The following is a 72,089-nucleotide window of genomic DNA, read 5'->3' on the forward strand; positions in this document are numbered from 1 at the left end:
ACAACGGAACAACCTGCCAGACACGCCAAAATCACCTGCGTGTTATGCCAGAACCACTTGGAGGACTCTCTGGCATGACCTGCCGGGCATGCCGGAACCACCTCTCAGACGTGCCAGAACCATGTGGCGGACAGTCCGGAATCACCTGTTGGGCATGCGCAACCACCTCTGAGACGTACCAGAACCACATGCCGTGCAGGCTGGAACCACCTACCGGACAGACCGGAATCACCTTTCGGGCATGCCGGAACCACCTGTCAGATGTGCCAGAAACACGTGCCGGAGACGCCGGAAGCACCTGCCAAGCACGTTGGAACCACCTGCTCAACTCGCCTGAACCACCTGCCGGACATGCCAAAATCACCTGCCGACTATGCCAGAACCACTTGGCGAACACTCCGGAATCACTTGCCGGGCATGCAGGAACCACCTCTCAGACATGCCAGAACCCCGTGCCAATGACCCCGGAAGCACCAGCCGAGCACGCCGGAACCACCTGCTCGACTCGCCAGAACCACCTGCCGATCACGCAAAAATCAGCTGCCGGCTACGCCACAACCAGTTGGGGAACACTTCGGAATCACCTGCCGGGCTTGCTGGAACCACCTGCCGCTCATGCCAAAATCACCTGCCAACTACGCCAGAACCGCTTGGCGGACACTGCGGAAACACCTGTCGGGCCCGCTGGAACCACATCTCAGACGTGCCAGAAACGTGTTCATGAGATGCTGGAACCACACCCCGAACAGACGGTTACCACCTGCCAGAACCGCCTGAACCACCTGCTGAGCACGCCGGAACCACCTGCTCGACTCACCGGTACCACCTCCCTGACACGCCAAAATCACCTGCTGGGTATGCCAGAAACACTTGGCGGACACTCCGGAATCATCTGCCGGACATGCCGGAACCAGCTCTCAGACACACCAGAATCAACTGCCGGAGACGCCGGAAGCACCTGCCGAGCATGCCGGAGCCACCTGCTCGACTCTCCAGAAACACCAGCCGGACACGCCAAAATCACCTGCCGGGTATGCCAGAACCACCTGGCGGAGACTCCGGAATCACCTGCCATTTATGTCAGAACCACCTCTCAGACGTGCCGGAAGCACGTGCCAGAAACGCCGGAAACACCTACCGGACAGACCGGAACCACCTGCCAAGAACGCCGGAGCCACCTGTTCGACTCGCTGGAACCACCTGCCGGACAGGCCAATATCAACTTCTGGCTATGCCAGAACCACCTGGGGGACAGTCCGGGATCACCTGCCAGCCATGGCGGAACCACCTCTCAGACGTACCAGAACCACCTGCCGGAGAAGCTGGAAACACGTCCTGGACAGACGGGAACCACGTGACGGCCATGCCTGAACCACCTGCCGAGCACGGCGGAACCACCTGCTGGACACGCGAAAATCACCTGCGGGCTACACCAGAACCACTTGGACGACTCTCCGAAATGACCTGCCGGGCATGCCGGAACCACCTCTCAGACGTGCCAGAACCATGTGGCGGACAGTCCGGAATCACCTGTTGGGCATGCGCAACCACCTCTGAGACGTACCAGAACCACATGCCGTGCAGGCTGGAACCACCTACCGGACAGACCGGAATCACCTTTCGGGCATGCCGGAACCACCAGTCAGATGTGCCAGAAACACGTGACGGAGACGCCGGAAGCACCTGCCGAGCACGTCGCAACCACCTGCTCAACTCGCCTGAACCACCTGCCGGACACGCCAAAATCACCTGCCCGCTACACCAGCACCACTTCGGGGACAAGCCGGAATCACGTGAGGGGCATGCCGGCACAGCCTCTCAGACTGAACCTCGTGCCGGACACCACAGAACCACCTGCCGGACAGACCGGAACCACCTGCCGGACAAGCCGGAACCACCGGCTCGACCCGCCGGAACGACCGCTGGACATGCAATATCACCAGCCGGCTACGCCGGAAACACTTGGCGAACACTCCGGAATAACCTGCCGGGCATGCCGGAACCACCTCTCAGATATGCCAGAGCCACGTGCCAATGACCCCGGAAGCACCTGCCGAGCACGCCGGAACCACCTGCTCGACTCGCCAGAACCACCTGCCGGACACGCAAAAATCACCTGCCGACTATGCCAGAACCACTTGGCGAACACTCCGGAATCACTTGCCGGGCATGCAGGAACCACCTCTCAGACATGCCAGAACCCCGTGCCAATGAGCCTGGAAGCACCAGCCGAGCATGCCGGAACCACCTGCTCGACTCGCCAGAACCACCTGCCGATCACGCAAAAATCACCTACCGGCTACGCCACAACCAGTTGGGGAACACTTCGGAATCACCTGCCGGGCTTGCTGGAACCAACTGCCGGTCATGCCAAAATCACCTGCCAACTACGCCAGAACCGCTTGGCGGACACTGCGGAAACACCTGTCGGGCCGGCCAGAACCACATCTCAGAGGTGCCAGAAACGTGTTCATGATATGCTGGAACCACACCCCGAACAGACGGATACCACCTGCCAGAACCGCCTGAACCCCCTGCTGAGCACGCCGGAACAAGCTGCTCGACTCACCGGTACCACCTCCCTGACACGCCAAAATCACCTGCTGGGTATGCCAGAACCACTTGGCGGACACTCCGGAATCATCTGCCGGACATGCCGGAACCAGCTCTCAGACACACCAGATCCAAGTGCCGGAGACGCCGGAAGCACCTGCCGAGCATGCCGGAGCCACCTGCTCGACTCGCCAGAAACACCTGCCGCACACGCCAAAATCACCTGCCGGGTATGCCAGAACCACCTGGCGGACACTCCGGAATCACCTGCCATGCATGTCGGAACCACCTCTCAGACGTGCCGGAAGCAGGTGCCAGACACGCCGGAAACACCTACCGGACAGACCGGAACCACCTGCCAAGAACGCCGGAGCCACCTGTTCGACTCGCTGGAACCACCTGCCGGACAGGCCAATATCAACTGCTGGCTATGCCAGAACCACCTGGGGGACAGTCCGGGATCACCTGCCAGCCATGGCGGAACCACCTCTCAGACGTACCAGAACCACCTGCCGGAGAAGCTGGAAACACGTCCTGGACAGACTGGAACCACGTGACGGCCATGCCTGAACCACCTGCCGAGCACGGCAGAACCACCTGCCGGACACCTCAAAATCACCTGCGGGCTACGCCAGAACCACTTGGACGACTCTCCGAAATGACCTGCTGGGCATGTTGGAACCACCTCTCAGACGTGCCAGAAGCACGTGGCGGACAGTCCGGAATCACCTGTTGGGCATACGCAACCACCTCTGACACGGACCAGAACCACGTGCCGTGCACGCCGGAACCACCTACTGGACAGACCGGAATGCACTTTTGGGCATGCCGGAACCACCAGTCAGATGTGCCAGAAACACGTGCCGGAGACGCCGGAAGCACCTGCCGAGCACGTCGCGACCACCTTCTCAACTCGCCTGAACCACCTGCCGGACACGCCAAAATCACCTGCCCGCTACACCAGCACCACTTGGGGGACAAGCCGGAATCACGTGAGGGGCATGCCGGCACAGCCTCTCAGACTGAACCTCGTGCCGGACACCACAGAACCACCTGCCGGACAGACCGGAACCACCTGCTGGACACGCCGGAACCACCGGCTCGACCCGCCGGAACGACCGCTGGACATGCAAAATCACCTGCCGGCTATGCCGGAAACACTTGGCGAACACTCTGTAATCACCTGCCGGGCATGCCGGAACCACCTCTCAGATATGCCAGAACCACGTGCCAATGACCCCGGAAGCACCTGCCGAGCACGCCGGAACCACCTGCTCGACTCGCCAGAACCACCTGCCGGACACGACAAAATCAGCTGCCCGCTACACCAGCACCACTTCGGGGACAAGCCGGAATCACGTGAGGGGCATGCCGGCACAGCCTCTCAGACTGAACCTCGTGCCGGACACCACAGAACCACCTGCCGGACACGCCGGAACCACCGGCTCGACCCACGGGGACGACCGCTGGACATGCAAAATCACCTGCCGGCTATGCCGGAAACACTTGGCGAACACTCCGGAATCACCTGCCGGGCATGCCGGAACCACCTCTCAGATATGCCAGAACCATGTGCCAATGACCCCGGAAGCACCTGCCAGCATGCCGGAACCACCTGCTCGACTCGCCAGAACCACCTGCCGGACACGCAAAAATCACCTGCCGGCTACGCCACAACCAGTTGGGGAACACTTCGGAATCACCTGCCGGGCTTGCTGGAACCACCTGCCGGTCATGCCAAAATCACCTGCCAACTACGCCAGTACCACTTGGCGGACACTGCGGAAACACATGTCGGGCCGGCTGGAACCACATCTCAGACGTGCCAGAAATGTGTTCATGAGATGCTGGAACCACACCCCGAACAGACGGATACCACCTGCCAGAACCGCCTGAACCACCTGCTGAGCACGCCGGAACCAACTTCTCGACTCACCGGTACCACCTCCCTGACACGCCAAAATCACCTGCTGGGTATGCCAGAACCACTTGGCGGACACTCCGGAATCATCTGCCGGACATGCCGGAACCAGCTCTCAGACACACCAGAACCAAGTGCCGGAGACGCCGGAAGCACCTGCCGAGCATGCCGGAGACACCTGCTCGACTCGCCAGAAACACCTGCCGGACACGCCAAAATCACCTGCCGGGTACGCCAGAACCACCTGGCGGACACTCCGAAATCACCTGTCGCGCATGCCGGAACCACCTCTCACTCATGCCGGAAGCACGTGCCGGACACGCCGGAATCAGCTACCGGACAGACCGGAACCACCTGCCGAGCACGCCGGAGCCACCTGTTCGACTCGCTGGAACCACCTGCCGGACAGGCCAATATCAACTGCTGGCTATGCCAGTACCACCTGGGGGACGGTCCGGAATCACCTGCCAGCCATGGCGGAACCACCTCTCAGACGTACCAGAACCACCTGCCGGAGAAGCTGGAAACACGTCCTGGACAGTCTGGAACCACCTGCCGGCCAAGCCTGAACCAACTGCCAAGCACAACGGAACAACCTGCCAGACACGCCAAAATCACCTGCGTGTTATGCCAGAACCACTTGGAGGACTCTCTGGGATGACCTGCCGGGCATGCCGGAACCACCTCTCAGACGTGCCAGAACCATGTGGCGGACAGTCCGGAATCACCTGTTGGGCATGCGCAACCACCTCTGAGACGTACCAGAACCACATGCCGTGCAGGCTGGAACCACCTACCGGACAGACCGGAATCACCTTTCGGGCATGCCGGAACCACCTGTCAGATGTGCCAGAAACACGTGCCGGAGACGCCGGAAGCACCTGCCAAGCACGTTGGAACCACCTGCTCAACTCGCCTGAACCACCTGCCGGACATGCCAAAATCACCTGCCGACTATGCCAGAACCACTTGGCGAACACTCCGGAATCACTTGCCGGGCATGCAGGAACCACCTCTCAGACATGCCAGAACCCCGTGCCAATGACCCCGGAAGCACCAGCCGAGCACGCCGGAACCACCTGCTCGACTCGCCAGAACCACCTGCCGATCACGCAAAAATCACCTGCCGGCTACGCCACAACCAGTTGGTGAACACTTTGGAATCACCTGCCAGGCTTGCTGGAACCAACTGCCAGTCATGCCAAAATCACCTGCCAACTACGCCAGAACCGCTTGGGGGACACTGCGGAAACACCTGTCGGGCCGGCTGGAACCACATCTCAGACGTGCCAGAAACGTGTTCATGAGATGCTGGAACCACACCCCGAACAGACGGATACCACCTGCCAGGACCGCCTGAACCACCTGCTGAGCACGCCGGGACCACCTGCTCGACTCACCGGTACCACCTCCCTGACACGCCAAGATCACCCGCTGGGTATGCCAGAACCACTTGGCGGACACTCCGGAATCATCTGCCGGACATGCCGGAACCAGCTCTCAGACACACCAGAACCAAGTGCCGGAGACGCCGGAAGCACCTGCCGAGCATGCCGGAGCCACCTGCTCGACTCGCCAGAAACACCTGCCGGACACGCCAAAATCACCTGCCGGGTACGCCAGAACCACCTGGCGGACACTACGGAATCACGTGCCGCGCATGTCGGAACCACCTCTCAGACGTGCCGGAAGCACATGCCAGAAACGCCGGAAACACCTACCGGACAGACCGGAACCACCTGCCAAGAACGCCGGAGCCACCTGTTCGACTCGCTGGAACCACCTGCCGGACAGGCCAATATCAACTGCTGGCTATGCCAGAACCACCTGGGGGACAGTCCGGGATCACCTGCCAGCCATGGCGGAACCACCTCTCAGACGTACCAGAACCACCTGCCGGAGAAGCTGGAAACACGTCCTGGACAGACTGGAACCACGTGACGGCCATGCCTGAACCACCTGCCGAGCACGGCGGAACCACCTGCCGGACACGCCAAAATCACCTGAGGGCTACGCCAGAACCACTTGGATGACTCTCCGAAATGACCTGCCGGGCATGTTGGAACCACCTCTCAGACGTGCCAGAAGCACGTGGTGGACAGTCCGGAATCACCTGTTGGGCATACGCAACCACCTCTGAGACGTACCTGAACCACGTGCCGTGCACGCCGGAACCACCTACCGGACAGACCGGAATCGACTTTTGGGCATGCCGGAACCACCAGTCAGATGTGCCAGAAACACGTGCCGGAGACGCCGGAAGCACCTGCCGAGCACGTCGCAACCACCTGCTCAACTCGCCTGAACCACCTGCCGGACACGCCAAAATCACCTGCCCGCTACACCAGCACCACTTCGGGGACAAGCCGGAATCACGTGAGGGGCATGCCGGCACAGCCTCTCAGACTGAACCTCGTGCCGGACACCACAGAACCACCTGCCGGACAGACCGGAACCACCTGCCGGACACGCCGGAACCACCGGCTCGACCCGCCGGAACGACCGCTGGACATGCAAAATCACCTGCCGGCTATGCCGGAAACACTTGGGGAACACTCCGGAATCACCTGCCGGGCATGCCGGAACCACCTCTCAGATATGCCAGAACCCCGTGCCGATGACCCCGGAAGCACCTGCCGAGCACGCCGGAACCACCTGCTCGACTCGCCAGAACCACCTGCCGGACACGCAAAAATCACCTGCCGGCTACGCCACAACCAGTTGGGGAACACTTCGGAATCACCTGCCGGGCTTGCTGGAACCACCTGCCGGTCATGCCAAAATCACCTGCCAACTACGCCAGAACCGCTTGGCGGAAACTGCGGAAACACCTGTCGGGCCGGCTGGAACCACATCTCAGATGTGCCAGAAACGTGTTCATGAGATGCTGGAACCACACACCGAACAGACGGATACCACCTGCCAGAACCGCCTGAACAACCTGCCGAGCACGCCGGAGCCACCTGCTCGACTCGCCGGAACCACCTACCTGACATGCCCAAATCACCAGCCGGGTATGCCAGAACCACTTGGCTGACACTCCGGAATCATCTGCCGGACATGCCGGAACCAGCTCTCAGACACACCAGAACCACGTGCCGGAGACGCCGGAAGCACCTGCCAAGCATGCCGGAGCCACCTGCTCGACTCGCCAGAAACACCTGCCGGACACGCCAAAATCACCTGCCGGGTACGCCAGAACCACCTGGCGGACACTCTGAAACCACCTGTCGCGCATGCCGGAACCAACTCTCAGACGTGCCGGAAGCACGTGCCGGACACGCCGGAATCACCTACCGGACAGACCGGAACCACCTGCCGAGCACGCCGGAGCCACCTGTTCGACTCGCTGGAACCACCTGCCGGACAGGCCAATATCAACTGCTGGCTATGCCAGAACCACCTGGGGGACGGTCCGGAATCACCTGCCAGCCATGGCGGAACCACCTCTCAGACGTACCAGAACCACCTGCCGGAGAAGCTGGAAACACGTCCTGGACAGTCTGGAACCAGCTGCCGGCCAAGCCTGAACCACCTGCCAAGCACAACGGAACAACCTGCCAGACACGCCAAAATCACCTGCGTGTTATGCCAGAACCACTTGGAGGACTCTCTGGGATGACCTGCCGGGCATGCCGGAACCACCTCTCAGACGTGCCAGAACCATGTGGCGGACAGTCCGGAATCACCTGTTGGGCATGCGCAACCACCTCTGAGACGTACCAGAACCACATGCCGTGCAGGCTGGAACCACCTACCGGACAGACCGGAATCACCTTTCGGGCATGCCGGAACCACCTGTCAGATGTGCCAGAAACACGTGCCGGAGACGCCGGAAGCACCTGCCAAGCACGTTGGAACCACCTGCTCAACTCGCCTGAACCACCTGCCGGACATGCCAAAATCACCTGCCGACTATGCCAGAACCGCTTGGCGAACACTCCGGAATCACTTGACGGGCATGCAGGAACCACCTCTCAGACATGCCAGAACCCCGTGCCAATGACCCCGGAAGCACCAGCCGAGCACGCCGGAACCACCTGCTCGACTCGCCAGAACCACCTGCCGATCACGCAAAATTCACCTGCCGGCTACGCCACAACCAGTTGGTGAACACTTTGGAATCACCTGCCAGGCTTGCTGGAACCACCTGCCGGTCATGCCAAAATCACCTGCCAACTACGCCAGAACCGCTTGGCGGACACTGCGGAAACACCTGTCGGGCCGGCTGGAACCACATCTCAGACTTGCCAGAAACGTGTTCATGAGATGCTGGAACCACACCCCGAACAGACGGATACCACCTGCCAGAACCGCCTGAACCACCTGCTGAGCACGCCGGAACCACCTGCTCGACTCACCGGTACCACCTCCCTGACACGCCAAAATCACCTGCTGGGTATGCCAGAACCACTTGGCGGACACTCCGGAATCATCTGCCGGACATGCCGGAACCAGCTCTCAGACACACCAGAACCAAGTGCCGGAGACGCCGGAAGCACCTGCCGAGCATGCCGGAGCCACCTGCTCGACTCGCCAGAAACACGTGCCGGACACGCCAAAATCACCTGCCGGGTATGCCAGAACCACCTGGCGGACACTCCGGAATCACCTGCCACGCATGTCGGAACCACCTCTCAGACGTGCCGGAAGCACGTGCCAGACACGCCGGAAACACCTACCGGACAGACCGGAACCACCTGCCAAGAACGCCGGAGCCACCTGTTCGACTCTCTGGAACCACCTGCCGGACAGGCCAATATCAACTGCTGGCTATGCCAGAACCACCTGAGGGACAGTCCGGGATCACCTGCCAGCCATGGCGGAACCACCTCTCAGACGTACCAGAAACACCTGCCGGAGAAACTGGAAACACGTCCTGGACAGACTGGAACCACGTGACGGCCATGCCTGAACCACCTGCCGAGCACGGCAGAACCACCTGCCGGACACGCCAAAATCACCTGCGGGCTACGCCAGAACCACTTGGACAACTCTCCGAAATGACCTGCCGGGCATGTTGGAACCACCTCTAAGACGTGCCAGAAGCACGTGGCGGACAGTCCGGAATCACCTGTTGGGCATACGCAACCACCTCTGAGACGTACCACAACCACGTGCCGTGCACGCCGAAACCACCTACCAGACAGACCGGAATCGACTTTTCGGCATGCCGGAACCACCAGTCAGATGTGCCAGAAACACGTGCCGCAGACGCCGGAAGCACCTGCCGAGCACGTCGCAACCACCTGCTCAACTCGCCTGAACCACCTGCCGGACACGCCAAAATCACCTGCCCGCTACACCAGCACCACTTCGGGGACAAGCCGGAATCACGTGAGGGGCATGCCGGCACAGCCTCTCAGACTGAACCTCGTGCCGGACACCACAGAACCACCTGCCGGACAGACCGGAACCACCTGCCGGACACGCCGGAAGCACCGGCTCGACCAGCCGGAACGACCGCTGTACATGCAAAATCACCTGCTGGCTATGCCGGAAACACTTGGCGAACACTCCGGAATCACCTGCCGGGCATGCCGGAACCACCTCTCAGATATGCCAGAACCACGTGCCAATGACCCCGGAAGCACCTGCCGAGCACGCCGGAACCACCTGCTCGACTCGCCAGAACCCCCTGCCGGACACGCAAAAATCACCTGCCGGCTACGCCACAACCAGTTGGGGAACACTTCGGAATCACCTGCCGGGCTTGCTGGAACCACCTGCCGGTCATGCCAAAATCACCTGCCAACTACGCCAGTACCACTTGGCGGACACTGTGGAAACACCTGTCGGGCCGGCCGGAACCACATCTCAGACGTGCCAGAACCATGTGCATGAGATGCTGGAACCACACCCCGAACAGACGGAAAACACCTGCCAGACCCGTCTGAACAACCTGCCGAGCACGCCGGAGCGACCTGCTCGACTCGCCGGAACCACCTACATGACATGCCCAAATCACCAGCCGGTTATGCCAGAACCACTTGGCGGACACTCCGGAATCATCTGCCGGACATGCCGGAACCAGCTCTCAGACACACCAGAACCACGTGCCGGAGACGCCGGAAGCACCTGCCAAGCATGCCGGAGCCACCTGCTCGACTCGCCAGAAACACCTGCCGGACACGCCAAAATCACCTGCCGGGTACGCCAGAACCACCTGGCGGACACTCTGAAACCACCTGTCGCGCATGCCGGAACCACCTCTCAGACGTGCCGGAAGCACGTGCCGGACACGCCGGAATCACCTACCGGACAGACCGGAACCACCTGCCGAGCACGCCGGAGCCACCTGTTCGAATCGCTGGAACCACCTGCCGGACAGGCCAATATCAACTGCTGGCTATGCCAGAACCACCTGGGGGACGGTCCGGAATCACCTGCCAGCCATGGCGGAACCACCTCTCAGACGTACCAGAACCACCTGCCGGAGAAGCTGGAAACACGTCCTGGACAGTCTGGAACCACCTGCCGGCCAAGCCTGAACCACCTGCCAAGCACAACGGAACAACCTGCCAGACACGCCAAAATCACCTGCGTGTTATGCCAGAACCACTTGAAGGACTCTCTGGGATGACCTGCCAGGCATGCCGGAACCACCTCTCAGACGTGCCAGAACCATGTGGCGGACAGTCCGGAATGACCTGTTGGGCATGCGCAACCACCTCTGAGACGTACCAGAACCACATGCCGTGCAGGCTGGAACCACCTACCGGACAGACCGGAATCACCTTTCGGGCATGCCGGAACCACCTGTCAGATGTGCCAGAAACACGTGCCGGAGACGCCGGAAGCACCTGCCAAGCACGTTGGAACCACCTGCTCAACTCGCCTGAACCACCTGCCGGACATGCCAAAATCACCTGCCGACTATGCCAGAACCGCTTGGCGAACACTCCGGAATCACTTGACGGGCATGCAGGAACCACCTCTCAGACATGCCAGAACCCCGTGCCAATGACCCCGGAAGCACCAGCCGAGCACGCCGGAACCACCTGCTCGACTCGCCAGAACCACCTGCCGATCACGCAAAAATCACCTGCCGGCGACGCCACAACCAGTTGGTGAACACTTTGGAATCACCTGCCAGGCTTGCTGGAACCACCTGCCGGTCATGCCAAAATCACCTGCCAACTACGCCAGAACCGCTTGGCGGACACTGCGGAAACACCTGTCGGGCCGGCCGGAAGCACATCTCAGACGTGCCGGAAGCGTGTTCATGAGATGCTGGAACCACACCCCGAACAGACGGATACCACCTGCCAGAACCGCCTGAACCACCTGCTGAGCACGCCGGAACCACCTGCTCGACTCACCGGTACCACCTCCCTGACACGCCAAAATCACCTGCCGGGTATGCCAGAACCACCTGGCGGACACTACGGAATCACCTGCCGCGCATGCCGAAACCACCTCTCAGACGTGCCGGAAGCACGTGCCAGACACGCCGGAAACACCTACCGGACAGACCGGAACCACCTGCCAAGAACGCCGGAGCCACCTGTTCGACTCGCTGGAACAACCTGCCGGACAGGCCAATATCAACTGCTGGCTATGCCAGAACCACCTGGGGGACAGTCCGGGATCACCTGCCAGCCATGGCGGAACCACCTCTCAGACGTACCAGAACCACCTGCCGGAGAAGCTGGAAACACGTCCTGGACAGACTGGAACCACGTGACGGCCATGCCTGAACCACCTGCCGAGCACGGCGGAACCACCTGCCGGACACGCCAAAATCACCTGCGGGCTACGCCAGAACCCCTTGGACGACTCTCCGAAATGACCTGCCGGACATGTTGGAACCACCTCTCAGACGTGCCAGAAGCACGTGGCGGACAGTCCGGAATCACCTGTTGGGCATACGCAACCACCTCTGAGACGTACCAGAACCACGTGCCGTGCACGCCGGAACCACCTACCGGACAGACCGGAATCAACTTTTGGGCATGCCGGAACCACCAGTCAGATGTGCCAGAAACACGTGCCGGAGACGCCGGAAGCACCTGCCGAGCACGTCGCAACCACCTGCTCAACTCGCCTGAACCACCTGCCGGACACGCCAAAATCACCTGCCCGCTACACCAGCACCACTTCGGGGACAAGCCGGAATCACGTGAGGGGCATGCCGGCACAGCCTCTCAGACTGAACCTCGTGCCGGACACCACAGAACCACCTGCCGGACAGACTGGAACCACCTGCTGGACACGCCGGAACCACCGGCTCGACCCGCTGGAACGACCGCTGGACATGCAAAATCACCTGCTGGCTATGCCGGAAACACTTGGCGAACACTCCGGAATCACCTGCCGTGCATGCCGGAACCACCTCTCAGATATGCCAGAACCACGTGCCAATGACCCCGGAAGCACCTGCCGAGCACGCCGGTACCACCTGCTCGACTCGCCAGAACCCCCTGCCGGACACGCAAAAATCACCTGCCGGCTACGCCACAACCAGTTGGGGAACACTTCGGAATCACCTGCCGGGCTTGCTGGAACCACCTGTCGGTCATGTCAAAATCACCTGCCAACTACGCCAGTACCACTTGGCGGACACTGTGGAAACACCTGTCGGGCCGGCCGGAACCACATCTCAGACGTGCCAGAACCATGTGCATGAGATGCTGGAACCACACCCCGAACAGACGGAAAACACCTTCCAGACCCGTCTGAACATCCTGCCGAGCACGCCGGAGCCACCTACTCGACTCGCCGGAACCACCTATATGACATGCCCAAATCACCAGCCGGTTATGCCAGAACCACTTGGCGGACACTCCGGAATCATCTGCCGGACATGCCGGAACCAGCTCTCAGACACACCAGAACCAAGTGCCGGAGACGCCGGAAGCACCTGCCGAGCATGCCGGAGCCACCTGCTCGACTCGCCAGAAACACCTGCCGGACACGCCAAAATCACCTGCCGGGTACGCCAGAACCACCTGGCGGACACTCCGAAATCACCTGTCGCGCATGCCGGAACCACCTCTCAGACGTGCCGGAAGCACGTGCCGGACATGCCGGAATCACCTACCGGACAGACCGGAACCACCTGCCGAGCACGCCCAGCCCCCTGTTCGACTCGCTGGAACCACCTGCCGGACAGGCCAATATCAACTGCTGGCTATGCCAGAACCACCTGGGGGACGGTCCGGAATCACCTGCCAGCCATGGCGGAACCACCTCTCAGACGTACCAGAACCACCTGCCGGAGAAGCTGGAAACACGTCCTGGACAGTCTGGAACCACCTGCCGGCCAAGCCTGAACCACCTGCCAAGCACAACGGAACAACCTGCCGGACACGCCAAAATCACCTGCGGGCTACGCCAGAACCACTTGGACGACTCTCCGAAATGACCTGCCGGGCATGTTGGAACCACCTCTCAGACGTGCCAGAAGCACATGGCGGATAGTCCGGAATCACCTGTTGGGCATATGCAACCACCTCTGACACGTACCAGAACCACGTGCCGTGCACGCCGGAACCACCTACCGGACAGACCGGAATCAACTTTTGGGCATGCCGGAACCACCAGTCAGATGTGCCAGAAACACGTGCCGGAGACGCCGGAAGCACCTGCCGAGCACGTCGCAACCACCTGCTCAACTCGCCTGAACCACCTGCCGGACACGCCAAAATCACCTGCCCGCTACACCAGCACCACTTCGGGGACAAGCCGGAATCACGTGAGGGGCATGCCGGCACAGCCTCTCAGACTGAACCTCGTGCCGGACACCACAGAACCACCTGCCGGACAGACCGGAACCACCTGCCGGACACGCCGGAACCACCGGCTCGACCCGCCTGAACGACCACTGGACATGCAAAATCACCTGCCGGCTATGCCGGAAACACTTGGCGAACACTCCGGAATCACCTGCCGGGCATGCCGGAACCACCTCTCAGATATGCCAGAACCACGTGCCAATGACCCCGGAAGCACCAGCCGAGCACGCCGGAACCACCTGCTCGACTCGCCAGAACCACCTGCCGGACACGCAAAAATCACCTGCCGGCTACGCCACAACCAGTTGGGGAACACTTCGGAATCACCTGCTGGGCTTGCTGGAACCACCTGCCGGTCATGCCAAAATCGCCTGCCAACTACGCCAGTACCACTTGGCGGACACTGTGGAAACACCTGTCGGGCCGGCCGGAACCACATCTCAGACGTGCCAGAACCATGTCCATGAGATGCTGGAACCACACCCCGAACAGACGGAAAACACCTGCCAGACCCGTCTGAACAACCTGCCGAGCACGCCGGAGCCACCTGTTCGACTCGCCGGAACCACCTACCTGACATGCCCAAATCACCAGCCGGGTATGCCAGAACCACTTGGCTGACACTCCGGAATCATCTGCCGGACATGCCGGAACCAGCTCTCAGACACACCAGAACCACGTGCCGGAGACGCCGGAAGCACCTGCTGAGCATGCCGGAGCCACCTGCTCGACTCGCCAGAAACACCTGCCGGACACGCCAAAATCACCTGCCGGGTACGCCAGAACCACCTGGCGGACACTCCGAAATCACCTGTCGCGCATGCCGGAACCACCTCTCAGACGTGCCGGAAGCACGTGCCGGACACGCCGGAATCACCTACCGGACAGACCGGAACCACCTGCCGAGCAACCGGAGCCATCTGTTCGACTCGCTGGAACCACCTGCCGGACAGGCCAATATCAACTGCTGGCTATGCCAGAACCACCTGGGGGACGGTCCGGAATCACCTGCCAGCCATGGCGGAACCACCTCTCAGACGTACCAGAACCACCTGCCGGAGAAGCTGGAAACACGTCCTGGACAGTCTGGAACCAGCTGCCGGCCAAGCCTGAACCACCTGATAAGCACAACGTAACAACCTGCCAGACACGCCAAAATCACCTGCGTGCTATGCCAGAACCACTTGGAGGACTCTCTGGGATGACCTGCCGGGCATGCCGGAACCACCTCTCAGACGTGCCAGAACCATGTGGCGGACAGTCCGGAATCACCTGTTGGGCATGCGCAACCACCTCTGAGACGTACCAGAACCACATGCCGTGCCGGCTGGAACCACCTACCGGACAGACCGGAATCAACTTTCGGGCATGCCGGAACCACCTGTCAGATGTGCCAGAAACACGTGCCGGAGACGCCGGAAGCACCTGCCAAGCACGTTGGAACCACCTGCTCAACTCGCCTGAACCACCTGCCGGACATGCCAAAATCACCTGCCGACTATGCCAGAACCACTTGGCGAACACTCCGGAATCACTTGCCGGGCATGCTGGAACCACCTCTCAGACATGCCAGAACCCCGTGCCAATGACCCCGGAAGCACCAGCCGAGCACGCCGGAACCACCTGCTCGACTCGCCAGAACCACCTGCCGATCACGCAAAAATCACCTGCCGGCTACGCCACAACCAGTTGGTGAACACTTTGGAATCACCTGCCAGGCTTGCTGGAACCACCTGCCGGTCATGCCAAAATCACCTGCCAACTACGCCGGAACCGCTTGGCGGACACTGCGGAAACACCTGTCGGGCCGGCTGGAACCACATCTCAGACGTGCCAGAAACGTGTTCATGAGATGCTGGAACCACACCCCGAACAGACGGATACCACCTGCCAGAACCGCCTGAACCACCTGCTGAGCACGCCGGAACCACCTGCTCGACTCACCGGTACCACCTCCCTGACACGCCAAAATCACCTGCTGGGTATGCCAGAACCACTTGGCGGACACTCCGGAATCATCTGCCGGACATGCCGGAACCAGCTCTCAGACACACCAGAACCAAGTGCCGGAGACGCCGGAAGCACCTGCCGAGCATGCCGGAGCCACCTGCTCGACTCGCCAGAAACACCTGCCGGACACGCCAAAATCACCTGCCGGGTATGCCAGAACCACCTGGCGGACACTCCGGAATCACCTGCCATGCATGTCGGAACCACCTCTCAGATGTGCCGGAAGCACGTGCCAGACACGCCGGAAACACCTACCGGACAGACCGGAACCACCTGCCAAGAACGCCGGAGCCACCTGTTCGACTCGCTGGAACCACCTGCCGGACAGGCCAATATCAACTGCTGGCTATGCCAGAACCACCTGGGGGACAGTCCGGGGTCACCTGCCAGCCATGGCGGAACCACCTCTCAGACGTACCAGAACCACCTGCTGCAGAGGCTGGAAACACGTCCTGGACAGACTGGAACCACGTGACGGCCATGCCTGAACCACCTGCCGAGCACGGCGGAACCACCTGCCGGACACGCCAAAATCACCTGCGGGCTACGCCAGAACCACTTGGACGACTCTCCGAAATGACCTGCCGGGCATGTTGGAACCACCTCTCAGACGTGCCAGAAGCACGTGGTGGACAGTCCGGAATCACCTGTTGGGCATACGCAACCACCTCTGACACGTACCAGAACCACGTGCCGTGCACGCCGGAACCACCTACCGGACAGACCGGAATCGACTTTTGGGCATGCCGGAACCACCAGTCAGATGTGCCAGAAACACGTGCCGGAGACGCCGGAAGCACCTGCCGAGCACGTCGCAACCACCTGCTCAACTCGCCTGAACCACCTGCCGGACACGCCAAAATCACCTGCCCGCTACACCAGCACCACTTCGGGGACAAGCCGGAATCACGTGAGGGGCATGCCGGCACAGCCTCTCAGACTGAACCTCGTGCCGGACACCACAGAACCACCTGCCGGACAGACCGGAACCACCTGCCGGACACGCCGGAACCACCGGCTCGACCCGCCGGAACGACCGCTGGACATGCAAAATCACCTGCCGGCTATGCCGGAAACACTTGGGGAACACTCCGGAATCACCTGCCGGGCATGCCGGAACCACCTCTCAGATATGCCAGAACCCCGTGCCGATGACCCCGGAAGCACCTGCCGAGCACGCCGGAACCACCTGCTCGACTCGCCAGAACCACCTGCCGGACACGCAAAAATCACCTGCCGGCTACGCCACAACCAGTTGGGGAACACTTCGGAATCACCTGCCGGGCTTGCTGGAACCACCTGCCGGTCATGCCAAAATCACCTGCCAACTACGCCAGAACCGCTTGGCGGAAACTGCGGAAACACCTGTCGGGCCGGCTGGAACCACATCTCAGATGTGCCAGAAACGTGTTCATGAGATGCTGGAACCACACACCGAACAGACGGATACCACCTGCCAGAACCGCCTGAACAACCTGCCGAGCACGCCGGAGCCACCTGCTCGACTCGCCGGAACCACCTACCTGACATGCCCAAATCACCAGCCGGGTATGCCAGAACCACTTGGCTGACACTCCGGAATCATCTGCCGGACATGCCGGAACCAGCTCTCAGACACACCAGAACCACGTGCCGGAGACGCCGGAAGCACCTGCCAAGCATGCCGGAGCCACCTGCTCGACTCGCCAGAAACACCTGCCGGACACGCCAAAATCACCTGCCGGGTACGCCAGAACCACCTGGCGGACACTCTGAAACCACCTGTCGCGCATGCCGGAACCAACTCTCAGACGTGCCGGAAGCACGTGCCGGACACGCCGGAATCACCTACCGGACAGACCGGAACCACCTGCCGAGCACGCCGGAGCCACCTGTTCGACTCGCTGGAACCACCTGCCGGACAGGCCAATATCAACTGCTGGCTATGCCAGAACCACCTGGGGGACGGTCCGGAATCACCTGCCAGCCATGGCGGAACCACCTCTCAGACGTACCAGAACCACCTGCCGGAGAAGCTGGAAACACGTCCTGGACAGTCTGGAACCAGCTGCCGGCCAAGCCTGAACCACCTGCCAAGCACAACGGAACAACCTGCCAGACACGCCAAAATCACCTGCGTGTTATGCCAGAACCACTTGGAGGACTCTCTGGGATGACCTGCCGGGCATGCCGGAACCACCTCTCAGACGTGCCAGAACCATGTGGCGGACAGTCCGGAATCACCTGTTGGGCATGCGCAACCACCTCTGAGACGTACCAGAACCACATGCCGTGCAGGCTGGAACCACCTACCGGACAGACCGGAATCACCTTTCGGGCATGCCGGAACCACCTGTCAGATGTGCCAGAAACACGTGCCGGAGACGCCGGAAGCACCTGCCAAGCACGTTGGAACCACCTGCTCAACTCGCCTGAACCACCTGCCGGACATGCCAAAATCACCTGCCGACTATGCCAGAACCGCTTGGCGAACACTCCGGAATCACTTGACGGGCATGCAGGAACCACCTCTCAGACATGCCAGAACCCCGTGCCAATGACCCCGGAAGCACCAGCCGAGCACGCCGGAACCACCTGCTCGACTCGCCAGAACCACCTGCCGATCACGCAAAATTCACCTGCCGGCTACGCCACAACCAGTTGGTGAACACTTTGGAATCACCTGCCAGGCTTGCTGGAACCACCTGCCGGTCATGCCAAAATCACCTGCCAACTACGCCAGAACCGCTTGGCGGACACTGCGGAAACACCTGTCGGGCCGGCTGGAACCACATCTCAGACTTGCCAGAAACGTGTTCATGAGATGCTGGAACCACACCCCGAACAGACGGATACCACCTGCCAGAACCGCCTGAACCACCTGCTGAGCACGCCGGAACCACCTGCTCGACTCACCGGTACCACCTCCCTGACACGCCAAAATCACCTGCTGGGTATGCCAGAACCACTTGGCGGACACTCCGGAATCATCTGCCGGACATGCCGGAACCAGCTCTCAGACACACCAGAACCAAGTGCCGGAGACGCCGGAAGCACCTGCCGAGCATGCCGGAGCCACCTGCTCGACTCGCCAGAAACACGTGCCGGACACGCCAAAATCACCTGCCGGGTATGCCAGAACCACCTGGCGGACACTCCGGAATCACCTGCCACGCATGTCGGAACCACCTCTCAGACGTGCCGGAAGCACGTGCCAGACACGCCGGAAACACCTACCGGACAGACCGGAACCACCTGCCAAGAACGCCGGAGCCACCTGTTCGACTCTCTGGAACCACCTGCCGGACAGGCCAATATCAACTGCTGGCTATGCCAGAACCACCTGAGGGACAGTCCGGGATCACCTGCCAGCCATGGCGGAACCACCTCTCAGACGTACCAGAAACACCTGCCGGAGAAACTGGAAACACGTCCTGGACAGACTGGAACCACGTGACGGCCATGCCTGAACCACCTGCCGAGCACGGCAGAACCACCTGCCGGACACGCCAAAATCACCTGCGGGCTACGCCAGAACCACTTGGACAACTCTCCGAAATGACCTGCCGGGCATGTTGGAACCACCTCTAAGACGTGCCAGAAGCACGTGGCGGACAGTCCGGAATCACCTGTTGGGCATACGCAACCACCTCTGAGACGTACCACAACCACGTGCCGTGCACGCCGAAACCACCTACCAGACAGACCGGAATCGACTTTTCGGCATGCCGGAACCACCAGTCAGATGTGCCAGAAACACGTGCCGCAGACGCCGGAAGCACCTGCCGAGCACGTCGCAACCACCTGCTCAACTCGCCTGAACCACCTGCCGGACACGCCAAAATCACCTGCCCGCTACACCAGCACCACTTCGGGGACAATCCGGAATCACGTGAGGGGCATGCCGGCACAGCCTCTCAGACTGAACCTCGTGCCGGACACCACAGAACCACCTGCCGGACAGACCGGAACCACCTGCCGGACACGCCGGAAGCACCGGCTCGACCAGCCGGAACGACCGCTGTACATGCAAAATCACCTGCTGGCTATGCCGGAAACACTTGGCGAACACTCCGGAATCACCTGCCGGGCATGCCGGAACCACCTCTCAGATATGCCAGAACCACGTGCCAATGACCCCGGAAGAACCTGCCGAGCACGCCGGAACCACCTGCTCGACTCGCCAGAACCCCCTGCCGGACACGCAAAAATCACCTGCCGGCTACGCCACAACCAGTTGGGGAACACTTCGGAATCACCTGCCGGGCTTGCTGGAACCACCTGCCGGTCATGCCAAAATCACCTGCCAACTACGCCAGTACCACTTGGCGGACACTGTGGAAACACCTGTCGGGCCGGCCGGAACCACATCTCAGACGTGCCAGAACCATGTGCATGAGATGCTGGAACCACACCCCGAACAGACGGAAAACACCTGCCAGACCCGTCTGAACAACCTGCCGAGCACGCCGGAGCGACCTGCTCGACTCGCCGGAACCACCTACATGACATGCCCAAATCACCAGCCGGTTATGCCAGAACCACTTGGCGGACACTCCGGAATCATCTGCCGGACATGCCGGAACCAGCTCTCAGACACACCAGAACCACGTGCCGGAGACGCCGGAAGCACCTGCCAAGCATGCCGGAGCCACCTGCTCGAATCGCCAGAAACACCTGCCGGACACGCCAAAATCACCTGCCGGGTACGCCAGAACCACCTGGCGGACACTCTGAAACCACCTGTCGCGCATGCCGGAACCACCTCTCAGACGTGCCGGAAGCACGTGCCGGACACGCCGGAATCACCTACCGGACAGACCGGAACCACCTGCCGAGCACGCCGGAGCCACCTGTTCGAATCGCTGGAACCACCTGCCGGACAGGCCAATATCAACTGCTGGCTATGCCAGAACCACCTGGGGGACGGTCCGGAATCACCTGCCAGCCATGGCGGAACCACCTCTCAGACGTACCAGAACCACCTGCCGGAGAAGCTGGAAACACGTCCTGGACAGTCTGGAACCACCTGCCGGCCAAGCCTGAACCACCTGCCAAGCACAACGGAACAACCTGCCAGACACGCCAAAATCACCTGCGTGTTATGCCAGAACCACTTGAAGGACTCTCTGGGATGACCTGCCAGGCATGCCGGAACCACCTCTCAGACGTGGCAGAACCATGTGGCGGACAGTCCGGAATCACCTGTTGGGCATGCGCAACCACCTCTGAGACGTACCAGAACCACATGCCGTGCAGGCTGGAACCACCTACCGGACAGACCGGAATCACCTTTCGGGCATGCCGGAACCACCTGTCAGATGTGCCAGAAACACGTGCCGGAGACGCCGGAAGCACCTGCCAAGCACGTTGGAACCACCTGCTCAACTCGCCTGAACCACCTGCCGGACATGCCAAAATCACCTGCCGACTATGCCAGAACCGCTTGGCGAACACTCCGGAATCACTTGCCGGGCATGCAGGAACCACCTCTCAGACATGCCAGAACCCCGTGCCAATGACCCCGGAAGCACCAGCCGAGCACGCCGGAACCACCTGCTCGACTCGCCAGAACCACCTGCCGATCACGCAAAAATCACCTGCCGGCTACGCCACAACCAGTTGGTGAACACTTTGGAATCACCTGCCAGGCTTGCTGGAACCACCTGCCGGTCATGCCAAAATCACCTGCCAACTACGCCAGAACCGCTTGGCGGACACTGCGGAAACACCTGTCGGGCCGGCCGGAAGCACATCTCAGACGTGCCGGAAGCGTGTTCATGAGATGCTGGAACCACACCCCGAACAGACGGATACCACCTGCCAGAACCGCCTGAACCACCTGCTGAGCACGCCGGAACCACCTGCTCGACTCACCGGTACCACCTCCCTGACACGCCAAAATCACCTGCCGGGTATGCCAGAACCACCTGGCGGACACTACGGAATCACCTGCCGCGCATGCCGAAACCACCTCTCAGACGTGCCGGAAGCACGTGCCAGACACGCCGGAAACACCTACCGGACAGACCGGAACCACCTGCCAAGAACGCCGGAGCCACCTGTTCGACTCGCTGGAACAACCTGCCGGACAGGCCAATATCAACTGCTGGCTATGCCAGAACCACCTGGGGGACAGTCCGGGATCACCTGCCAGCCATGGCGGAACCACCTCTCAGACGTACCAGAACCACCTGCCGGAGAAGCTGGAAACACGTCCTGGACAGACTGGAACCACGTGACGGCCATGCCTGAACCACCTGCCGAGCACGGCGGAACCACCTGCCGGACACGCCAAAATCACCTGCGGGCTACGCCAGAACCCCTTGGACGACTCTCCGAAATGACCTGCCGGACATGTTGGAACCACCTCTCAGACGTGCCAGAAGCACGTGGCGGACAGTCCGGAATCACCTGTTGGGCATACGCAACCACCTCTGAGACGTACCAGAACCACGTGCCGTGCACGCCGGAACCACCTACCGGACAGACCGGAATCAACTTTTGGGCATGCCGGAACCACCAGTCAGATGTGCCAGAAACACGTGCCGGAGACGCCGGAAGCACCTGCCGAGCACGTCGCAACCACCTGCTCAACTCGCCTGAACCACCTGCCGGACACGCCAAAATCACCTGCCCGCTACACCAGCACCACTTCGGGGACAAGCCGGAATCACGTGAGGGGCATGCCGGCACAGCCTCTCAGACTGAACCTCGTGCCGGACACCACAGAACCACCTGCCGGACAGACTGGAACCACCTGCTGGACACGCCGGAACCACCGGCTCGACCCGCCGGAACGACCGCTGGACATGCAAAATCACCTGCTGGCTATGCCGGAAACACTTGGCGAACACTCCGGAATCACCTGCCGTGCATGCCGGAACCACCTCTCAGATATGCCAGAACCACGTGCCAATGACCCCGGAAGCACCTGCCGAGCACGCCGGTACCACCTGCTCGACTCGCCAGAACCCCCTGCCGGACACGCAAAAATCACCTGCCGGCTACGCCACAACCAGTTGGGGAACACTTCGGAATCACCTGCCGGGCTTGCTGGAACCACCTGCCGGTCATGTCAAAATCACCTGCCAACTACGCCAGTACCACTTGGCGGACACTGTGGAAACACCTGTCGGGCCGGCCGGAACCACATCTCAGACGTGCCAGAACCATGTGCATGAGATGCTGGAACCACACCCCGAACAGACGGAAAACACCTTCCAGACCCGTCTGAACATCCTGCCGAGCACGCCGGAGCCACCTACTCGACTCGCCGGAACCACCTATATGACATGCCCAAATCACCAGCCGGTTATGCCAGAACCACTTGGCGGACACTCCGGAATCATCTGCCGGACATGCCGGAACCAGCTCTCAGACACACCAGAACCAAGTGCCGGAGACGCCGGAAGCACCTGCCGAGCATGCCGGAGCCACCTGCTCGACTCGCCAGAAACACCTGCCGGACACGCCAAAATCACCTGCCGGGTACGCCAGAACCACCTGGCGGACACTCCGAAATCACCTGTCGCGCATGCCGGAACCACCTCTCAGACGTGCCGGAAGCACGTGCCGGACATGCCGGAATCACCTACCGGACAGACCGGAACCACCTGCCGAGCACGCCCAGCCCCCTGTTCGACTCGCTGGAACCACCTGCCGGACAGGCCAATATCAACTGCTGGCTATGCCAGAACCACCTGGGGGACGGTCCGGAATCACCTGCCAGCCATGGCGGAACCACCTCTCAGACGTACCAGAACCACCTGCCGGAGAAGCTGGAAACACGTCCTGGACAGTCTGGAACCACCTGCCGGCCAAGCCTGAACCACCTGCCAAGCACAACGGAACAACCTGCCGGACACGCCAAAATCACCTGCGGGCTACGCCAGAACCACTTGGACGACTCTCCGAAATGACCTGCCGGGCATGTTGGAACCACCTCTCAGACGTGCCAGAAGCACATGGCGGATAGTCCGGAATCACCTGTTGGGCATATGCAACCACCTCTGACACGTACCAGAACCACGTGCCGTGCACGCCGGAACCACCTACCGGACAGACCGGAATCAACTTTTGGGCATGCCGGAACCACCAGTCAGATGTGCCAGAAACACGTGCCGGAGACGCCGGAAGCACCTGCCGAGCACGTCGCAACCACCTGCTCAACTCGCCTGAACCACCTGCCGGACACGCCAAAATCACCTGCCCGCTACACCAGCACCACTTCGGGGACAAGCCGGAATCACGTGAGGGGCATGCCGGCACAGCCTCTCAGACTGAACCTCGTGCCGGACACCACAGAACCACCTGCCGGACAGACCGGAACCACCTGCCGGACACGCCGGAACCACCGGCTCGACCCGCCGGAACGACCACTGGACATGCAAAATCACCTGCCGGCTATGCCGGAAACACTTGGCGAACACTCCGGAATCACCTGCCGGGCATGCCGGAACCACCTCTCAGATATGCCAGAACCACGTGCCAATGACCCCGGAAGCACCAGCCGAGCACGCCGGAACCACCTGCTCGACTCGCCAGAACCACCTGCCGGACACGCAAAAATCACCTGCCGGCTACGCCACAACCAGTTGGGGAACACTTCGGAATCACCTGCTGGGCTTGCTGGAACCACCTGCCGGTCATGCCAAAATCGCCTGCCAACTACGCCAGTACCACTTGGCGGACACTGTGGAAACACCTGTCGGGCCGGCCGGAACCACATCTCAGACGTGCCAGAACCATGTGCATGAGATGCTGGAACCACACCCCGAACAGACGGAAAACACCTGCCAGACCCGTCTGAACAACCTGCCGAGCACGCCGGAGCCACCTGTTCGACTGGCTGGAACCACCTGCCGGACAGGCCAATATCAACTGCTGGCTATGCCAGAACCACCTGGGGGACAGTCCGGGATCACCTGCCAGCCATGGCGGAACCACCTCTCAGACGTACCAGAACCACCTGCCGGAGAAGCTGGAAACACGTCCTGGACAGACTGGAACCACGTGACGGCCATGCCTGAACCACCTGCCGAGCACGGCGGAACCACCCGCTGGACACGCCAAAATCACCTGCGGGCTACGCCAGAACCACTTGGACGACTCTCCGAAATGACCTGCCGGGCATGTTGGAACCACCTCTCAGACGTGCCAGAAGCACATGGCGGACAGTCCGGAATCACCTGTTGGGCATATGCAACCACCTCTGACACGTACCAGAACCAAGTGCCGTGCACGCCGGAACCACCTACCGGACAGACCGGAATCAACTTTTGGGCATGCCGGAACCACCAGTCAGATGTGCCAGAAACACGTGCCGGAGACGCCGGAAGCACCTGCCGAGCACGTCGCAACCACCTGCTCAACTCGCCTGAACCACCTGCCGGACACGCCAAAATCACCTGCCCGCTACACCAGAACCGCTTGGCGGACACTGCGGAAACACCTGTCGGGCCGGCTGGAACCACATCTCAGACGTGCCAGAAACGTGTTCATGAGATGCTGGAACCACACCCCGAACAGACGGATACCACGTGCCAGAACCGCCTGAACCCCCTGCTGAGCACGCCGGAACCACCTGCTCGACTCACCGGTACCACCTCCCTGACACGCCAAAATCACCTGCTGGGTATGCCAGAACCACTTGGCGGACAATCCGGAATCACCTGCCAGCCATGGCGGAACCACCTCTCAGACGTACCAGAACCACCTGCCGGAGAAGCTGGAAACACGTCCTGGACAGTCTGGAACCACCTGCCGGCCAAGCCTGAACCACCTGCCAAGCACAACGGAACAACCTGCCAGACACGCCAAAATCACCTGCGTGTTATGCCAGAACCACTTGGAGGACTCTCTGGGATGACCTGCCGGGCATGCCGGAACCACCTCTCAGACGTGCCAGAACCATGTGGCGGACAGTCCGGAATCACCTGTTGGGCATGCGCAACCACCTCTGAGAAGTACCAGCACCACATGCTGTGCAGGCTGGAACCACCTACCGGACAGACCTGAATCAGCTTTCGGGCATGCTGGAACCACCTGTCAGATGTGTCAGAAACACGTGCCGGAGACGCCGGAAGCACCTGCCAAGCACGTTTTAACCACCTGCTCAACTTGACTGAACCACCTGCCGGACATGCCAAAATCACCTGCCGACTATGCCAGAACCACTTGGCGAACACTCCGGAATCACTTGCCGGGCATGCAGGAACCACCTCTCAGACGTACGAGAACCACCTGCCGGAGAAGCTGGAAACACGTCCTGGACAGACTGGAACCACGTGACGGCCATGCCTGAACCACCTGCCGAGCACGGCGGAACCACCCGCCGGACACGCCAAAATCACCTGCGGGCTACGCCAGGACCACTTGGACGACTCTCCGAAATGACCTGCCGGGCATGTTGGAACCACCTCTCAGACGTGCCAGAAGCACGTGGCGGACAGTCCGGAATCACCTGTTGGGCATACGCAACCACCTCTGACACGTACCAGAACCACGTGCCGTGCACGCCGGAACCACCTACCGGACAGCGCGGAATCGACTTTTGGGCATGCCGGAACCACCAGTCAGATGTGCCAGAAACACGTGCCGGAGACGCCGGAAGCACCTGCCGAGCACGTCGCAACCACCTGCTCAACTCGCCTGAACCACCTGCCGGACACGCCATAATCACCTGCCCACAACACCAGCACCACTTCGGGGACAAGCCGGAATCACGTGAGGGGCATGCCGGCACAGCCTCTCAGACTGAACCTCGTGCCGGACACCACAGAACCACCTGCCGGACAGACCGGAACCACCTGCCGGACGCGCCGCAACCACCGGCTCGACCCACAGGAACGACCGCTGGACATGCAAAATCACCTGCCGGCTACGCCGGAAACACTTGGCGAACACTCCGGAATCACCTGCCGGGCATGCCGGAACCACCTCTCAGATATGCCAGAACCATGTGCCAATGACCCCGGAAGCACCTGCCGAGCACGCCGGAACCACCTGCTCGACTCGCCAGAACCACCTGGCGGACACGCAAAAATCACCTGCCGGCTACGCCGCAACCAGTTGGTGAACACTTTGGAATCACCTGCCAGGCTTCCTGGAACCACCTGCCAGTCATGCCAAAATCACCTGCCAACTACGCCAGAACCGCTTGGCGGACACTGCGGAAACACCTGTCGGGCCGGCCGGAACCACATCTCAGACGTGCCAGAAACGTGTTCATGAGATGCTGGAACCACACCCCGAACAGACGGAAAACACCTGCCAGACCCGTCTGAACAACCTGCCGAGCACGCCGGAGCCACCTGCTAGACTCGCCGGAACCACCTACCTGACATGCCCAAATCACCAGCCGGGTATGCCAGAACCACTTGGCGGACACTCCGGAATCATCTGCCGGACATGCCGGAACCAGCTCTCAGACACACCAGAACCACGTGCCGGAGACGCCGGAAGCACCTGCCGAGCATGCCGGAGCCACCTGCTCGACTCGCCAGAAACACCTGCCGGACACGCCAAAATCACCTGCCGGGTACGCCAGAACCACCTGGCGGACACTCCGAAATCACCTGTCGCGCATGCCGGAACCACCTCTCAGACGTGCCGGAAGCACGTGCCGGACACGCCGGAATCAGCTACCGGACAGACCGGAACCACCTGCCGAGCACGCCGGAGCCACCTGTTCGAATCGCTGGAACCACCTGCCGGACAGGCCAATATCAACTGCTGGCTATGCCAGAACCACCTGGGGGACGGTCCGGAATCACCTGCCAGCCATGGCGGAACCACCTCTCAGACGTACCAGAACCACCTGCCGGAGAAGCTGCAAACACGTCCTGGACAGTCTGGAACCACCTGCCGGCCAAGCCTGAACCGCCTGCCAAGCACAACGGAAAAACCTGCCAGACACGCCAAAATCACCAGCGTGTTATGCCAGAACCAGTTGGAGGACTCTCTGGGATGACCTGCCGGGCATGCCGGAACCACCTCTCAGACGTGCCAGAACCATGTGGCGGACAGTCCGGAATGACCTGTTGGGCATGCGCAACCACCTCTGAGACGTACCAGAACCACCTGCCGTGCAGGCTGGAACCACCTACCGGACAGACCGGAATCACCTTTCGGGCATGCCGGAACCACCTGTCAGATGTGCCAGAAACACGTGCCGGAGACGCCGGAAGCACCTGCCAAGCACGTTGGAACCACCTGCTCAACTCGCCTGAACCACCTGCCGGACATGCCAAAATCACCTGCCGACTATGCCAGAACCACTTGGCGAACACTCCGGAATCACTTGCCGGGCATGCAGGAACCACCTCTCAGACATGCCAGAACCCCGTGCCAATGACCCCGGAAGCACCAGCCGAGCACGCCGGAACCACCTGCTCGACTCGCCAGAACCACCTGCCGATCACGCAAAAATCACCTCCCGGCTATCCCACAACCAGTTGGTGAACACTTTGGAATCACCTGCCAGGCTTGCTGGAACCACCTGCCGGTCATGCCAAAATCACCTGCCAACTACGCCAGAACCGCTTGGCGGACACTGCGGAAACACCTGTCGGGCCGGCTGGAACCACCTCTCAGACGTACCAGAACCACCTGCCGGAGAAGCTGGAAACACGTCCTGGACAGACTGGAACCACGTGACGGCCATGCCTGAACCACCTGCCGAGCACGGCGGAACCACCTGCCAAACACGCCAAAATCACCTGCGGGCTACGCCAGAACCACTTGGACGACTCTCCGAAATGACCTGCCGGGCATGTTGGAACCACCTCTCAGACGTGCCAGAAGCACGTGGCGGACAGTCCGGAATCACCTGTTGGGCATGCGCAACCACCTCTGAGACGTACCTGAACCACGTGCCGTGCACGCCGGAACCACCTACCGGACAGACCGGAATCAACTTTTGGGCATGCCGGAACCACCAGTCAGATGTGCCAGAAACACGTGCCAGAGACGCCAGAAGCACCTGCCGAGCACGTCGCAACCACCTGCTCAACTCGCCTGAACCACCTGCCGGACACGCCAAAATCACCTGCCCGCTACACCAGCACCACTTCGGGGACAAGCCGGAATCACGTGAGGGGCATGCCGGCACAGCCTCTCAGACTGAACCTCGTGCCGGACACCACAGAACCACCTGCCGGACAGACCGGAACCACCTGCTGGTCACGCCGGAACCACAGGCTCGACCCGCCGGAACGACCGCTGGACATGCAAAATCACCTGCCGGCTGCGCCGGAAACACTTGGCGAACACTCCGGAATCACCTGCCGGGCATGCCGGAACCACCTCTCAGATATGCCAGAACCACGTGCCAATGACCCCGGAAGCACCTGCCGAGCACGCCGGAACCACCTGCTCGACTCGCCAGAACCACCTGCCGGACACGCAAAAATCAACTGCCGGCTACGCCACAACCTGTTGGGGAACACTTCGGAATCACCTGCCGGGCTTGCTGGAACCACCTGCCGGTCATGCCAAAATCACCTGCCAACTACGCCAGTACCACTTGGCGGACACTGTGGAAACACCTGTCGGGCCGGCCGGAACCACATCTCAGACGTGCCAGAACCATGTGCATGAGATGCTGGAACCACACCCCGAACAGACGGAAAACACCTGCCAGACCCGTCTGAACAACCTGCCGAGCACGCCGGAGCCACCTGCTCGACTCGCCGGAACCACCTACCTGACATGCCCAAAGCACCAGCCGGGTATGCCAGAACCACTTGGCAGACACTCCGGAATCATCTGCCGGACATGCCGGAACCAGCTCTCAGACACACCAGAACCACGTGCCGGAGACGCCGGAAGCACCTGCCGAGCATGCCGGAGCCACCTGCTCGACTTGCCAGAAACACCTGCCGGACACGCCAAAATCACCTGCCGGGTACGCCAGAACCACCTGGCGGACACTCTGAAACCACCTGTCGCGCATGCCGGAACCACCTCTCAGACGTGCCGGAAGCACGTGCCGGACACGCCGGAATCACCTACCGGACAGACCGGAACCACCTGCCGAGCACGCCGGAGCCACCTGTTCGACTCGCTGGAACCACCTGCCGGACAGGCCAATATCAACTGCTGGCTATGCCAGAACCACCTGGGGGACGGTCCGGAATCACCTGCCAGCCATGGCGGAACCACCTCTCAGACGTACCAGAACCACCTGCCGGAGAAGCTGGAAACACGTCCTGGACAGTCTGGAACCACCTGCCGGCCAAGCCTGAACCACCGGCCAAGCACAACGGAACAACCTGCCAGACACGCCAAAATCACCTGCGTGTTATGCCAGAACCACTTGGAGGACTCTCTGGGATGACCTGCCGGGCATGCCGGAACCACCTCTCAGACGTGCCAGAACCATGTGGCGGACAGTCCGGAATGACCTGTTGGGCATGCGCAACCACCTCTGAGACGTACCAGAACCACATGCCGTGCAGGCTGGAACCACCTACCGGACAGACCGGAATCACCTTTCGGGCATGCCGGAACCACCAGTCAGATGTGCCAGAAACACGTGCCGGAGACGCCGGAAGCACCTGCCAAGCACGTTGGAACCACCTGCTCAACTCGCCTGAACCACCTGCCGGACATGCCAAAATCACCTGCCGACTATGCCAGAACCACTTGGCGAACACTCCGGAATCACTTGCCGGGCATGCAGGAACCACCTGTCAGACATGCCAGAACCCCGTGCCAATGACCCCGGAAGCACCATCCGAGCACGCCGGAACCACCTGCTCGACTCGCCAGAACCACCTGCCGATCACGCAGAAATCACCTGCCGGCTACACCAGCACCACTTCGGGGACAAGCCGGAATCACGTGAGGGGCATGCCGGCACAGCCTCTCAGACTGAACCTCGTGCCGGACACCACAGAACCACCTGCCGGACAGACCGGAACCACCTGCCGGACACACCGGAACCAGCTGCTGGACCCGCAGGAACGACAGCTGGACATGCAAAATCACCTGCCGGCTACGCCGGAAACACTTGGCGAACACTCCGGAATCATCTGCCGGGCATGCCGGAACCACCTCTCAGATATGCCAGAACCACGTGCCAATGACCACGGAAGCACCTGCCGAGCACGCCGGAACCACCTGCTCGACTCGCCAGAAACACCTGCCGGACAGGCCAAAATCACCTGCCGGGTATGCCAGAACCACATGGCGGACACTACGGAATCACCTGCCGTGCATGCCGGAACCACCTCTCAGACGTGCCGGAAGCACGCGCCAGACACGCCGGAAACACCTACCGGACAGACCGGAACCACCTGCCAAGAACGCCGGAGCCACCTGTTCGACTCGCTGGAACCACCTGCCGGACAGGCCAATATCAACTGCTGGCTATGCCAGAACCACCTGGGGGACAGTCCGGGATCACCTGCCAGCCACGGCGGAACCACCTCTCAGACGTACCAGAACCACCTGCCGCAGAAGCTGGAAACACGTCCTGGACAGACTGGAACCACGTGACGGCCATGCCTGAACCACCTGCCGAGCACGGCGGAACCACCTGCTCGACTCACCGGTACCACGTCCCTGAAACGCCAAAATCACCTGCTGGGTATGCCAGAACCACTTGGCGGACACTCCGGAATCATCTGCCGGACATGCCGGAACCAGCTCTCAGACACACCAGAACCAAGTGCCGGAGACGCCGGAAGCACCTGCCGAGCATGCCGGAGCCACCTGCTCGACTCGCCAGAAACACCTGCCGGACAGGCCAAAATCACCTTCCGGGTATGCCAGAACCACATGGCGGACACTACGGAATCACCTGCCGTGCATGCCGGAACCACCTCTCAGACGTGCCGGAAGCACGCGCCAGACACGCCGGAAACACCTACCGGACAGACCGGAACCACCTGCCAAGAACGCCGGAGCCACCTGTTCGACTCGCTGGAACCACCTGCCGGACAGGCCAATATCAACTGCTGGCTATGCCAGAACCACCTGGGGGACAGTCCGGGATCACCTGCCAGCCACGGCGGAACCACCTCTCAGACGTACCAGAACCACCTGCCGCAGAAGCTGGAAACACGTCCTGGACAGACTGGAACCACGTGACGGCCATGCCTGAACCACCTGCCGAGCACGGCGGAACCACCTGCTCGACTCACCGGTACCACGTCCCTGAAACGCCAAAATCACCTGCTGGGTATGCCAGAACCACTTGGCGGACACTCCGGAATCATCTGCCGGACATGCCGGAACCAGCTCTCAGACACACCAGAACCAAGTGCCGGAGACGCCGGAAGCACCTGCCGAGCATGCCGGAGCCACCTGCTCGACTCGCCAGAAACACCTGCCGGACAGGCCAAAATCACCTGCCGGGTATGCCAGAACCACATGGCGGACACTACGGAATCACCTGCCGTGCATGCCGGAACCACCTCTCAGACGTGCCGGAAGCACGTGCCGGACACGCCGGAAACACCTACCGGGCAGACCGGAACCACCTGCCAAGAACGCCGGAGCCACCTGTTCGACTCGCTGGAACCACCTGCCGGACAGGCCAATATCAACTGCTGGCTATTCCAGAACCACCTGGGGGACGGTCCGGAATCACCTGCCAGCCATGGCGGAACCACCTCTCAGACGTACCAGAACCACCTGCCGGAGAAGCTGGAAACACGTCCTGGACAATCTGGAACCGCCTGCCGGCCAAGCCTGAACCTCCTGCCAAGCACAACGGAACAACCTGCCAGACACGCCAAAATCACCTGCGTGTTATGCCAGAAGCACTTGGAGGACTCTCTGGGATGACCTGCCGGGCATGCCGGAACCACCTCTCAGACGTGCCAGAACCATGTGGCGGACAGTCCGGAATCACCTGTTGGGCATGCGCAACCACCTCTGAGACGTACCAGAACCACATGCCGTGCAGGCTGGAACCACCTACCGGACAGACCGGAATCACCTTTCGGGCATGCCGGAACCACCTGTCAGATGTGCCAGAAACACGTGCCGGAGACGCCGGAAGCACCTGCCAAGCACGTTGGAACCACCTGCTCAACTCGCCTGAACCACCTGCCGGACATGCCAAAATCACCTGCCGACTATGCCAGAACCACTTGGCGCACACTCCGGAATCACTTGCCGGGCATGCAGGAACCACCTCTCAGACATGCCAGAACCCCGTGCCAATGACCCCGGAAGCACCAGCCGAGCACGCCGGAACCACCTGCTTGACTCGCCAGAACCACCTGCCGATCACGCAAAAATCACCTGCCGGCTACGCCACAACCAGTTGGTGAACACTTTGGAATCACCTGCCAGGCTTGCTGGAACCACCTGCCAGTCATGCCAAAATCACCTGCCAACTACGCCAGAACCGCTTGGCGGACACTGCGGAAACACCTGTCGGGCCGGCTGGAACCACATCTCAGACGTGCCAGAAACGTGTTCATGAGATGCTGGAACCACACCCCGAACAGACGGATACCACCTGCCAGAACCGCCTGAACCACCTGCTGAGCACGCCGGAACCACCTGCTCGACTCACTGGTACCACCTCCCTGACACGCCAAAATCACCTGCTGGGTATGCCAGAACCACTTGGCGGACACTCCGGAATCATCTGCCGGACATGCCGGAACCAGCTCTCAGACACACCAGAACCAAGTGCCGGAGACGCCGGAAGCACCTGCCGAGCATGCCGGAGCCAACTGCTCGACTCTCCAGAAACACCTGCCGGACACGCCAAAATCATCTGCCGGGTATGCCAGAACCACCTGGCGGACACTCCGGAATCACCTGAAATGCATGTCAGAACCACCTCTCAGACGTGCCGGAAGCACGTGCCGGACACGCCGGAATCACCTACCGGACAGACCGGAACCACCTGCCGAGCACGCCGGAGCCACCTGTTCGACTCGCTGGAACCACCTGCCGGACAGGCCAGTATCAACTGCTGGCTATGCCAGAACCACCTGGGGGACGGTCCGGAATCACCTGCCAGCCATGGCGGAACCACCTCTCAGACGTACCAGAACCACCTGCCGGAGAAGCTGGAAACACGTCCTGGACAGTCTGGAACCACCTGCCGCCCAAGCCTGAACCACCGGCCAAGCACAACGGAACAACCTGCCAGACACGCCAAAATCACCTGCGTGTTATGCCAGAAGCACTTGGAGGACTCTCTGGGATGACCTGCCGGGCATGCCGGAACCACCTCTCAGACGTGCCAGAACCATGTGGCGGACAGTCCGGAATCACCTGTTGGGCATGCGCAACCACCTCTGAGACGTACCAGAACCACATGCCGTGCAGGCTGGAACCACCTACCGGACAGACCGGAATCACCTTTCGGGCATGCCGGAACCACATGTCAGATGCGCCAGAAACACGTGCCGGAGACGCCGGAAGCACCTGCCAAGCACGTTGGAACCACCTGCTCAACTCGCCTGAACCACCTGCGGGACATGCCAAAATCACCTGCCGACTATGCCAGAACCACTTGGCGAACACTCCGGAATCACTTGCCGGGCATGCAGGAACCACCTCTCAGACATGCCAGAACCCCGTGCCAATGACCCCGGAAGCACCAGCCGAGCACGCCGGAACCACCTGCTCGACTCGCCAGAACCACCTGCCGATCACGCAAAAATCACCTGCCGGCTACGCCACAACCAGTTGGTGAACACTTTGGAATCACCAGCTAGGCTTGCTGGAACCACCTGCCAGCCATGCCAAAATCACCTGCCAACTACGCCAGAACCGCTTGGCGGACACTGCGGAAACACCTGTCGGGCCGGCTGGAACCACATCTCAGACGTGCCAGAAACGTGTTCATGAGATGATGTAACCACACCCTGAACAGACGGATACCACCTGCCAGAACCGCCTGAACCACCTGCTGAGCACGCCGGAACCACCTGCTCGACTCACCGGTACCACCTCCCTGACACGCCAAAATCGCCTGCCGGGTATGCCAGAACCACCTGGCGGACACTACGGAATCACCTGCCGCGCATGCCGAAACCACCTCTCAGACGTGCCGGAAGCACGCGCCAGACACGCCGGAAACACCTACCGGACAGACCGGAACCACCTGCCAAGAACGCCGGAGCCACCTGTTCGACTCGCTGGAACCACCTGCCGGACAGGCCAATATCAACTGCTGGCTATGCCAGAACCACCTGGGGGACAGTCCGGGATCACCTGCCAGCCACGGCGGAACCACCTCTCAGACGTACCAGAACCACCTGCCGCAGACGCTGGAAACACGTCCTGGACAGACTGGAACCACGTGACGGCCATGCCTGAACCACCTGCCGAGCACGGCGGAACCACCTGCTCGACTCACCGGTACCACGTCCCTGAAACGCCAAAATCACCTGCTGGGTATGCCAGAACCACTTGGCGGACACTCCGGAATCATCTGCCGGACATGCCGGAACCAGCTCTCAGACACACCAGAACCAAGTGCCGGAGACGCCGGAAGCACCTGCCGAGCATGCCGGAGCCACCTGCTCGACTCGCCAGAAACACCTGCCGGACAGGCCAAAATCACCTGCCGGGTATGCCAGAACCACATGGCGGACACTACGGAATCACCTGCCGTGCATGCCGGAACCACCTCTCAGACGTGCCGGAAGCACGTGCCGGACACGCCAGAAACACCTACCGGGCAGACCGGAACCACCTGCCAAGAACGCCGGAGCCACCTGTTCGACTCGCTGGAACCACCTGCCGGACAGGCCAATATCAACTGCTGGCTATGCCAGAACCACCTGGGGGACGGTCCGGAATCACCTGCCAGCCATGGCGGAACCACCTCTCAGACGTACCAGAACCACCTGCCGGAGAAGCTGGAAACACGTCCTGGACAATCTGGAACCGCCTGCCGGCCAAGCCTGAACCTCCTGCCAAGCACAACGGAACAACCTGCCAGACACGCCAAAATCACCTGCGTGTTATGCCAGAAGCACTTGGAGGACTCTCTGGGATGACCTGCCGGGCATGCCGGAACCACCTCTCAGACGTGCCAGAACCATGTGGCGGACAGTCCGGAATCACCTGTTGGGCATGCGCAACCACCTCTGAGACGTACCAGAACCACATGCCGTGCAGGCTGGAACCACCTACCGGACAGACCGGAATCACCTTTCGGGCATGCCGGAACCACCTGTCAGATGTGCCAGAAACACGTGCCGGAGACGCCGGAAGCACCTGCCAAGCACGTTGGAACCACCTGCTCAACTCGCCTGAACCACCTGCCGGACATGCCAAAATCACCTGCCGACTATGCCAGAACCACTTGGCGAACACTCCGGAATCACTTGCCGGGCATGCAGGAACCACCTCTCAGACATGCCAGAACCCCGTGCCAATGACCCCGGAAGCACCAGCCGAGCACGCCGGAACCACCTGCTTGACTCGCCAGAACCACCTGCCGATCACGCAAAAATCACCTGCCGGCTACGCCACAACAAGTTGGTGAACACTTTGGAATCACCTGCCAGGCTTGCTGGAACCACCTGCCAGTCATGCCAAAATCACCTGCCAACTACGCCAGAACCGCTTGGCGGACACTGCGGAAACACCTGTCGGGCCGGCTGGAACCACATCTCAGACGTGCCAGAAACGTGTTCATGAGATGCTGGAACCACACCCCGAACAGACGGATACCACCTGCCAGAACCGCCTGAACCACCTGCTGAGCACGCCGGAACCACCTGCTCGACTCACCGGTACCACCTCCCTGACACGCCAAAATCACCTGCTGGGTATGCCAGAACCACTTGGCGGACACTCCGGAATCATCTGCCGGACATGCCGGAACCAGCTCTCAGACACACCAGAACCAAGTGCCGGAGACGCCGGAAGCACCTGCCGAGCATGCCGGAGCCAACTGCTCGACTCTCCAGAAACACCTGCCGGACACGCCAAAATCATCTGCCGGGTATGCCAGAACCACCTGGCGGACACTCCGGAATCACCTGAAATGCATGTCAGAACCACCTCTCAGACGTGCCGGAAGCACGTGCCGGACACGCCGGAATCACCTACCGGACAGACCGGAACCACCTGCCGAGCACGCCGGAGCCACCTGTTCGACTCGCTGGAACCACCTGCCGGACAGGCCAGTATCAACTGCTGGCTATGCCAGAACCACCTGGGGGACGGTCCGGAATCACCTGCCAGCCATGGCGGAACCACCTCTCAGACGTACCAGAACCACCTGCCGGAGAAGCTGGAAACACGTCCTGGACAGTCTGGAACCACCTGCCGCCCAAGCCTGAACCACCGGCCAAGCACAACGGAACAACCTGCCAGACACGCCAAAATCACCTGCGTGTTATGCCAGAACCACTTGGAGGACTCTCTGGGATGACCTGCCGGGCATGCCGGAACCACCTCTCAGACGTGCCAGAACCATGTGGCGGACAGTCCGGAATCACCTGTTGGGCATGCGCAACCACCTCTGAGACGTACCAGAACCACATGCCGTGCAGGCTGGAACCACCTACCGGACAGACCGGAATCACCTTTCGGGCATGCCGGAACCACATGTCAGATGCGCCAGAAACACGTGCCGGAGACGCCGGAAGCACCTGCCAAGCACGTTGGAACCACCTGCTCAACTCGCCTGAACCACCTGCCGGACATGCCAAAATCACCTGCCGACTATGCCAGAACCACTTGGCGAACACTCCGGAATCACTTGCCGGGCATGCAGGAACCACCTCTCAGACATGCCAGAACCCCGTGCCAATGACCCCGGAAGCACCAGCCGAGCACGCCGGAACCACCTGCTCGACTCGCCAGAACCACCTGCCGATCACGCAAAAATCACCTGCCGGCTACGCCACAACCAGTTGGTGAACACTTTGGAATCACCAGCTAGGCTTGCTGGAACCACCTGCCAGCCATGCCAAAATCACCTGCCAACTACGCCAGAACCGCTTGGCGGACACTGCGGAAACACCTGTCGGGCCGGCTGGAACCACATCTCAGACGTGCCAGAAACGTGTTCATGAGATGATGGAACCACACCCTGAACAGACGGATACCACCTGCCAGAACCGCCTGAACCACCTGCTGAGCACGCCGGAACCACCTGCTCGACTCACCGGTACCACCTCCCTGACACGCCAAAATCGCCTGCCGGGTATGCCAGAACCACCTGGCGGACACTACGGAATCACCTGCCGCGCATGCCGAAACCACCTCTCAGACGTGCCGGAAGCACGCGCCAGACACGCCGGAAACACCTACCGGACAGACCGGAACCACCTGCCAAGAACGCCGGAGCCACCTGTTCGACTCGCTGGAACCACCTGCCGGACAGGCCAATATCAACTGCTGGCTATGCCAGAACCACCTGGGGGACAGTCCGGGATCACCTGCCAGCCACGGCGGAACCACCTCTCAGACGTACCAGAACCACCTGCCGCAGAAGCTGGAAACACGTCCTGGACAGACTGGAACCACGTGACGGCCATGCCTGAACCATCTGCCGAGCACAGCGGAACCACCTGCTCGACTCACCGGTACCACGTCCCTGAAACGCCAAAATCACCTGCTGGGTATGCCAGAACCACTTGGCGGACACTCCGGAATCATCTGCCGGACATGCCGGAACCAGCTCTCAGACACACCAGAACCAAGTGCCGGAGACGCCGGAAGCACCTGCCGAGCATGCCGGAGCCACCTGCTCGACTCGCCAGAAACACCTGCCGGACAGGCCAAAATCACCTGCCGGGTATGCCAGAACCACATGGCGGACACTACGGAATCACCTGCCGTGCATGCCGGAACCACCTCTCAGACGTGCCGGAAGCACGTGCCGGACACGCCGGAAACACCTACCGGGCAGACCGGAACCACCTGCCAAGAACGCCGGAGCCACCTGTTCGACTCGCTGGAACCACCTGCCGGACAGGCCAATATCAACTGCTGGCTATGCCAGAACCACCTGGGGGACAGTCCGGGATCACCTGCCAGCCATGGCGGAACCACCTCTCAGACGTACCAGAACCACCTGCCGGAGAAGCTGGAAACACGTCCTGGACAGACTGGAACCACGTGACGGCCATGCCTGAACCACCTGCCGAGCACGGCGGAACCACCCGCCGGACACGCCAAAATCACCTGCCGACTATGCCAGAACCACTTGGCGAGCACTCCGGAATCACTTGCCGGGCATGCAGGAACCACCTCTCAGACATGCCGGAACCCCGTGCCAATGACCCCGGAAGCACCAGCCGAGCACGCCGGAACCACCTGCTCGACTCGCCAGAACCACCTGCCGATTACGCAAAAATCACCTGCCGGCTACGCCACAACCAGTTGGTGAACACTTTGGAATCACCAGCTAGGCTTGCTGGAACCACCTGCCAGCCATGCCAAAATCACCTGCCAACTACGCCAGAACCGCTTGGCGGACACTGCGGAAACACCTGTCGGGCCGGCTGGAACCACATCTCAGACGTGCCAGAAACGTGTTCATGAGATGATGGAACCACACCCTGAACAGACGGATACCACCTGCCAGAACCGCCTGAACCACCTGCTGAGCACGCCGGAACCACCTGCTCGACTCACCGGTACCACCTCCCTGACACGCCAAAATCGCCTGCCGGGTATGCCAGAACCACCTGGCGGACACTACGGAATCACCTGCCGCGCATGCCGAAACCACCTCTCAGACGTGCCGGAAGCACGCGCCAGACACGCCGGAAACACCTACCGGACAGACCGGAACCACCTGCCAAGAACGCCGGAGCCACCTGTTCGACTCGCTGGAACCACCTGCCGGACAGGCCAATATCAACTGCTGGCTATGCCAGAACCACCTGGGGGACAGTCCGGGATCACCTGCCAGCCACGGCGGAACCACCTCTCAGACGTACCAGAACCACCTGCCGCAGAAGCTGGAAACACGTCCTGGACAGACTGGAACCACGTGACGGCCATGCCTGAACCACCTGCCGAGCACGGCGGAACCACCTGCCGGACACGCCAAAATCACCTGCGGGCTACGCCAGAACCACTTGGACGACTCTCCGAAATGACCTGCCGGGCATGTTGGAACCACCTCTCAGACGTGCCAGAAGCACGTGGCGGAGAGTCCAGAATCACCTGTTGGGCATGCGCAACCACCTCTGACACGTACCAGAACCACGTGCCGTGCACGCCAGAACCACCTACCGGACAGCCCGGAATCGACATTTGGGCATGCCGGAACCACCAGTCAGATGTGCCAGAAACACGTGCCGGAGACGCCGGAAGCACCTGCCGAGCACGTCGCAACCACCTGCTCAACTCGCCTGAACCACCTGCCGGACACGCCAAAATCACCTGCCCGCTACATCAGCACCACTTCGGGGACAAGCCGGAATCACGTGAGGGGCATGCCGGCACAGCCTCTCAGACTGAACCTCGTGCCGGACACCACAGAACCACCTGCCGGACAGAGCGGAACCACCTGCCGGACAGGCCGGAACCACCGGCTCGACCCACCGGAACGACCGCTGGACATGCAAAATCACCTGCCGGCTACGCCGGAAACACTTGGCGAACACTCCGGAATCACCTGCCGGGCATGCCGGAACCACCTCTCAGACGTGCCAGAACCATGTGGCGGACAGTCCGGAATCACCTGTTGGGCATGCGCAACCACCTCTGAGACGTACCAGAACCACATGCCGTGCAGGCTGGAACCACCTACCGGACAGACCGGAATCACCTTTCGGGCATGCCGGAACCACCTGTCAGATGTGCCAGAAACACGTGCCCGAGACGCCGGAAGCACCTGCCAAGCACGTTGGAACCACCTGCTCAACTCGCCTGAACCACCTGCCGGACATGCCAAAATCACCTGCCGACTATGCCAGAACCACTTGGCGAACACTCCGGAATCACTTGCCGGGCATGCAGGAACCACCTCTCAGACATGCCAGAACCCCGTGCCAATGACCCCGGAAGCACCAGCCGAGCACGCCGGAACCACCTGCTTGACTCGCCAGAACCACCTGCCGATCACGCAAAAATCACCTGCCGGCTACGCCACAACCAGTTGGTGAACACTTTGGAATCACCTGCCAGGCTTGCTGGAACCACCTGCCAGTCATGCCAAAATCACCTGCCAACTACGCCAGAACCGCTTGGCGGACACTGCGGAAACACCTGTCGGGCCGGCTGGAACCACATCTCAGACGTGCCAGAAACGTGTTCATGAGATGCTGGAACCACACCCCGAACAGACGGATACCACCTGCCAGAACCGCCTGAACCACCTGCTGAGCACGCCGGAACCACCTGCTCGACTCACCGGTACCACCTCCCTGACACGCCAAAATCACCTGCTGGGTATGCCAGAACCACTTGGCGGACACTCCGGAATCATCTGCCGGACATGCCGGAACCAGCTCTCAGACACACCAGAACCAAGTGCCGGAGACGCCGGAAGCACCTGCCGAGCATGCCGGAGCCAACTGCTCGACTCTCCAGAAACACCTGCCGGACACGCCAAAATCATCTGCCGGGTATGCCAGAACCACCTGGCGGACACTCCGGAATCACCTGAAATGCATGTCAGAACCACCTCTCAGACGTGCCGGAAGCACGTGCCGGACACGCCGGAATCACCTACCGGACAGACCGGAACCACCTGCCGAGCACGCCGGAGCCACCTGTTCGACTCGCTGGAACCACCTGCCGGACAGGCCAGTATCAACTGCTGGCTATGCCAGAACCACCTGGGGGACGGTCCGGAATCACCTGCCAGCCATGGCGGAACCACCTCTCAGACGTACCAGAACCACCTGCCGGAGAAGCTGGAAACACGTCCTGGACAGTCTGGAACCACCTGCCGGCCAAGCCTGAACCACCGGCCAAGCACAACGGAACAACCTGCCAGACACGCCAAAATCACCTGCGTGTTATGCCAGAACCACTTGGAGGACTCTCTGGGATGACCTGCCGGGCATGCCGGAACCACCTCTCAGACGTGCCAGAACCATGTGGCGGACAGTCCGGAATCACCTGTTGGGCATGCGCAACCACCTCTGAGACGTACCAGAACCACATGCCGTGCAGGCTGGAACCACCTACCGGACAGACCGGAATCACCTTTCGGGCATGCCGGAACCACATGTCAGATGCGCCAGAAACACGTGCCGGAGACGCCGGAAGCACCTGCCAAGCACGTTGGAACCACCTGCTCAACTCGCCTGAACCACCTGCCGGACATGCCAAAATCACCTGCCGACTATGCCAGAACCACTTGGCGAACACTCCGGAATCACTTGCCGGGCATGCAGGAACCACCTCTCAGACATGCCAGAACCCCGTGCCAATGACCCCGGAAGCACCAGCCGAGCACGCCGGAACCACCTGCTCGACTCGCCAGAACCACCTGCCGATCACGCAAAAATCACCTGCCGGCTACGCCACAACCAGTTGGTGAACACTTTGGAATCACCAGCTAGGCTTGCTGGAACCACCTGCCAGCCATGCCAAAATCACCTGCCAACTACGCCAGAACCGCTTGGCGGACACTGCGGAAACACCTGTCGGGCCGGCTGGAACCACATCTCAGACGTGCCAGAAACGTGTTCATGAGATGATGGAACCACACCCTGAACAGACGGATACCACCTGCCAGAACCGCCTGAACCACCTGCTGAGCACGCCGGAACCACCTGCTCGACTCACCGGTACCACCTCCCTGACACGCCAAAATCGCCTGCCGGGTATGCCAGAACCACCTGGCGGACACTACGGAATCACCTGCCGCGCATGCCGAAACCACCTCTCAGACGTGCCGGAAGCACGCGCCAGACACGCCGGAAACACCTACCGGACAGACCGGAACCACCTGCCAAGAACGCCGGAGCCACCTGTTCGACTCGCTGGAACCACCTGCCGGACAGGCCAATATCAACTGCTGGCTATGCCAGAACCACCTGGGGGACAGTCCGGGATCACCTGCCAGCCACGGCGGAACCACCTCTCAGACGTACCAGAACCACCTGCCGCAGAAGCTGGAAACACGTCCTGGACAGACTGGAACCACGTGACGGCCATGCCTGAACCATCTGCCGAGCACAGCGGAACCACCTGCTCGACTCACCGGTACCACGTCCCTGAAACGCCAAAATCACCTGCTGGGTATGCCAGAACCACTTGGCGGACACTCCGGAATCATCTGCCGGACATGCCGGAACCAGCTCTCAGACACACCAGAACCAAGTGCCGGAGACGCCGGAAGCACCTGCCGAGCATGCCGGAGCCACCTGCTCGACTCGCCAGAAACACCTGCCGGACAGGCCAAAATCACCTGCCGGGTATGCCAGAACCACATGGCGGACACTACGGAATCACCTGCCGTGCATGCCGGAACCACCTCTCAGACGTGCCGGAAGCACGTGCCGGACACGCCGGAAACACCTACCGGGCAGACCGGAACCACCTGCCAAGAACGCCGGAGCCACCTGTTCGACTCGCTGGAACCACCTGCCGGACAGGCCAATATCAACTGCTGGCTATGCCAGAACCACCTGGGGGACAGTCCGGGATCACCTGCCAGCCATGGCGGAACCACCTCTCAGACGTACCAGAACCACCTGCCGGAGAAGCTGGAAACACGTCCTGGACAGACTGGAACCACGTGACGGCCATGCCTGAACCACCTGCCGAGCACGGCGGAACCACCCGCCGGACACGCCAAAATCACCTGCCGACTATGCCAGAACCACTTGGCGAGCACTCCGGAATCACTTGCCGGGCATGCAGGAACCACCTCTCAGACATGCCAGAACCCCGTGCCAATGACCCCGGAAGCACCAGCCGAGCACGCCGGAACCACCTGCTCGACTCGCCAGAACCACCTGCCGATTACGCAAAAATCACCTGCCGGCTACGCCACAACCAGTTGGTGAACACTTTGGAATCACCAGCTAGGCTTGCTGGAACCACCTGCCAGCCATGCCAAAATCACCTGCCAACTACGCCAGAACCGCTTGGCGGACACTGCGGAAACACCTGTCGGGCCGGCTGGAACCACATCTCAGACGTGCCAGAAACGTGTTCATGAGATGATGGAACCACACCCTGAACAGACGGATACCACCTGCCAGAACCGCCTGAACCACCTGCTGAGCACGCCGGAACCACCTGCTCGACTCACCGGTACCACCTCCCTGACACGCCAAAATCGCCTGCCGGGTATGCCAGAACCACCTGGCGGACACTACGGAATCACCTGCCGCGCATGCCGAAACCACCTCTCAGACGTGCCGGAAGCACGCGCCAGACACGCCGGAAACACCTACCGGACAGACCGGAACCACCTGCCAAGAACGCCGGAGCCACCTGTTCGACTCGCTGGAACCACCTGCCGGACAGGCCAATATCAACTGCTGGCTATGCCAGAACCACCTGGGGGACAGTCCGGGATCACCTGCCAGCCACGGCGGAACCACCTCTCAGACGTACCAGAACCACCTGCCGCAGAAGCTGGAAACACGTCCTGGACAGACTGGAACCACGTGACGGCCATGCCTGAACCACCTGCCGAGCACGGCGGAACCACCTGCCGGACACGCCAAAATCACCTGCGGGCTACGCCAGAACCACTTGGACGACTCTCCGAAATGACCTGCCGGGCATGTTGGAACCACCTCTCAGACGTGCCAGAAGCACGTGGCGGAGAGTCCAGAATCACCTGTTGGGCATGCGCAACCACCTCTGACACGTACCAGAACCACGTGCCGTGCACGCCAGAACCACCTACCGGACAGCCCGGAATCGACATTTGGGCATGCCGGAACCACCAGTCAGATGTGCCAGAAACACGTGCCGGAGACGCCGGAAGCACCTGCCGAGCACGTCGCAACCACCTGCTCAACTCGCCTGAACCACCTGCCGGACACGCCAAAATCACCTGCCCGCTACATCAGCACCACTTCGGGGACAAGCCGGAATCACGTGAGGGGCATGCCGGCACAGCCTCTCAGACTGAACCTCGTGCCGGACACCACAGAACCACCTGCCGGACAGAGCGGAACCACCTGCCGGACAGGCCGGAACCACCGGCTCGACCCACCGGAACGACCGCTGGACATGCAAAATCACCTGCCGGCTATGCCGGAAACACTTGGCGAACACTCCGGAATCACCTGCCGGGCATGCCGGAACCACCTCTCAGACGTGCCAGAACCATGTGGCGGACAGTCCGGAATCACCTGTTGGGCATGCGCAACCACCTCTGAGACGTACCAGAACCACATGCCGTGCAGGCTGGAACCACCTACCGGACAGACCGGAATCACCTTTCGGGCATGCCGGAACCACCTGTCAGATGTGCCAGAAACACGTGCCGGAGACGCCGGAAGCACCTGCCAAGCACGTTGGAACCACGTGCTCAACTCGCCTGAACCACCTGCCGGACATGCCAAAATCACCTGCCGACTATGCCAGAACCACTTGGCGAACACTCCGGAATCACTTGCCGGGCATGCAGGAACCACCTCTCAGACATGCCAGAACCCCGTGCCAATGACCCCGGAAGCACCAGCCGAGCACGCCGGAACCACCTGCTCGACTCGCCAGAACCACCTGCCGATCACGCAAAAATCACCTGCCGGCTACGCCACAACCAGTTGGGGAACACTTCGGAATCACCTGCCGGGCTTGCTGGAACCACCTGCCGGTCATGCCAAAATCACCTGCCAACTACGCCAGTACCACTTGGCGGACACTGTGGAAACACCTGTCGGGCCGGCCGGAACCACATCTCAGACGTGCCAGAACCATGTGCATGAGATGCTGGAACCACACCCCGAACAGACGGAAAACACCTGCCAGAACCGCCTGAACAACCTGCCGAGCACGCCGGAGCCACCTGCTCGACTCGCCGGAACCACCTACCTGACATGCCCAAATCACCAGCCGGGTATGCCAGAACCACTTGGCTGACACTCCGGAATCATCTGCCGGACATGCCGGAACCAGCTCTCAGACACACCAGAACCAAGTGCCGGAGACTCCGGAAGCACCAGCCGAGCATGCCGGAGCCACCTGCTCGACTCGCCAGAAACACCTGCCGGACACGCCAAAATCACCTGCCGGGTATGCCAGAACCACCTGGCGGACACTACGGAATCACGTGCCGCGCATGTCGGAACCACCTCTCAGACGTGCCGGAAGCACGTGCCAGACATGCCGGAAACACCTGCCGGACAGACCGGAACCACCTGCCAAGAACGCCGGAGCCACCTGTTCGACTGGCTGGAACCACCTGCCGGACAGGCCAATATCAACTGCTGGCTATGCCAGAACCACCTGGGGGACAGTCCGGGATCACCTGCCAGCCATGGCGGAACCACCTCTCAGACGTACCAGAACCACCTGCCGGAGAACCTGGAAACACGTCCTGGACAGACTGGAACCACGTGACGGCCATGCCTGAACCACCTGCCGAGCACGGCGGAACCACCTGCCGGACACGCCAAAATCACCTGCGGGCTACGCCAGAACCACTTGGACGACTCTCCGAAATGACCTGCCGGGCATGTTGGAACCACCTCTCAGACGTGCCAGAAGCACATGGCGGACAGTCTGGAATCACCTGTTGGGCATATGCAACCACCTCTGACACGTACCAGAACCACATGCCGTGCACGCCGGAACCACCTACCGGACAGACCGGAATCAACTTTTGGGCATGCCGGAACCACCAGTCAGATGTGCCAGAAACACGTGCCGGAGACGCCGGAAGCACCTGCCGAGCACGTCGCAACCACCTGCTCAACTCGCCTGAACCACCTGCCGGACACGCCAAAATCACCTGCCCGCTACACCAGCACCACTTCGGGGACAAGCCGGAATCACGTGAGGGGCATGCCGGCACAGCCTCTCAGACTGAACCTCGTGCCGGACACCACAGAACCACCTGCCGGACACACCGGAACCACCTGCCGGACACGCCGGAACCACCGGCTCGACACGCCTGAACGACCGCTGGACATGCAAAATCACCTGCCGGCTATGCCGGAAACACTTGGCGAACACTCCGGAATCACCTGCCGGGCATGCCGGAACCACCTCTCAGACGTGCCGGAAGCACGTGCCAGACACGCCGGAAACACCTACCGGACAGACCGGAACCACCTGCCAAGAACGCCGGAGCCACCTGTTCGACTCGCTGGAACCACCTGCCGGACAGGCCAATATCAACTGCTGGCTATGCCAGAACCACCTGGGGGACAGTCCGGGATCACCTGCCAGCCATGGCGGAACCACCTCTCAGACGTACCAGAACCACCTGCCGGAGAAGCTGGAAACACGTCCTGGACAGTCTGGAATCACCTGCCGGCCAAGCCTGAACCACCTGCCAAGCACAACGGAACAACCTACCAGACACGCCAAAATCACCTGCGTGTTATGCCAGAACCACTTGGAGGACTCTCTGGGATGACCTGCCGGGCATGCCGGAACCACCTCTCAGACGTGCCAGAACCATGTGGCGGACAGTCCGGAATCACCTGTTGGGCATGCGCAACCACCTCTGAGACGTACCAGAACCACATGCCGTGCAGGCTGGAACCACCTACCGGACAGACCGGAATCACCTTTCGGGCATGCCGGAACCACCTGTCAGATGTGCCAGAAACACGTGCCGGAGACGCCGGAAGCACCTGGCAAGCACGTTGGAACCACCAGCTCAACTCGCCTGAACCACCTGCCGGACATGCCAAAATCACCTGCCGACTATGCCAGAACCACTTGGCGAACACTCCGGAATCACTTGCCGGGCATGCAGGAACCACCTCTCAGACATGCCAGAACCCCGTGCCAATGACCCCGGAAGCACCAGCCGAGCACGCCGGAACCACCTGCTCGACTCGCCAGAACCACCTGCCGATCACGCAAAAATCACCTGCCGGCTACGCCACAACAAGTTGGTGAACACTTTGGAATCACCTGCCAGGCTTGCTGGAACCACCTGCCGGTCATGCCAAAATCACCTGCCAACTACGCCAGAACCGCTTGGCGGACACTGCGGAAACAACTGTCGGGCCGTCTGGAACCACATCTCAGACGTGCCAGAAACGTGTTCATGAGATGCTAGAACCAGACCCTGAACAGACGGATACCACCTGCCAGAACCGCCTGAACCACCTGCTGAGCACGCCGGATGCACCTGCTCGGCTCACAGGTACCACGTCCCTGACACGCCAAAATCACCTGCTGGGTATGCCAGAACCACTTGGCGGACACTCCGGAATCATCTGCCGGACATGCCGGAACCAGCTCTCAGACACACCAGAACCAAGTGCCGGAGACGCCGGAAGCACCTGCCGAGCATGCCGGAGCCACCGGCTCGACTCGCCACAAACACCTGCCGGACACGCCAAAATCACCTGCCGGGTATGCCAGAACCACCTGGCGGACACTACGGAATCACCTGCCGCGCATGCCGGAACCACCTCTCAGACGTGCCGGAAGCACGTGCCAGACACGCCGGAAACACCTACCGGACAGACCGGAACCACCTGCCGAGCACGCCGGAGCCACCTGTTCGACTCGCTGGAACCACCTGCCGGACAGGCCAATATCAACTGCTGGCTATGCCAGAACCACCTGGGGGACGGTCCGGGATCACCTGCCAGCCATGGCGGAACCACCTCTCAGACGTACCAGAACCACCTGCCGGAGAAGCTGGAAACACGTCCTGGACAGTCTGGAACCACCTGCCGGACAAGCCTGAACCACCTGGCAAGCACAACGGAACAACCTGCCAGACACGCCAAAATCACCTGCGTGTTATGCCAGAACCACTTGGACGACTCTCTGGGATGACGTGCCGGGCATGCCGGAACCACCTCTCAGACGTGCCAGAACCATGTGGCGGACAGTCCGGAATCACCTGTTGGGCATGCGCAACCACCTCTGAGACGTACCAGAACCAAATGCCGTGCAGGCTGGAACCACCTACCGGACAGACCGGAAACACCTTTCGGGCATGCCGGAACCACCTGTCAGATGTGCCAGAAACACATGCCGGAGACGCCGGAAGCACCTGCCAAGCACGTTGGAACCACGTGCTCAACTCGCCTGAACCACCTGCCGGACATGCCAAAATCACCTGCCGACTATGCCAGAACCACTTGGCGAACACTCCGGAATCACTTGCCGGGCATGCAGGAACCACCTCTCAGACATGCCAGAACCCCGTGCCAATGACCCCGGAAGCACCAGCCGAGCACGCCGGAACCACCTGCTCGACTCGCCAGAACCACCTGCCGATCACGCAAAAATCACCTGCCGGCTACACCACAACCAGTTGGTGAACACTTTGGAATCACCTGCCAAGCTTTCTGGAACCACCTGCTGGTCATGCCAAAATCAGATGCCAACTACGCCCGAACCGCTTGGCGGACACTGCGGAAACACCTGTGGGGCCGGCCGGAACCACATCTCAGACGTGCCAGAAACGTGTTCATGAGATGCTGGAACCACACCCCGAACAGACGGATACCAGCTGCCAGAAGCGCCTGAACCACCTGCTGAGCACGCCGGAACCACCTGCTCGACTCACCGGTACCACCTCCCTGACACGCCAAAATCACCTGCTGGGTATGCCAGAACCACTTGGCGGACACTCCGGAATCATCTGCCAGACATGCCGGAACCAGCTCTCAGATACACCAGAACCAAGTGCCGGAGACGCCGGAAGCACCTGCCGAGCATGCCGGAGCCACCTGCTCGACTCGCCAGAAACACCTGCCGGACACGCCAAAATCACCTGCCGGGTACGCCAGAACCACCTGGCGGACACTACGGAATCACCTGCCGCACATCCCGGAACCACCTCTCAGACGTGCTGGAAGCACGTGCCAGACACGCCGGAAACACCTACTGGACCGACCGGAACCACGTGCCAAGAACGCCGGAGCCACCTGTTCGACTCGCTGGAACCACCTGCCGGACAGGCCAATATCAACTGCTGGCTATGCCAGAACCACCTGGGGGACAGTCCGGGATCACCTGCCAGCCATGGCGGAACCACCTCTCAGACGTACCAGAACCACCTGCTGGAGAAGCTGGAAACATGTCCTGGACAGACTGAAACCACGTGACGGCCATGCCTGAACCACCTGCCGAGCACGGCGGAACCACCTGCAGGACACGCCAAAAGCACCTGCAGGCTATGCCAGAACCACTTGGACGACTCTCCGAAATGACCTGCAGGGCATGTTGGAACCACCTCTCAGACGTGCCAGAAGCACGTGGCGGAGAGTCCGGAATCACCTGTTGGGCATACGCAACCACCTCTGAGACGTACCAGAACCACGTGCCGTGCACGCCGGAACCACCTACCGGACAGACCGGAATCAACTTTTGGGCATGCCGGAACCACCTGTCAGATGTGCCCGAAACACGTGCCGGAGACGCCGGAAGCACCTGCTGAGCACGTCGCAACCACCTGCTCAACTCGCCTGAACCACCTGCCGGACACGCCAAAATCACCTGCCCGCTACACCAGCACCACTTTGGGGACAAGCCGGAATCACGTGATGGGCATGCCGGCACAGCCTCTCAGATTGAACCTCGTGCCGGACACCACAGAACCACCTGCCGGACAGACCGGAACCACCTGCCGGACACGCCGGAACCACCGGCTCCACCCGCCGGACCGACCGCTGGACATGCAAAATCACCTGCCGGCTATGCCGGAAACACTTGGCGAACACTCCGGAATCACCTGCCGGGCATGCCGGAACCACCTCTCAGATATGCCAGAACCATGTGCCAATGAGCCCGGAAGCACCTGCCGAGCACGCCGGAACCACCTGCTCGACTCGCCAGAACCACCTGCCGGACACGCAAAAATCACCTGCCGGCTACGCCACAACCAGTTGGGGAACACTTCGGAATCTCCTGCCGGGCTTGCTGGAACCACCTGCCGGTAATGCCAAAATCACCTTCCAACTACGCCAGTACCACTTGGCGGACACTGTGGAAACACCTGTCGGGCCGGCCGGAACCACATCTCAGACGTGCCAGAACCATGTGCATGAGATGCTGGAACCACACCCCGAACAGACGGAAAACACCTGCCAGACCCGTCTGAACAACCTGCCGAGCATGCCGGAGCCACCTGCTCGACTCGCCGGAACCACCGCCCTGACATGCCAAAACCACCAGCCGGGTATGCCAGAACCACTTGGCGGACACTCCGGAATCATCTGCCGGACATGCCGGAACCAGCTCTCAGACACACCAGAACCACGTGCCGGAGACGCCGGAAGCACCTGCCGAGCATGCCGGAGCCACCTGCTCGACTCGCCAGAAACACCTGCCGGACACGCCAAAATCACCTGCCGGGTACGCCAGAACCACCTGGCGGACACTCCGAAATCACCTGTCGCGCATGCCGGAACCATCTCTCAGACGTGCCGGAAGCACGTGCCGGACACGCCGGAATCACCTACCGGACAGACCGGAGCCACCTGCCGAGCACGCCGGAGCCACCTGTTCGACTCGCTGGAACCACATGCCGGACAGGCCAATATCAACTGCTGGCTATGCCAGAACCACCTGGGGGACGGTCCGGAATCACCTGCCAGCCATGGCGGAACCACCTCTCAGACGTACCAGAACCACCTGCCGGAGAAGCTGGAAACACGTCCTGGACAGTCTGGAACCAGGTGCCGGCCAAGCCTGAACCACCTGCCAAGCACAACGGAACAACCTGCCAGACACGCCAAAATCACCTGCGTGTTATGCCAGAACCACTTGGAGGACACTTTTTGATGACCTGCCGGGCATGCCGGAACCACCTCTCAGACGTGCCAGAACCATGTGGCGGACAGTCCGGAATCACCTGTTGGGCATGCGTAACCACCTCTGAGACGTACCAGAACCACATGCCGTGCAGGCTGGAACCACCTACCGGACAGACGGGAATCACCTTTCGGGCATGCCGGAACCACCTGTCAGATGTGCCAGAAACACGTGCCGGAGACGCCGGAAGCACCTGCCAAGCACGTTGGAACCACCTGCTCAACTCGCCTGAACCACCTGCCGGACATGCCAAAATCACCTGCCGACTATGCCAGAACCACTTGGCGAACACTCCGGAATCACTTGCCGGGCATGCAGGAACCACCTCTCAGACATGCCAGAATCCCGTGCCAATGACCCCGGAAGCACCAGCCGAGCACGCCGGAACAACCTGCTCGACTCGCCAGAACCACCTGCCGATCACGCAAAAATCACCTGCCGGCTACGCCACAACCAGTTGGTGAACACTTTGGAATCACGTGTCAGGCTTGCTGGAACCACCTGCCGGTCATGCCAAAATCACCTGCCAACTACGCCAGAACCGCTTGGCGGACACTGCGGAAACACCTGTCGGGCCGGCCGGAACCACATCTCTGACGTGCCAGAAACGTGTTCATGAGATGCTGGAACCACACCCCGAACAGACGGATACCACCTGCCAGAACCGCCTGAACCACCTGCTGAGCACGCCGGAACCACCTGCTCGACTCACCGGTACCACCTCCCTGACACGCCAAAATCACCTGCTGGGTATGCCAGAACCACTTGGCGGACACTCCGGAATCATCTGCCGGACATGCCGGAACCAGCTCTCAGACACACCAGAACCAAGTGCCGGAGACGCCGGAAGCACCCGCCGAGCATGCATGAGCCACCTGCTCGACTCGCCAGAAACACCTGCCGGACACGCCAAAATCAACTGCGAGGTATGCCAGAACCACCTGGCGGACACTACGGAATCACCTGCCGCGCATGCCGGAACCAACTCTCAGACGTGCCGGATGGACGTGGCGGACAGTCCGGAATCACCTGTTGGGCATACGCAACCACCTCTGAGACGTACCAGAACCACGTGCCGTGCACGCCGGAACCACCTACCGGACAGACCGGAATCAACTTTTGGGCATGCCGGAACCACCAGTCAGATGTGCCAGAAACACGTGCCGGAGACGCCGGAAGCACCTGCCGAGCACGTCGCAACCACCTGCTCAACTCGCCTGAACCACCTGCCGGACACGCCAAAATCACCTGCCGGGTATGCCAGAAACACCTGGCGGACACTACGGAATCACCTGCCGCACATGCCGGAACCACCTCTCAGGCGTGCCGGAAGCACGTGCCAGACACGCCGGAAACCCCTCCCGGAAAGACCGGAACCACCTGCCAATCACGCCGGAGCCACCTGTTCGACTCGCTGGAGCCACCTGCCTGACAGGTCAATATCAACTGCTGGCTATGCCAGAACCACCTGGGGGACAGTCCGGGATCACCAGCAAGCCATGGCGGAACCACCTCTCAGACGTACCAGAACCACCTGCCGGAGAAGCTGGAAACACGTCCTGGACAGACTGGAACCACGTGACGGCCATGCCTGAACCACCTGCCGAGCACGGCGGAACCACCCGCCGGACACGCCAAAATCACCTGCCGACTATGCCAGAACCACTTGGCGAGCACTCCGGAATCACTTGCCGGGCATGCAGGAACCACCTCTCAGACATGCCGGAACCCCGTGCCAATGACCCCGGAAGCACCAGCCGAGCACGCCGGAACCACCTGCTCGACTCGCCAGAACCACCTGCCGATCACGCAAAAATCACCTTTCGGCTACGCCACAACCAGTTGGTGAACACTTTGGAATCACCAGCTAGGCTTGCTGGAACCACCTGCCAGCCATGCCAAAATCACCTGCCAACTACGCCAGAACCGCTTGGCGGACACTGCGGAAACACCTGTCGGGCCGGCTGGAACCACATCTCAGACGTGCCAGAAACGTGTTCATGAGATGATGGAACCACACCCTGAACAGACGGATACCACCTGCCAGAACCGCCTGAACCACCTGCTGAGCACGCCGGAACCACCTGCTCGACTCACCGGTACCACCTCCCTGACACGCCAAAATCGCCTGCCGGGTATGCCAGAACCACCTGGCGGACACTACGGAATCACCTGCCGCGCATGCCGAAACCACCTCTCAGACGTGCCGGAAGCACGCGCCGGACACGCCGGAAACACCTACCGGACAGACCGGAACCACCTGCCAAGAACGCCGGAGCCACCTGTTCGACTCGCTGGAACCACCTGCCGGACAGGCCAATATCAACTGCTGGCTATGCCAGAACCACCTGGGGGACAGTCCGGGATCACCTGCCAGCCACGGCGGAACCACCTCTCAGACGTACCAGAACCACCTGCCGCAGAAGCTGGAAACACGTCCTGGACAGACTGGAACCACGTGACGGCCATGCCTGAACCACCTGCCGAGCACGGCGGAACCACCTGCCGGACACGCCAAAATCACCTGCGGGCTACGCCAGAACCACTTGGACGACTCTCCGAAATGACCTGCCGGGCATGTTGGAACCACCTCTCAGACGTGCCAGAAGCACGTGGCGGACAGTCCAGAATCACCTGTTGGGCATGCGCAACCACCTCTGACACGTACCAGAACCACGTGCCGTGCACGCCAGAACCACCTACCGGACAGCCCGGAATCGACATTTGGGCATGCCGGAACCACCAGTCAGATGTGCCAGAAACACGTGCCGGAGACGCCGGAAGCACCTGCCGAGCACGTCGCAACCACCTGCTCAACTCGCCTGAACCACCTGCCGGACACGCCAAAATCACCTGCCCGCTACATCAGCACCACTTCGGGGACAAGCCGGAATCACGTGAGGGGCATGCCGGCACAGCCTCTCAGACTGAACCTCGTGCCGGACACCACAGAACCACCTGCCGGACAGAGCGGAACCACCTGCCGGACAGGCCGGAACCACCGGCTCGACCCACCGGAACGACCGCTGGACATGCAAAATCACCTGCCGGCTACGCCGGAAACACTTGGCGAACACTCCGGAATCACCTGCCGGGCATGCCGGAACCACCTCTCAGACGTGCCAGAACCATGTGGCGGACAGTCCGGAATCACCTGTTGGGCATGCGCAACCACCTCTGAGACGTACCAGAACCACATGCCGTGCAGGCTGGAACCACCTACCGGACAGACCGGAATCACCTTTCGGGCATGCCGGAACCACCTGTCAGATGTGCCAGAAACACGTGCCCGAGACGCCGGAAGCACCTGCCAAGCACGTTGGAACCACCTGCTCAACTCGCCTGAACCACCTGCCGGACATGCCAAAATCACCTGCCGACTATGCCAGAACCACTTGGCGAACACTCCGGAATCACTTGCAGGGTATGCAGGAACCACCTCTCAGACATGCCAGAACCCCGTGCCAATGACCCCGGAAGCACCAGCCGAGCACGCCGGAACCACCTGCTCGACTCGCCAGAACCACCTGCCGATCACGCAAAAATCACCTGCCGGCTACGCCACAACCAGTTGGTGAACACTTTGGAATCACCTGCCAGGCTTGCTGGAACCACCTGCCGGTCATGCCAAAATCACCTGCCAACTACGCCAGAACCGCTTGGCGGACACTGCGGAAACACCTGTCGGGCCGGCCGGAAGCACATCTCAGACGTGCCAGAAACGTGTTCATGAGATGCTGGAACCACACCCCGAACAGACGGATACCACCTGCCAGAACCGCCTGAACCACCTGTTGAGCACGCCGGAACCACCTGCTCGACTCACCGGTACCACGTCCCTGACACGCCAAAATCACCTGCTGGGTATGCCAGAACCACTTGGCGGAAACTCCGGAATCATCTGCCGGACATGCCGGAACCAGCTCTCAGACACACCAGAACCATGTGCCGGAGACGCCGGAAGCACCTGCCGAGCATGCCGGAGCCACCTGCTCGACTCGCCAGAAACACCTGCCGGACACGCCAAAATCACCTGCCGGGTACGCCAGAACCACCTGGCAGACACTCCGAAATCACCTGTCGCGCATGCCGGAACCACCTCTCAGACGTGCCGGAAGCACGTGCCGGACACGCCGGAATCACCTACCGGACAGACCGGAACCACCTCCCGAGCACGCCGGAGCCACCTGTTCGACTTGCTGTAACCACCTGCCGGACAGGCCAATATTAACTGCTGGCTATGCCAGAACCACCTGGGGGACTGTCTGGAATCACCTGCCAGCCATGGCGGAACCACCTCTCACACGTACCAGAACCACCTGCCGGAGAAGCTGGAAACACGTCCTGGACAGTCTGGAACCACCTGCCGGCCAAGCCTGAACCACCTGCCAAGCACAACGGAACAACCTGCCAGACACGCCAAAATCACCTGCGTGTTATGCCAGAACCACTTGGAGGACTCTCTGGGCTGACCTGCCGGGCATGCCGGAACCACCTCTCAGACGTGCCAGAACCATGTGGCGGACAGTCCGGAATCACCTGTTGGGCATGCGCAACCACCTCTGAGACGTACCAGAACCACATGCCGTGCAGGCTGGAACCACCTACCGGACAGACCGGAATCACCTTTCGGGCATGCCGGAACCACCTGTCAGATGTGCCAGAAACACGTGCCGGAGACGCCGGAAGCACCTGCCAAGCACGTTGGAACCACGTGCTCAACTCGCCTGAACCACCTGCCGGACATGCCAAAATCACCTGCCGACTATGCCAGAACCACTTGGCGAACACTCCGGAATCACTTGCCGGGCATGCAGGAACCACCTCTCAGACATGCCAGAACCCCGTGCCAATGACCCCGGAAGCACCAGCCGAGCACGCCGGAACCACCTGCTCGACTCGCCAGAACCACCTGCCGATCACGCAAAAATCACCTGCCGGCTACGCCACAACCAGTTGGGGAACACTTCGGAATCACCTGCCGGGCTTGCTGGAACCACCTGCCGGTCATGCCAAAATCACCTGCCAACTACGCCAGTACCACTTGGCGGACACTGTGGAAACACCTGTCGGGCCGGCCGGAACCACATCTCAGACGTGCCAGAACCATGTGCATGAGATGCTCGAACCACACACCGAACAGACGGAAAACACCTGCCAGAACCGCCTGAACAACCTGCCGAGCACGCCGGAGCCACCTGCTCGACTCGCCGGAACCACCTACCTGACATGCCAAAATCAAGAGCCGGGTATGCCAGAACCACTTGGCTGACACTCCGGAATCATCTGCCGGACATGCCGGAACCAGCTCTCAGACACACCAGAACCAAGTGCCGGAGACTCCGGAAGCACCAGCCGAGCATGCCGGAGCCACCTGCTCGACTCGCCAGAAACACCTGCCGGACACGCCAAAATCACCTGCCGGGTATGCCAGAACCACCTGGCGGACACTACGGAATCACGTGCCGCGCATGTCGGAACCACCTCTCAGACGTGCCGGAAGCACGTGCCAGACATGCCGGAAACACCTGCCGGACAGACCGGAACCACCTGCCAAGAACGCCGGAGCCACCTGTTCGACTGGCTGGAACCACCTGCCGGACAGGCCAATATCAACTGCTGGCTATGCCAGAACCACCTGGGGGACAGTCCGGGATCACCTGCCAGCCATGGCGGAACCACCTCTCAGACGTACCAGAACCACCTGCCGGAGAAGCTGGAAACACGTCCTGGACAGACTGGAACCACGTGACGGCCATGCCTGAACCACCTGCCGAGCACGGCGGAACCACCTGCCGGACACGCCAAAATCACCTGCGGGCTACGCCAGAACCACTTGGACGACTCTCCGAAATGACCTGCCGGGCATGTTGGAACCACCTCTCAGACGTGCCAGAAGCACATGGCGGACAGTCTGGAATCACCTGTTGGGCATATGCAACCACCTCTGACACGTACCAGAACCACATGCCGTGCACGCCGGAACCACCTACCGGACAGACCGGAATCAACTTTTGGGCATGCCGGAACCACCAGTCAGATGTGCCAGAAACACGTGCCGGAGACGCCGGAAGCACCTGCCGAGCACGTCGCAACCACCTGCTCAACTCGCCTGAACCACCTGCCGGACACGCCAAAATCACCTGCCCGCTACACCAGCACCACTTCGGGGACAAGCCGGAATCACGTGAGGGGCATGCCGGCACAGCCTCTCAGACTGAACCTCGTGCCGGACACCACAGAACCACCTGCCGGACACACCGGAACCACCTGCCGGACACGCCGGAACCACCGGCTCGACACGCCTGAACGACCGCTGGACATGCAAAATCACCTGCCGGCTATGCCGGAAACACTTGGCGAACACTCCGGAATCACCTGCCGGGCATGCCGGAACCACCTCTCAGATATGCCAGAACCCCGTGCCAATGACCCCGGAAGCACCTGCCGAGCACGCCGGAAGCACCTGCTCGACTCGCCAGAACCACCTGCCGGTCACGCAAAAATCACCTGCCGGCTACGCCACAACCAGTTGGGGAACACTTCGGAATCACCTGCAGGGCTTGCTGGAACCACCTGCCGGTCATGCCAAAATCACCTGCCAACTACGCCAGTACCACTTGGCAGACACTGTGGAAACACCTGTCGGGCCGGCCGGAACCACATCTCAGACGTGCCAGAACCATGTGCATGAGATGCTCGAACCACACACCGAACAGACGGAAAACACCTGCCAGACCCGTCTGAACAACCTGCCGAGCACGCCGGAGCCACCTGCTCGACTCGCCGGAACCACCTACATGACATGCCCAAATCACCAGCCGGGTATGCCAGAACCACTTGGCGGACACTCCGGAATCATCTGCCGGACATGCCGGAACCAGCTCTCAGACACACCAGAACCACGTGCCGGAGACGCCGGAAGCACCTGCCGAGAATGCCGGAGCCACCTGCTCGACTCGCCAGAAACACCTGCCGGACACGCCAAAATCACCTGCCTGGTACGCCAGAACCACCTGTCGGACACTCCGAAATCACCTGTCGCGCATGCCGGAACCACCTCTCAGACGTGCCAGAAGCACGTGCCGGACACGCCGGAATCACCTACCGGACAGACCGGAACCACCTGCCGAGCACGCCGGAGCCACCTGATCGACTCGCTGGAACCACCTGCCGGACAGGCCAATATCAACTGCTGGCTATGCCAGAACCACCTGGGGGACGGTCCGGAATCACCTGCCAGCCATGGCGGAACCACCTCTCAGACGTACCAGAACCACCTGCCGGAGAAGCTGGAAACACGTCCTGGACAGTCTGGAACCACCTGCCGGCCAAGCCTGAACCACCTGCCAAGCACAACGGAACAACCTGCCAGACACGCCAAAATCACCTGCGTGTTATGCCAGAACCACTTGGAGGACTCTCTGGGATGACCTGCCGGGCATGCCGGAACCACCTCTCAGACGTGCCAGAACCATGTGGCGGACAGTCCGGAATCACCTGTTGGGCATGCGCAACCACCTCTGAGACGTACCAGAACCACATGCCGTGCAGGCTGGAACCACCTACCGGACAGACCGGAATCACCTTTCGGGCATGCCGGAACCACCTGTCAGATGTGCCAGAAACACGTGCCGGAGACGCCGGAAGCACCTGCCAAGCACGTTGGAACCACCTGCTCAACTCGCCTGAACCACCTGCCGGACATGCCAAAATCACCTGCCGACTATGCCAGAACCACTTGGCGAACACTCCGGAATCACTTGCCGGGCATGCAGGAACCACCTCTCAGACATGCCAGAACCCCGAGCCAATGACCCCGGAAGCACCAGCCGAGCACGCCGGAACCACCTGCTTGACTCGCCAGAACCACCTGCCGATCACGCAAAAATCACCTGCCGGCTACGCCACAACCAGTTGGTGAACACTTTGGAATCACCTGCCAGGCTTGCTGGAACCACCAGCCGGTCATGCCAAAATCACCTGCCAACTACGCCAGAACCGCTTGGCGGACACTGCGGAAACACCTGTCGGGCCGGCCGGAAGCACATCTCAGACGTGCCGGAAGCGTGTTCATGAGATGCTGGAACCACACCCCGAACAGACGGATACCACCTGCCAGAACCGCCTGAACCACCTGCTGAGCACGCCGGAACCACCTGCTCGACTCACCGGTACCACCTCCCTGACACGCCAAAATCACCTGCTGGGTATGCCAGAACCACTTGGCGGACACTCCGGAATCATCTGCCAGACATGCCGGAACCAGCTCTCAGACACACCAGAACCAAGTGCCGGAGACGCCGGAAGCACCTGCCGAGCATGCCGGAGCCACCTGCTCGACTCGCCAGAAACACCTGCCGGACACGCCAAAATCACCTGCCGGGTATGCCAGAACCACATGGCGGACACTACGGAATCACCTGCCGTGCATGCCGGAACCACCTCTCAGACGTGCCGGAAGCACGTGCCGGACACGCCGGAAACACCTACCGGACAGACCGGAACCACCTGCCAAGAACGCCGGAGCCACCTGTTCGACTCGCTGGAACCACCTGCCGGACAGGCCAATATCAACTGCTGGCTATGCCAGAACCACCTGGGGGACAGTCCGGGATCACCTGCCAGCCATGGCGGAACCACCTCTCAGACGTACCAGAACCACCTGCCGGAGAAGCTGGAAACACGTCCTGGACAGACTGGAACCACGTGACGGCCATGCCTGAACCACCTGCCGAGCACGGCGGAACCACCCGCCGGACACGCCAAAATCACCTGCCGACTATGCCAGAACCACTTGGCGAGCACTCCGGAATCACTTGCCGGGCATGCAGGAACCACCTCTCAGACATGCCGGAACCCCGTGCCAATGACCCCGGAAGCACCAGCCGAGCACGCCGGAACCACCTGCTCGACTCGCCAGAACCACCTGCTGATCACGCAAAAATCACCTGCCGGCTACGCCACAACCAGTTGGTGAACACTTTGGAATCACCAGCTAGGCTTGCTGGAACCACCTGCCAGCCATGCCAAAATCACCTGCCAACTACGCCAGAACCGCTTGGCGGACACTGCGGAAACACCTGTCGGGCCGGCTGGAACCACATCTCAGACGTGCCAGAAACGTGTTCATGAGATGATGGAACCACACCCTGAACAGACGGATACCACCTGCCAGAACCGCCTGAACCACCTGCTGAGCACGCCGGAACCACCTGCTCGACTCACCGGTACCACCTCCCTGACACGCCAAAATCGCCTGCCGGGTATGCCAGAACCACCTGGCGGACACTACGGAATCACCTGCCGCGCATGCCGAAACCACCTCTCAGACGTGCCGGAAGCACGCGCCAGACACGCCGGAAACACCTACCGGACAGACCGGAACCACCTGCCAAGAACGCCGGAGCCACCTGTTCGACTCGCTGGAACCACCTGCCGGACAGGCCAATATCAACTGCTGGCTATGCCAGAACCACCTGGGGGACAGTCCGGGATCACCTGCCAGCCACGGCGGAACCACCTCTCAGACGTACCAGAACCACCTGCCGGAGAAGCTGGAAACACGTCCTGGACAGACTGGAACCACGTGACGGCCATGCCTGAACCACCTGCCGAGCACGGCGGAACCACCTGCCGGACACGCCAAAATCACCTGCGGGCTACGCCAGAACCACTTGGACGACTCTCCGAAATGACCTGCCGGGCATGTTGGAACCACCTCTCAGACGTGCCAGAAGCACGTGGCGGACAGTCCAGAATCACCTGTTGGGCATGCGCAACCACCTCTGACACGTACCAGAACCACGTGCCGTGCACGCCAGAACCACCTACCGGACAGCCCGGAATCGACATTTGGGCATGCCGGAACCACCAGTCAGATGTGCCAGAAACACGTGCCGGAGACGCCGGAAGCACCTGCCGAGCACGTCGCAACCACCTGCTCAACTCGCCTGAACCACCTGCCGGACACGCCAAAATCACCTGCCCGCTACATCAGCACCACTTCGGGGACAAGCCGGAATCACGTGAGGGGCATGCCGGCACAGCCTCTCAGACTGAACCTCGTGCCGGACACCACAGAACCACCTGCCGGACAGAGCGGAACCACCTGCCGGACAGGCCGGAACCACCGGCTCGACCCACCGGAACGACCGCTGGACATGCAAAATCACCTGCCGGCTACGCCGGAAACACTTGGCGAACACTCCGGAATCACCTGCCGGGCATGCCGGAACCACCTCTCAGACGTGCCAGAACCATGTGGCGGACAGTCCGGAATCACCTGTTGGGCATGCGCAACCACCTCTGAGACGTACCAGAACCACATGCCGTGCAGGCTGGAACCACCTACCGGACAGACCGGAATCACCTTTCGGGCATGCCGGAACCACCTGTCAGATGTGCCAGAAACACGTGCCCGAGACGCCGGAAGCACCTGCCAAGCACGTTGGAACCACCTGCTCAACTCGCCTGAACCACCTGCCGGACATGCCAAAATCACCTGCCGACTATGCCAGAACCACTTGGCGAACACTCCGGAATCACTTGCAGGGCATGCAGGAACCACCTCTCAGACATGCCAGAACCCCTTGCCAATGACCCCGGAAGCACCAGCCGAGCACGCCGGAACCACCTGCTCGACTCGCCAGAACCACCTGCCGATCACGCAAAAATCACCTGCCGGCTACGCCACAACCAGTTGGTGAACACTTTGGAATCACCTGCCAGGCTTGCTGGAACCACCTGCCGGTCATGCCAAAATCACCTGCCAACTACGCCAGAACCGCTTGGCGGACACTGCGGAAACACCTGTCGGGCCGGCCGGAAGCACATCTCAGACGTGCCAGAAACGTGTTCATGAGATGCTGGAACCACACCCCGAACAGACGGATACCACCTGCCAGAACCGCCTGAACCACCTGTTGAGCACGCCGGAACCACCTGCTCGACTCACCGGTACCACGTCCCTGACACGCCAAAATCACCTGCTGGGTATGCCAGAACCACTTGGCGGAAACTCCGGAATCATCTGCCGGACATGCCGGAACCAGCTCTCAGACACACCAGAACCATGTGCCGGAGACGCCGGAAGCACCTGCCGAGCATGCCGGAGCCACCTGCTCGACTCGCCAGAAACACCTGCCGGACACGCCAAAATCACCTGCCGGGTACGCCAGAACCACCTGGCAGACACTCCGAAATCACCTGTCGCGCATGCCGGAACCACCTCTCAGACGTGCCGGAAGCACGTGCCGGACACGCCGGAATCACCTACCGGACAGACCGGAACCACCTCCCGAGCACGCCGGAGCCACCTGTTCGACTTGCTGTAACCACCTGCCGGACAGGCCAATATTAACTGCTGGCTATGCCAGAACCACCTGGGGGACTGTCTGGAATCACCTGCCAGCCATGGCGGAACCACCTCTCACACGTACCTGAACCACCTGCCGGAGAAGCTGGAAACACGTCCTGGACAGTCTGGAACCACCTGCCGGCCAAGCCTGAACCACCTGCCAAGCACAACGGAACAACCTGCCAGACACGCCAAAATCACCTGCGTGTTATGCCAGAACCACTTGGAGGACTCTCTGGGCTGACCTGCCGGGCATGCCGGAACCACCTCTCAGACGTGCCAGAACCATGTGGCGGACAGTCCGGAATCACCTGTTGGGCATGCGCAACCACCTCTGAGACGTACCAGAACCACATGCCGTGCAGGCTGGAACCACCTACCGGACAGACCGGAATCACCTTTCGGGCATGCCGGAACCACCTGTCAGATGTGCCAGAAACACGTGCCGGAGACGCCGGAAGCACCTGCCAAGCACGTTGGAACCACGTGCTCAACTCGCCTGAACCACCTGCCGGACATGCCAAAATCACCTGCCGACTATGCCAGAACCACTTGGCGAACACTCCGGAATCACTTGCCGGGCATGCAGGAACCACCTCTCAGACATGCCAGAACCCCGTGCCAATGACCCCGGAAGCACCAGCCGAGCACGCCGGAACCACCTGCTCGACTCGCCAGAACCACCTGCCGATCACGCAAAAATCACCTGCCGGCTACGCCACAACCAGTTGGGGAACACTTCGGAATCACCTGCCGGGCTTGCTGGAACCACCTGCCGGTCATGCCAAAATCACCTGCCAACTACGCCAGTACCACTTGGCGGACACTGTGGAAACACCTGTCGGGCCGGCCGGAACCACATCTCAGACGTGCCAGAACCATGTGCATGAGATGCTGGAACCACACCCCGAACAGACGGAAAACACCTGCCAGAACCGCCTGAACAACCTGCCGAGCACGCCGGAGCCACCTGCTCGACTCGCCGGAACCACCTACCTGACATGCCCAAATCACCAGCCGGGTATGCCAGAACCACTTGGCTGACACTCCGGAATCATCTGCCGGACATGCCGGAACCAGCTCTCAGACACACCAGAACCAAGTGCCGGAGACTCCGGAAGCACCAGCCGAGCATGCCGGAGCCACCTGCTCGACTCGCCAGAAACACCTGCCGGACACGCCAAAATCACCTGCCGGGTATGCCAGAACCACCTGGCGGACACTACGGAATCACGTGCCGCGCATGTCGGAACCACCTCTCAGACGTGCCGGAAGCACGTGCCAGACATGCCGGAAACACCTGCCGGACAGACCGGAACCACCTGCCAAGAACGCCGGAGCCACCTGTTCGACTGGCTGGAACCACCTGCCGGACAGGCCAATATCAACTGCTGGCTATGCCAGAACCACCTGGGGGACAGTCCGGGATCACCTGCCAGCCATGGCGGAACCACCTCTCAGACGTACCAGAACCACCTGCCGGAGAAGCTGGAAACACGTCCTGGACAGACTGGAACCACGTGACGGCCATGCCTGAACCACCTGCCGAGCACGGCGGAACCACCTGCCGGACACGCCAAAATCACCTGCGGGCTACGCCAGAACCACTTGGACGACTCTCCGAAATGACCTGCCGGGCATGTTGGAACCACCTCTCAGACGTGCCAGAAGCACATGGCGGACAGTCTGGAATCACCTGTTGGGCATATGCAACCACCTCTGACACGTACCAGAACCACATGCCGTGCACGCCGGAACCACCTACCGGACAGACCGGAATCAACTTTTGGGCATGCCGGAACCACCAGTCAGATGTGCCAGAAACACGTGCCGGAGACGCCGGAAGCACCTGCCGAGCACGTCGCAACCACCTGCTCAACTCGCCTGAACCACCTGCCGGACACGCCAAAATCACCTGCCCGCTACACCAGCACCACTTCGGGGACAAGCCGGAATCACGTGAGGGGCATGCCGGCACAGCCTCTCAGACTGAACCTCGTGCCGGACACCACAGAACCACCTGCCGGACACACCGGAACCACCTGCCGGACACGCCGGAACCACCGGCTCGACACGCCTGAACGACCGCTGGACATGCAAAATCACCTGCCGGCTATGCCGGAAACACTTGGCGAACACTCCGGAATCACCTGGCGGGCATGCCGGAACCACCTCTCAGATATGCCAGAACCCCGTGCCAATGACCCCGGAAGCACCTGCCGAGCACGCCGGAAGCACCTGCTCGACTCGCCAGAACCACCTGCCGGTCACGCAAAAATCACCTGCCGGCTACGCCACAACCAGTTGGGGAACACTTCGGAATCACCTGCAGGGCTTGCTGGAACCACCTGCCGGTCATGCCAAAATCACCTGCCAACTACGCCAGTACCACTTGGCAGACACTGTGGAAACACCTGTCGGGCCGGCCGGAACCACATCTCAGACGTGCCAGAACCATGTGCATGAGATGCTCGAACCACACACCGAACAGACGGAAAACACCTGCCAGACCCGTCTGAACAACCTGCCGAGCACGCCGGAGCCACCTGCTCGACTCGCCGGAACCACCTACATGACATGCCCAAATCACCAGCCGGGTATGCCAGAACCACTTGGCGGACACTCCGGAATCATCTGCCGGACATGCCGGAACCAGCTCTCAGACACACCAGAACCACGTGCCGGAGACGCCGGAAGCACCTGCCGAGAATGTCGGAGCCACCTGCTCGACTCGCCAGAAACACCTGCCGGACACGCCAAAATCACCTGCCTGGTACGCCAGAACCACCTGTCGGACACTCCGAAATCACCTGTCGCGCATGCCGGAACCACCTCTCAGACGTGCCAGAAGCACGTGCCGGACACGCCGGAATCACCTACCGGACAGACCGGAACCACCTGCCGAGCACGCCGGAGCCACCTGATCGACTCGCTGGAACCACCTGCCGGACAGGCCAATATCAACTGCTGGCTATGCCAGAACCACCTGGGGGACGGTCCGGAATCACCTGCCAGCCATGGCGGAACCACCTCTCAGACGTACCAGAACCACCTGCCGGAGAAGCTGGAAACACGTCCTGGACAGTCTGGAACCACCTGCCGGCCAAGCCTGAACCACCTGCCAAGCACAACGGAACAACCTGCCAGACACGCCAAAATCACCTGCGTGTTATGCCAGAACCACTTGGAGGACTCTCTGGGATGACCTGCCGGGCATGCCGGAACCACCTCTCAGACGTGCCAGAACCATGTGGCGGACAGTCCGGAATCACCTGTTGGGCATGCGCAACCACCTCTGAGACGTACCAGAACCACATGCCGTGCAGGCTGGAACCACCTACCGGACAGACCGGAATCACCTTTCGGGCATGCCGGAACCACCTGTCAGATGTGCCAGAAACACGTGCCGGAGACGCCGGAAGCACCTGCCAAGCACGTTGGAACCACCTGCTCAACTCGCCTGAACCACCTGCCGGACATGCCAAAATCACCTGCCGACTATGCCAGAACCACTTGGCGAACACTCCGGAATCACTTGCCGGGCATGCAGGAACCACCTCTCAGACATGCCAGAACCCCGTGCCAATGACCCCGGAAGCACCAGCCGAGCACGCCGGAACCACCTGCTCGACTCGCCAGAACCACCTGCCGATCACGCAAAAATCACCTGCCGGCTACGCCACAACCAGTTGGTGAACACTTTGGAATCACCTGCCAGGCTTGCTGGAACCACCAGCCGGTCATGCCAAAATCACCTGCCAACTACGCCAGAACCGCTTGGCGGACACTGCGGAAACACCTGTCGGGCCGGCCGGAAGCACATCTCAGACGTGCCGGAAGCGTGTTCATGAGATGCTGGAACCACACCCCGAACAGACGGATACCACCTGCCAGAACCGCCTGAACCACCTGCTGAGCACGCCGGAACCACCTGCTCGACTCACCGGTACCACCTCCCTGACACGCCAAAATCACCTGCTGGGTATGCCAGAACCACTTGGCGGACACTCCGGAATCATCTGCCAGACATGCCGGAACCAGCTCTCAGACACACCAGAACCAAGTGCCGGAACGCCGGAAGCACCTGCCGAGCATGCCGGAGCCACCTGCTCGACTCGCCAGAAACACCTGCCGGACACGCCAAAATCACCTGCCGGGTATGCCAGAACCACATGGCGGACACTACGGAATCACCTGCCGTGCATGCCGGAACCACCTCTCAGACGTGCCGGAAGCACGTGCCGGACACGCCGGAAACACCTACCGGGCAGACCGGAACCACCTGCCAAGAACGCCGGAGCCACCTGTTCGACTCGCTGGAACCACCTGCCGGACAGGCCAATATCAACTGCTGGCTATGCCAGAACCACCTGGGGGAGAGTCCGGGATCACCTGCCAGCCATGGCGGAACCACCTCTCAGACGTACCAGAACCACCTGCCGGAGAAGCTGGAAACACGTCCTGGACAGACTGGAACCACGTGACGGCCATGCCTGAACCACCTGCCGAGCACGGCGGAACCACCCGCCGGACACGCCAAAATCACCTGCCGACTATGCCAGAACCACTTGGCGAGCACTCCGGAATCACTTGCCGGGCATGCAGGAACCACCTCTCAGACATGCCGGAACCCCGTGCCAATGACCCCGGAAGCACCAGCCGAGCACGCCGGAACCACCTGCTCGACTCGCCAGAACCACCTGCCGATTACGCAAAAATCACCTGCCGGCTACGCCACAACCAGTTGGTGAACACTTTGGAATCACCAGCTAGGCTTGCTGGAACCACCTGCCAGCCATGCCAAAATCACCTGCCAACTACGCCAGAACCGCTTGGCGGACACTGCGGAAACACCTGTCGGGCCGGCTGGAACCACATCTCAGACGTGCCAGAAACGTGTTCATGAGATGATGGAACCACACCCTGAACAGACGGATACCACCTGCCAGAACCGCCTGAACCACCTGCTGAGCACGCCGGAACCACCTGCTCGACTCACCGGTACCACCTCCCTGACACGCCAAAATCGCCTGCCGGGTATGCCAGAACCACCTGGCGGACACTACGGAATCACCTGCCGCGCATGCCGAAACCACCTCTCAGACGTGCCGGAAGCACGCGCCAGACACGCCGGAAACACCTACCGGACAGACCGGAACCACCTGCCAAGAACGCCGGAGCCACCTGTTCGACTCGCTGGAACCACCTGCCGGACAGGCCAATATCAACTGCTGGCTATGCCAGAACCACCTGGGGGACAGTCCGGGATCACCTGCCAGCCACGGCGGAACCACCTCTCAGACGTACCAGAACCACCTGCCGCAGAAGCTGGAAACACGTCCTGGACAGACTGGAACCACGTGACGGCCATGCCTGAACCACCTGCCGAGCACGGCGGAACCACCTGCCGGACACGCCAAAATCACCTGCGGGCTACGCCAGAACCACTTGGACGACTCTCCGAAATGACCTGCCGGGCATGTTGGAACCACCTCTCAGACGTGCCAGAAGCACGTGGCGGAGAGTCCAGAATCACCTGTTGGGCATGCGCAACCACCTCTGACACGTACCAGAACCACGTGCCGTGCACGCCAGAACCACCTACCGGACAGCCCGGAATCGACATTTGGGCATGCCGGAACCACCAGTCAGATGTGCCAGAAACACGTGCCGGAGACGCCGGAAGCACCTGCCGAGCACGTCGCAACCACCTGCTCAACTCGCCTGAACCACCTGCCGGACACGCCAAAATCACCTGCCCGCTACATCAGCACCACTTCGGGGACAAGCCGGAATCACGTGAGGGGCATGCCGGCACAGCCTCTCAGACTGAACCTCGTGCCGGACACCACAGAACCACCTGCCGGACAGAGCGGAACCACCTGCCGGACAGGCCGGAACCACCGGCTCGACCCACCGGAACGACCGCTGGACATGCAAAATCACCTGCCGGCTACGCCGGAAACACTTGGCGAACACTCCGGAATCACCTGCCGGGCATGCCGGAACCACCTCTCAGACGTGCCAGAACCATGTGGCGGACAGTCCGGAATCACCTGTTGGGCATGCGCAACCACCTCTGAGACGTACCAGAACCACATGCAGTGCAGGCTGGAACCACCTACCGGACAGACCGGAATCACCTTTCGGGCATGCCGGAACCACCTGTCAGATGTGCCAGAAACACGTGCCCGAGACGCCGGAAGCACCTGCCAAGCACGTTGGAACCACCTGCTCAACTCGCCTGAACCACCTGCCGGACATGCCAAAATCACCTGCCGACTATGCCAGAACCACTTGGCGAACACTCCGGAATCACTTGCAGGGCATGCAGGAACCACCTCTCAGACATGCCAGAACCCCTTGCCAATGACCCCGGAAGCACCAGCCGAGCACGCCGGAACCACCTGCTCGACTCGCCAGAACCACCTGCCGATCACGCAAAAATCACCTGCCGGCTGCGCCACAACCAGTTGGTGAACACTTTGGAATCACCTGCCAGGCTTGCTGGAACCACCTGCCGGTCATGCCAAAATCACCTGCCAACTACGCCAGAACCGCTTGGCGGACACTGCGGAAACACCTGTCGGGCCGGCCGGAAGCACATCTCAGACGTGCCAGAAACGTGTTCATGAGATGCTGGAACCACACCCCGAACAGACGGATACCACCTGCCAGAACCGCCTGAACCACCTGCTGAGCACGCCGGAACCACCTGCTCGACTCACCGGTACCACCTCCCTGACACGCCAAAATCACCTGCTGGGTATGCCAGAACCACTTGGCGGACACTCCAGAATCATCTGCCGGACATGCCGGAACCAGCTCTCAGACACACCAGAACCAAGTGCCGGAGACGCCGGAAGCACCCGCCGAGCATGCATGAGCCACCTGCTCGACTCGCCAGAAACACCTGCCGGACACGCCAAAATCAACTGCGAGGTATGCCAGAACCACCTGGCGGACACTACGGAATCACCTGCCGCGCATGCCGGAACCAACTCTCAGACGTGCCGGATGGACGTGGCGGACAGTCCGGAATCACCTGTTGGGCATACGCAACCACCTCTGAGACGTACCAGAACCACGTGCCGTGCACGCCGGAACCACCTACCGGACAGACCGGAATCAACTTTTGGGCATGCCGGAACCACCAGTCAGATGTGCCAGAAACACGTGCCGGAGACGCCGGAAGCACCTGCCGAGCACGTCGCAACCACCTGCTCAACTCGCCTGAACCACCTGCCGGACACGCCAAAATCACCTGCCCGCTACACCAGCACCACTTCGGGGACAAGCCGGAATCACGTGAGGGGCATGCCGGCACAGCCTCTCAGACTGAACCTCGTGCCGGACACCACAGAACCACCTGCCGGACAGACCGGAACCACCTGCCGGACACGCCGGAACCACCGGCTCGACCCGCCGGAACGACCGCTGGACATGCAAAATCACCAGCCGGCTACGCCGGAAAAACTTGGCGAACACTCCGGAATCACCTGCCGGGCATGCCGGAACCACCTCTCAGATATGCCAGAACCACGTGCCAATGACCCCGGAAGCACCTGCCGAGCACGCCGGAACCACCTGCTCGACTCGCCAGAACCACCTGCCGGACACGCAAAAATCACCTGCCGGCTACGCCACAACCAGTTGGGGAACACTTCGGAATCACCTGCCGGGCTTGCTGGAACCACCTGCCGGTCATGCCAAAATCACCTGCCAACTACACCAGTACCACTTGGCGGACACTGTGGAAACACCTGTCGGGCCGGCCGGAACCACATCTCAGACGTGCCAGAACCATGTGCATGAGATGCTGGAACCACACCCCGAACAGAGGGAAAACACCTGCCAGACCCGTCTGAACTACCTGCCGAGCACGCCGGAGCCACCTGCTCGACTCGCCGGAACCACCGCCCTGACATGCCAAAATCAAGAGCCGGGTATGCCAGAACCACTTGGCGGACACTCCGGAATCATCTGCCGGACATGCCGGAACCAGCTCTCAGACACACCAGAACCACGTGCCGGAGACGCTGGAAGCAACTGCCGAGCAACCCGGAGCCACCTGCTCGACTCGCCAGAAACACCTGCCGGACACGCCAAAATCACCTGCCGGGTACGCCAGAAGCTCCTGGTGGACACTCCGAAATCACCTGTCGCGCATGCGGGAACCACCTCTCAGACGTGCCGGAAGCAAGTGCCGGACACGCCAGAATCACCTACCGGACAGACCGGAACCACCTGCCGAGCACGCCGGAGCCACCTGTTCGACTCGCTGGAACCACCTGACGGACAGGCCAATATCAACTGCTGGCTATGCCAGAACCACGTGGGGGACGGTCCGGAATCACCTGCCAGCAATGGCGGAGCCACCTCTCAGACGTACCAGAACCACCTGCCGCAGAAGCTGGAAACACGTCCTGGACAGTCTGGAACCACCTGCCGGCCAAGCCTGAACCACCTGCCAAGCACAACGGAACAACCTGCCAGACACGCCAAAATCACCTGCTTGTTATGCCAGAACCACTTGGAGGACTCTCTGGGATGACCTGCCGGGCATGCCGGAACCACCTCTCACACGTGCCAGAGCCATGTGGCGGACAGTCCGGAATCACCTGTTGGGCATGCGCAACCACCTCTGAGACGTACCAGAACCACATGCCGTGCAGGCTGGAACCACCTACCGGAC

This window comes from Equus caballus, chromosome 16 (assembly GCF_041296265.1).
Source record: "Equus caballus isolate H_3958 breed thoroughbred chromosome 16, TB-T2T, whole genome shotgun sequence".
Classification (NCBI taxonomy): Eukaryota; Metazoa; Chordata; class Mammalia; order Perissodactyla; family Equidae; genus Equus; species Equus caballus.